Below are 72,089 nucleotides of genomic sequence, written 5' to 3' on the forward strand. Positions count from 1 at the left end.
GGTTGCTGTTGGAATTTGACAGTATTTGCACTTGGAGAAGTCGGCAAAGCTGCATCCCTTAATTTACAGCCCAAATGCACATCCTCAGCGGTCTCTTTGGCAACTAGCTTTTGCACTCACCAGTTTGTTTTGGCCACCATTCCTTGCACTGCAGTTAAAGTAAAAATATTTTCATGACCAGTAGGGTCTGATCAGAGAGCAGGAGCTGGTGGTAACAAGGAGCGGGGCTGGACTTAAGGTTCACACTATTTAACGCTGGAACCTCGGTAGTCTCGTTTACCCAAAAGGGAAGCCACGTGAAAAACTGCTCTACAACATTCTTTATGCCATTGTAAAGTAACTTGTTATTTGAAGGGTTTAACCGGTGATTATGGGGGAAGGGTAGCCAAGGAATTAAGGACTATTTTCCCAAGACTAAAGTCCCTCTGTTCTAATCCCCTGCCCTGTGTCTGTAGAAACAGGCAGGCACTGCCTGAAAAAAGCCCTCAATGGTTAGTGAGGCAAATGTCCCTGGATCACCGGTTTTATGTATTTTCTTCATAGAAAATGTGATGAGTTGAAAAATTGCTTTGAGATTGAAAGGATTGATGGGGGTGGGATTGTGGGCGGGATTCTGGACTATGAAAGGGAGAAGGCAGTTGGGAATGAGAACTGTTTAGGTAGGGTATAATGTTGTGTTTTATCCATTTTTTATCGTGGGCAAAAATGTTCCCAGTGTGGTGCTCAGGCCAGGTTGCTCCTTCCACTTCAAATCCAAGGTTTCATGGTAAATACACAATTCCTTAGGCTTCCCAGCTATCCTGTTACAGGACATACCCAGGAGGGTGAACTAGGGGACCTGCCGTTAAGCTGTTTTTTTCCAGTCACCCAGCGTGGAGTGACAGAGTGGAATTCAGAATCCCTGATGGGAACCTTGGCCATTGCTCTGCAAGGGGGCGCCTAAATTTGTGTTCTAGTCCAGCTAGATGGCAAGAAGGGCTCAGGGTGCAACTCAGTCCCTGCTAAAAGGAAAATCACTGTGAAATCTTTGCACCTCCAGACCTGCTACTTGCTGCAGACACCGTGTACCATGGCAAGAAGCAGTCCCCCATGCAGCGTGTGCTCTTCCCAAAAAAAAAGAATCAGGTCTTTTCCAGCCTCATGCTCTTTCAAACCACGGGATTCTCAACCTCCTCATATTGACATGTTGGGATGGATAATTGCCCATTGTGGGGCTGTTCTGCATGTAGGATGTTTAACAGCAAACCTGATCTTTACCCATGAGATGCCAGAGCACTTATCCGCCTTATACTCCCTTCCCCCAAAGCCTCCAGATACTCCCACAGTCCTCTGGGGAGCAGAAGAGCCCCTGCTTGAGACCGACTGATTGAAACAAAGGAAGCCCTTTCACTGGGCTATGTGAAGGGTGAGGTTGTAATAATGGTGCTGGGGGCAGGGGATAGAAAGGGAGAAGGATGCGATACATATACAGATTTCAATATTTTCCTTGGATTAAAAATGATTAATATTCTTAAGAAAGAAAAGCTGTCTACTTTTCTACGTAATATTGGCTGTTTGGTCTTTCGCTTGATTTGTAGAAGAGATCTTGTGATCAAATTACAGCAGTTCAGTCCTCCACCCAATACTTAGCCGTCGAGCTGAACTGATCAAATTCCCTACATGGGTGTCTGAGGGCTCGCGTTAATTCAGTGGCCTTGAACGGGAGCCAGTCAAAAAGATGTCAAGCAGAGGTGGCTGGAGTGACACGGGGTGACACTACTGTCACTGTGCTTTTTGCTTCATTCATGTTGGTCTACATGTTTTACTTGGGACCTGAATTCCCTTTTTACTGTTTAGGAGGAAAGGATGGGGAACTGAGGAAGATGCTAAACCTTGGTGGGTGATATGAGAGGTACCAAGAGGGGAGTTATGGGTGAGGTTTGGAGGTGAGATGAGATGAGGTCGATGTAATCATCTATTGTACGCGTCTCAACTGACCATAGATACGATTTGAAAAGCTAAGCACATGTTGAAGTTGTCATAAACCTACTAATTTAGGTGCCAATGAGTCCATGACATTGCAAGCAATTCTATGGCAAATCCTTTAGCAAAAATCAGTCATCACTGAATCATTTATCTTTTTGATGAATATTTTCATAATGCAGGTTATGCTTCACTGAAGCAAAATGTGTAGGCAATTGAAGATGACAGTGGAATTCATTTTACAACCCAGGAAGTCTAGCTTTGTTTATTAAAGAATTATTCATTCCTTTTGGAGAGTAAAGCCATTTTTATTTTCATGACTGTAATGTTGAAAGGTAATTAAATTTGTCATAAATTGCACCTTTAACATAGACTCCCAAGTTCATTAGTCTGTAATCTAAACAGCTAGTGACATCCACAATAGTTAATATTAAAAATTTTCTAAACTCCAGAGCTTTAAATGCTTATTCATTAATTCCCTAAGTATGTGTTGAAAAAAAAAAAAAACTTTCAAGAGCATGCAAATTAAAAATGAAGATGTTAGATGAACAATTAAAAATGAGACTAAAAACATCACCAAATTGGATTTTACATAGTAATGTGTTGAGATATAATATTTTGGGTACCATTTGATGTATAACTATAAATTCTGGAAAAGCTTCCATTCTTAGGATTAATAGCACTATGAGCCAGTTACATCATTATGTCATTAAAGAATTCTTTTAAAAAATCTTTTAAATGAACAACTAAATCTGATGGAAGACAAAACTGAGGAGACCTGCAGTCTCATTGGTGTAAGCTTTTGCCTCCCATTTCTGTGGCAACCTGTGATCCGTATTCCAATCACACCTTTAAAAGGCTTGCTTTCTCCATCATGAAAATTTAGCTGGAAGCACTGAAAGTACCAAATTATAATTTTTATGTTTTTTTTCAAAAATCAGAAAAAGAGAAGATAGAACTGAGATAACATCCAGAGATTTATCATGGAACCACAATAGGAACATATGTTTACGAATTTTAAGATAAGTTTACATGCCTGGAAGATCACAGGGACAAAAACTGAATGCTAAATGAGACAGCTACACAGATATTCCATAACAAGTACACTCAATAAATGCTTTGAGCATAAAATTGCTAATGCTTATTCAATTTAATAAGTTAAAGACTTAGACACTTGCTCACAACAATTAAACAAAAATTTAGAGCCCAATAGTTTTCAACCTGGAGTGATTTTTGCCTCCCAGGGCACATTTGGCAATGTCTGGAGACATTTTGGTTGTCACAACTGGTGATGGTGGTGATGGTCGTATGTGTTACTGGTAACTAGTGGACGGATGGAGGCCAATAATGATGCTGAACAGACTACAGTCCACTGGGCAGGTCCATCCCCCCGACAACAGAAAATTATCTGCCCCAAACAGGAGGGTGAGAACTACATCTAGCTTCATGGAGGGTGTGCTGGAATGAGGGTCAATTAATACTGACCATATTAAATTGTTGAATATTTATGTTCAAATAAATTAAAAGCTTTAGAAGGTAACCCTAGTTGTAATTTGCTTCCCTGTTCTTATGCCATGTTTCTCTTATACCATATTCTTTGTTCTTTCATTTCAATGGCAGAAAGACAAAAGAAGAAATGAAAAAGACAGCAAAATTCCTCTGCCCCTGGCTTTAACATGTGAACATTTCCAGCCTGCATTGCCTTTGTCTAATTTAGTGTGGTTCATATAAACTGTCAACACCTGTGCAGTCCAGGAGTCTGTTCCGCTGCAAAACCTCTAGCGTAGTATGGGGTCTTCACGGCCACCCAGATTCATTTAAAATAGTAATTAAATTCTGGTAAGTTTTTTCCTATTAATTGAAAATGGACTTACCTTTCCCCAGCTGAATGCAGATGCAATTGCCTTTGGAGTCTGCCTCTCTAAATATGGTTACATTTTGTCACCCTGATTTTGGATAATATTCCTGCTCTCAAATCCACGCCCAGGTCAGGAGGGCAGAACCATCCTGGAGAACCAGCAGCTCCATCCTTTTTTTTTTTTTTCTTTGCTGAGATGTAGGCGACCATGAAAGTAATCCAGACACAGCCAGAGGGCGCCCAAATGCCGCAAATGAGAGTTCCAAAGGTTCAGATGGGTTTTGCGGGAAGGTAAAATTGGCTTTTGTTTAGTGAAAGAGTTACCGTTGTAAGCGATGTCATATTACGTTATTATTATCTTTGCATTTGCTTGCCAACGGATAAGCAAGGTGAGCATATCTGCCCACCCGGGTGGTTATTTCTTATCTCGGTATTAAACAAAGTCCCAGGCCCCCGGGACACCCTGACACACCGCAGTTGGCCACGGTTTTGATCTGTGCGTCTCTGAGCGGCACTGTGCGGGTTGCCTCGGCTAACTCAGTCTTCCTGAGAGCTGGCTGCCATCAAAAACCGACGGTTCCTTTCCCAGGGCTCTTGTCTTCACTCCCTCCTCTCCCAAGTCCCGAGAGCACCCTCGCAGGGGCAACGCCGCTCGCCTGGACAGCTGGAACTTAGCGCCGCGCTCGCCCAAAGCCGCAGCTTTCGCGGCTCAGCCCAGCGAGTGCGGGAGCCGCCAGCCCAGCGCGCTTGGTCCCCCCGGGGGCGCCGCCCAGACGCGTCTACCGTTGGAGGCCACCCTCAAACCCGCGGGCATCTGTCCTGACGGGTTGAGGGGAGCTAGCAGGTCACCCCCCACCTCACTGCCTGCCCGGGTATCGGAATCTCAGCCAGACGTCTCGAGCGGCCGGACTGGGATGCTGAGACAGGTAGCAGGTGGCAGGGGGCGTCATTCATCACCTCCAGGCAGCCCTCTGAGTGTGAGCGAGAGCCCGAGCACTTCTTTTCCAACCGTTCCAGAGAGGGAGAAAGGGAGAGAGAGAGGCAGAAAGAGAGAGAGAAAGTGCCTGTGGACAGCCCCGCCGCGCGGCGGGGGAGGGGAGACGACGAGGGCTGGGGGCAAGCTGCTGGAGAGGAATGGAGGAGAGGTGGGGAGGGTGTGGGAAACAGGCATTCAAGGCTGATGTAGAGAGGCAGGAGGGGCACAGGGATGAAGGGAAGGGGAGAGCGAAAGGAGAGGACAATCCCTTTGGAGAAGGGGGTGGGGGGGACCCGGGATGGAGGGAAGGAGATGTAAGGAGAGAGAAGGGCTGGAGGGGATTGAACGGAGGCGGGCGGGGCACCAGGACTGCGGGGAGTTGAGGGGAGGCGGGCGGGGCACCGGGATGGAGGGGAGGGGGAGGGGAGGGGAGGGGAGGGGAGGGAGGCGGGCGGGGTGAGCGAGAGGAGGGAGGCTGGGCGGACGGACGCGCCGGGGGAGGGCGCTGGGCAGGAAGGGGAGGGGGAGCGCGAGCGCGAGAAATGCAGAGGCTGCAGCGGCGGCGGCGGCGGCAGTAGCGGCAGCGGCGGCGGCGGCGGCGGCAGCGCTCCAACTCGCTCCTCGCTCCGGGCTCCGCCGTCGAGCCGGAGAGAGATCTTCTGCCAGCGGCCAGGCACCCGACCGGACGACACCAGCGACCCGGGCCCCTCGGCGGCACCGCGTTCACCCAGGGGCGGCACAGGCACCCAGAGCCGGTAAGCAGGCGCGCCCTGTCGCCCCGCTGCCGCGGCGGACCTGGGGTGCCGGCATCCCCGGGGCCTCCGTTCCCCTCCTGCACCCGCCCCACCCCCGAGGCCCTTTGTTCTCTCCCCTAGCTGCAGCCGGGGCTGAGGGGGAAATGGTGCAGGGCCCAATTAGACGGCGCCGGACACGGGATCCCCTCAGTGACTGCTCCGTCGCGCTACGGGGATCTTGGGTGGTGGGGGCCCCGGAGGTGGGTGGATTCCGCCACTCACGGGGTGGGGAGGATGGAGGGTTGGTGAGCCTGATAAATGGAGTTGAGGGGGTGAGTAGTGGGAGGGAAGCTTCTAGTTAAGGAGGAAATTGCCGCCTGTGAAACCCTTTAATCCATTGAGACCCGAAGAGACGGTTTTTTGAGGCTTAAGAGTTATCTGTCATCGGCACCATTCACAGCCGGGAAGAAAGCGCTTGGTGCGAGGGGCGCAGCAGCAAAAGATGGAGGGTGGGGGTGGGGTGGGGCGGGAGTTAGGGGGAGCAAGAATACGGGGACTCTGGTGTGATCGGAAGGAAGGAGGTGCTTTTTGGTTTAGCAAATGGGTTTCCTTGACCTGTGGGACGCCTGAATCTTGGCTTGGGGTGGCCAAGGAATGCGAGGTTCACACGACAACGTGCCTCCAAAGCACATTTGAGCAGATCAAAGCCCCAGCCTCGGACTTGGCTGAACTGCCTTCCCATTAACCGGTGGGCTACATCTGAGCATTTATTTTTTCGAGTCTTCGCCTTCAGAGAATGCGCTGGGCGCCTCTACCCGCGCGGCCCGGCGGGGAGGGTGTGAGCTTGAACCTGACAGCGCGCGGCCCCTAACGGCCCAGACCCGCTGTGACCGAAGGTTTGGGGTTTAGCAGGTTTTGCCTGAAGTGCTAACACTGAAACCCGACGCTGGGTCCCTGTTGCCCCTCCCCGCCTTACCGTCCCCTCCCCCCTCAAGAATAAAAATTGCAGAATCCCTGGATCCGAGCGCACACACAATGCGTGGCTCCAAACCGCATTCTTTTCATGAATATTCATCGAACGCTTGGCTGGGCTCCTTATCTGCTTCCCCATAGACATTTCCGCCTTGAAACGAACTCCGCGAACAGTCTTTGCCTGTGTAATTTTCACTCCGCTGAAATTAGTACAGCGCGCACGGGTGCATTTTTAGTACCTTAAACAGAATTGACGCCACACCTCGGTCTGCCGCGAGGCCACTAGCACATCTGTGATGGCGGGTTAAAATCGGACACTAGCATCGAGGTGGTCTTCCTGCTATAGCGGTGTGGATCAACCTCCCAGGGATTACCGGGGCTAAGAGATCCTCAGCACTGCGGGCAAAATGAATGAATCGGGACTGTAATTACCTATTCCTTTGTCTTGGCCTCGCGCATGCGCCTGAGAGCAGGGTGTGGAGGGCCCCGGCAGCCCCATCTGATCTCTGCATCACCCACCCACCCACTCCCTTACCAAAACCAGGAACAAAGGCGTTTACCCTAAATGTTGCGTGAAACCCTTGGACACAAATGACAAGTTTTTCCCTCCTGTGTGTATATTTCTTCCTTTCCAGCCTATCTAATCGTTTGCTTTCTTAGTGATTTCAATTGATGAAAAATAAGATTAGCCTTGATGGTGAGGTCAAACTGTGGATTAAATATTTTTTTGTAACCGAACACTGCTATTTTCTTTCTAATACTGTTCATTGTTCTTTTTCCTGCATCGTTTTGCACTGCAGTGATGGTGGCTCTCTTAATTTGCATCAATTAACCGTTTCTCTGACAGATTTTTGCTGTTGGCCATTTGATTAAGGGATATTCGTCTTAAAATTGACAGTGGGTATCGCCCCTAGTGTCACCATTTGGGAAAAATGAAGACATTTTGGCATTTATGCGAACAAGATGGCCTACAAAACCCAGAGCTGAGAAAATGGTTACCTTATCAGGATCCTAACTATGTCTGTTTTCTCTTGATTTCCTGATTGTTCTCCCTTGATTTTCCTCATTGTTTCATTAGGGATCCCAAAGACGAACCCCATGGAGTTGGAAATCCACTGATGGGGAGGAAGAAGTCAGCTGGGGCTGCTGGGGTGAAGATGATGGTTGATTAAGTTCTTAATTTTTTTTCAATGTCTACCAGAAACCATGATATATATACATATATACATACCTTTGGTGGTTGATGGATGATTTTCTTACCAATGATGTATTATCCAAGGACCATGTATGGCCCTTAAGATTTCTTTTTGGGCTAGTTTGTTCTATCAACTGAAAGAAGACTTAACTGTACGAAATAGGAGCTAAATATTATATTTTCGCAATGGTACGTTATGCTTGAAAGAATTTTATGCTTAAGTATTCTCAGTGAATCCTGGTAAGACAACATGTGGCAGGAAAATGGAAATCATCTCTTTTGTCCCTTTTAATAAAAACTTGATATTGATCAAGTTTAATATAGCAGAGCCTTTACTTGGTAGGGTAGCTGCCTGGTACCCTCTCTACTTCATAGTACTGAGTGGGTTTTTTTGTTTGTTTGTTTGTTTTTTATGGTTTAGGGGGCTAGATGTAGATTTTTCTTTTTCTTTTTAGGTTTTGTTTTTGAGGGAGGGATGAGTCGGCAGACAGACCATATGCAATAGCAAATATATAACAATATGCCCCCAATTCAATGAGTCTCAGGTTTTTGAGCAAGGTAATTTTTCAATTGAATTCTAAATGATCATTTACCTTATTCTTTTATCCAGCTAGCTTTTTGGCAAGCTGTAGCAGGTGGAGAAAGGGGAAATTGGGCCTTGTGACAAAATGCACCAACAATGACTGTATTATCAGTGGTGCCAGTGGCGGGCCTCTCCTTAACTGGTGCTCCTGCTTTCTTTGTGGGCAGAAGAGGGCCTTCCCTCCCCCCAGACCACCCCAGGTTGAACATCTAATTTGAACACCCTAATCTGAATGGAAGAGCCCTATGGGCTTCAGCTCCTTATCTTTGGAGGCGTCTTTATAATCTTCCTGGATTTACTAGAAGATGTGATGTATTCTGTCTCTTTAGTTTTTGTCTTTTTTTTAAAAATTCACATTAAGAACAATCCCAAAGTATTGTTTTCCTTGGTCATAAGTGGAGTGTGAGAAACTTAGGTTTGGAGAGGATTTGCTCACTCTAAAATGGACGTCTGTAATACTTCACTGTGGGGAAAAAAAAAGCAAAATCCAAACCCTTTTTTAAATCAGTTAAGGTGCCATATATATTTATACACACACATAATTTATACATATAGACTCATGCTATAAAATAAAATTTAATTAATGATATGAAATGAAACTGATTGGTATAGACTATCATTTTATAGTGCTTCATAATAGTCTTTGGAAAATAATTAATTTTCTGTTTTTCTCAGTGTATATTGAAGGGAGAGCCTAGCTAGTCTACTAAGATGCTCACTTCTAAGTTTTACCAGTGTACCCCTGAAACAAATGGGTTGTACTGAGCATCTTAAATTAACATGTTCATTTACAGGCTTAAACATTCACATGAAGCACTACCGAACTTGAAGAGCTGTAATAAACAATGCTTACTAAATAAAAGATTTATAAAGTTGCTCTGCCTTATTTTTCTGATCACTTGTAAAATTTTGTTTTGAAAAATATCCAGAAAAGGCCTACCAAGTATCATTTGTCAAAAGCAATTGCCTTTGGTGTCTGATTCTGTTAAAAGAAACGCTTTGATTTGCTTAGGTCTTTATCTTTCTAATATGTAGTTTTTACCTACTCATTTTACACCCTTTTTATCAAAAGATTAACATCTTCTTAATGACTGTTTTAGCTGGTAAACTGGAAACCAGGTAACTGAGGAAAAGCCAAACGTGTAGATGCGTTGAAGTTCTGGGGGAAATGGGTGTGGTATCTGTCTTTTTGTCACGTTTTCTCAACTCACCGAATCTTTTCCATTTATTCTGACTCGTAAAACTTTGGATAACACAGTGCAATGTGAATTTTACTCTTCAGCTTAATTATGGTGGATTAATAGCAGGAAATAACTGAGGTTGTGGACAGCCAGAATTTTTTTTTAAAGAAAATAGTCTTGATCGGGAGGCTTCCTCGGGCTTAGTTGGTTTGAAAAATCTCTAGGTACTGGCTGGGCCACTTTGGGCAAATTACTTCAAACCTCTCTAAATTTCACTTTATAAAAATTGTTATTGTAAAATTGGAGTAATAATTCCTATTTTTAGGCTATCCGAAGGATGACATGTATGTCTGGAAAGTGTGTAAGGACAGTGGCTGGCTCTTAGGGGCCCCTTGCCCTCTCAGTCTGCATTATCAACACAGGCGGTGTGATTGACATCGATAACTAATTTCTCTATATTAAGCTGCAGTTTTCTTCCATGCTGATTAATCAAGACCTGAGGGTTTCCGTGTATTCAGTCAGAAATAGGATATTTCAAACCACATAGAGATACATATTTGAAATTCTGTGAGACAGAAATGTATGGGAATTTGCCCCAGAGTGGATTGAGTGAAGCCAGAATGGCCACCCTCATCAAATTTCCCATGGCTGCTTCTGGAACTCAAGAGACAGCATTTAAGTTCTTTTGAGAAAATATAGGAGTAGTCTTAAAACCACAGGCGCTCCCAGCCTGCCAAAGGAGGATTTTTGGTAAATGCCATTCCCTCCACTGCTATTAAGACAGACATCTAGGTAAGTGTCTTGTGAGGAAAAAAAAATGTCCAGTAAACCTTATCAAAAGTAAAAGATAATCACGTAGATAATCAGATTCTTACCAGGATAGAGTTAAAGTGCAATTTTGAAAAGATACAAGCAAGGTGATTAAAACAACATTCTCTTCTTCCCCCTGGAACTCAGAAGCCCGATGAGATGGGATGCAGAGAAAGTCTCATCACGTGTTTTCTTTATGCTTGCAAAGAATTTAAGTAACTTACAAAATCAGGCTTTCTAAAGGCAGCAGTTTTTTTTTTTTTTTTTTTAATAAAAACAGGGAATGCAGGAATTGTGTGGACTAGCCAAGGCTGCCAGTGAGGGGAGGCTGTGATTGAGCATGCCTCGAAGTCTAGGAATAAATTCCTGAAAGCCTGAGAGATTTAGAAATAGAAGCCATCTGCAAACACAACAGGGACCCAGGTCATAAGGAAACATGTCAAGATGATATAAGAAAGTGGTGTTCAGTGGGGAAAGGCCCGGCGTTTACACATTTCCTTCTTATTGCTTAAACACTTTACGAACTTGTTTTTAAATTGATTTTTTTATTCTTTTGTTCATTTTGGATGAGGGAGGAAGGGCTGGTCTTCACTGGTTTGTTTCTTGAACTTTGCTTTGAAATATACGTTTCAGCTATGGTTTGTACACTGTAGGGCGTACGGTATTTAGAAAGTGTGACTTGGAGGGCTGAGTGTGGAGCCAGATTCACTAGGTTAAGAATCTTGTCTCAGCCATTGTCTAGCTGTGTGATCTTTGGTAAATTGCTTAGCTTCTCTGTGCCCCACTTCTCATCTATAAAATGGGGGGGGGGTTTATAATGCAGTTATTATAGAGATTAAATGAAGTCATCACACACTTAGGACAATGCCTTATACATATTTTCTGCATCTCTATAATGCACTTTCACTGTCAAGTGGTGAGGAGACCAGCTTTCTTTACTTCATCCTCTATGTCTGTAGCTGTCTCTAGGCTTATTTCAAAGGTCATTATTGCAAGACAGGCTGTTGGTGGACAGGAGTTGGGAGAACATAGAAGTCTGTGGTTTAGAAAAATCCTCTTGTACTAGTTTCAAAAGTCCAAAGTGGGTAGATGGATACAACTCCAGCCTCCAAACTGAGTTGGTATTGAAATGAAAAGCAATGATGTGAAAGTCCTGAGAGCCTCAGAGAAAGGCTCAGTGTTTTGATATGTTGACATCTGGACTCCACTGGATGACCTTGGGTATTGACAGAAGTCCTTCATATTCCTGAAACTTGGCGTTGTGGTGTCCTGAATCAAGATGAATTCATTAGCATTTGAAAGGAGTGTCTTAGTCCTTAGTACAAAGATTGTATAAACCAATTTATGTGTTTAAAATCCTCAGGACACACCAGGTGCAGGCTTTCGCTTTCCCACATCCCCACCACCCACTCCAGGAGTAAAACTGAAGCTTATCTTATGCAGGAATGTGACTGTATCACCTGTTGACAAAAGTCTTTGGAAATAATTATCCCCCTGGCAACCTCAGTCACTGTGGAATCTTAAAAAAAAAAAAAAAACAAGGAAGTTCTTTGGAATTTCAGATATTTGAGATGGATCATCCTGGAATCTGGTTTGACCTTGTAGGCATTTAATTCTGGGATCTGCTTAACTAACTTGTTTTTGGCCTTCTGGATCCTTGGGCTTTGCTGTTCCATGAAGGTCAAGTCATTCTCATTTTGGCTAAATTATTTTTTTAATAGTTTCTTTAAATGGGTTTTTGACTCTTATGAATCAGGATGGTAATTATATTTAACTTTATCTGTCAAATATTCACTGTAGGAAAGAGATTTTGGATATGGTGATTGTATCATTTAAAAAACTTCATCAAAATTTTTTTCTTTTATATCTAGAGAAGTTTAGGAATGAAATTGGACACTTAATGAAATTGACTATTTATTGTATGTCATATGCTTTAGTTGAATTTTATCCCCTCAAAAAAATTGTTAAATGCATTTTATCTGTGAATAAATGAAAAATAGAGGGTTAAATAATGTACCTGAGATCCTGGAGCCAGGAGAATGTGACAGAATTTGAACCCGTGTCTGATGGCCCCACGCTATTCTGTCTTTCCCTTAAGTCTTGGCCATTTTATCTCATGTCATATGGACACTTGAGGATAAAACGGATGACATGTTCCAACATATTAGCATCTTCATTAGAGAGAGTTGTACTAAGTTGTAACATGAAGAATTATCATAGAAGAGATACAGCTTACAAAAAAGTTTTAATCCATACATATATTAAGTAACCTAGATGAGAAATTCTTCCTTGTCATGGTGAACATGGGCTGATGTCCTTAAGTCACCTCTGTTCTGCGATGATGAGGATGAAGAGGGTGAGGATGATGGCTCCTCTTCGGGACTTTGGATAAATGTGGGTAGTCGGCCCCTTCACTTTCCTCATTACACTTCACAGGTGGCCCACAGTAATCACTCAAATGCCTTACCTGTAATTCAGCTTTTAAAATACTCACCAGAGAGGCTAGTCAGCCCTCCTGCAGCTATGTAGTAATGGTTGCCTGATGAGAAATAAACCAAGCCCTAAATTGGCTACCCCCTTTTTTTTCTGCCTCCATGCAGAGTTCATTTACAGAAAGTTGGTGATAGCTTTTACTTTCTAAACTACAGCCTCAGTCCTTTGTAAATACTTGCCATCATAAGTTGAAAGCTCATAATTAAAACACTTACTCTGTAACTCAAAAGGACCTTGGACAATTTGGTGGCTTAGTCAAGGTCTCATGAGCTGGGTAGTGGCTGAGTAGAAACCCAGGTTATTTCCCAAAAAAGCCTCACTCCTGCCGCCCTCCCTTCTTTCTAATTGAGTCAAACTCTTACTCACTGTCCACAACTTAAAAAGAAAAATTCCTACCATTCTTTGGCTCTGATACCATTTTTTGGGAATCCGATCCTGATCCTGTGTCTCTCCCTGCTGCCCTCCTCAGAGACAGACCCTGGTCTGCATTTTGATAGCATCCCTTGTGCAGCTCTCTCGTTACTACCTGCCACTGCGCGATCTGCTCGCCATCTCTACTCCTCAACTTACCTCTTTTTTGCTCTTACACTACAGACATGTGGTTTCCTTCATATGGCAAAGAACTTACGGCATACGTTGAAGTAGTTTTTCCCATAAAACTAAAATGTTAGTATCATATCTTTGTTTTCCTGCAGAAATAAGGAGTGGTGCAGGGTTTGGAGCCTGCAGATGGAGGGATAGGAGTTTGACAAGAAAGCCAGTTGGTCTTAGACTCATTTGGGGGCTGCTGAGTGAGTGGAGCGGTCAAGCATGGTGCCCTGGAAATGCTCTGGAATCTCTTGGAAGATCCACCATGCACAGTGATGGACAGGAACTTTTATGCCAGTTTCTCGTGTGATCTGGCTTACTGGTTTGAGAGCTGCATAAAAGACATGGTTAAATCTTTTCTTCTTTAGAATTGTCATTTATAGTATTTGCGCTGATTTAGGAGATTTAAAAGGGCTAGAAGTTTCTGAAGTTGTCATTAAAATATGGAACTTAAGTACTTAAGTTGTTAAAATACTTCATAAAGCTTAATATTCGGATGTTTGAAACGGAGTTTAGCAATGTAAACTGTTTATGTGCATTTGTATTTTGAAAAATTGTGATAAGATTAGTTTTAGAGGAGAGAGTTTTAATTTATATTTAAAATGACTTATTTAGACATTTCAGTAGGTGGAGAATAAGCCTTGAGTGAATTTATATTTTTTTTCCCAGGGAAACCTGCCCTAAACAAGTGACTTTGCAGTTTTTGTCGTGCTTTTCATTATTACAGTTTTACAGGTTCAGAAATGAATATATTCCTAAAATAAGCCCAAATTAAAACCTTTTTTTTTTTTAAGTTTATGAAGAATAAGATGTTAGAAAACAGCTTTTCCGGGTTGAACTTTCTAAATTACAAGTTTCCTGGATTGCTTGGCGAAGTGAATTTGAAAAGACCCACATCATTTACCCATTGACAGCTGTTCAAAACACCGTTACCACACAGATTAATACAACAGCCAAGTTAAATATTAACAAGATCTCAGTGGGGAAATAGTTTATCAAAGGCGAAAACAGTAGCAACCATTGGGTAACTGAAGACATCCCTGTTCCCTAAGGATAGAAGACAGTCTCCTCGGAATTGTCGAGTCTTTACAAAGTATCGCTTTAAGCCTCTCTGGGCTTGTCTTGGAAACTGTACAGGCAGTAGGGGTATTTTTCTTTACAAATGCTCTCAGCTGTTTCAGTCCAGGTCAACAGCATCTGTATTTGCCATAGACATATTTAAGATGATTGGAGAAAAGGAGCATCTAGAGAAATCAGTGACTTACAGGGGGGTAGATTAGCAATGACTTCCTCCTGCCATTACCCTGCATTCCATCAAGAAGGTAGGCTGAGGTTATGTGGCCACTTGAGTATTTACTAAGGACTTAAATGATTAAATGAGGGGTTCTGGAATCGTCTCTGAATGACTCATTTTCCTAAAGAAAAAAAGAAAGACTCTCAATTAACAATTGGTGGTGACAATAGCGCTTAGCATCTCATGGTCACCCAACCTCGGTGGATCCTGCCCCACTTAACCATGGTTTATTTTGGCACTAGGGTTTCCTCAGTCGCTCTGGTGATCTTTTGTTGAGACCTCAAGCTTTGAATTCCCAGGGCTCACCCAACTGGACTTTAGTAGAAACCTGCTTCCAGAACTTTCAGTGTGTCGTTTTCAGACAAATAGTAACAAGTGTTGGTAGCAATGTTGTCCAGAAGGCTGTTAATACAAGATGGACAGTGGTTTCCCAGGTACGTGTTGCTTCATGTGGCTCACACCTGAATATCTCTGTTCCCCCTTGTCAATCTGGCGGTTGACTAATGGAAAGTCTCCTTGAAAGTTCTATCGGTGGAAGAGACAGAAACACTAGGTCCCTACATTTATCTCCATCCTTTCTATTCTAACCGGTTTTGTTTCCACCATCCAGAGAGCTTCACCTTGATTTCAGCTATATGAAAGTCCTCTGGGTGGGTGGGTATCGGCTCATCCTAGGAGAACTCAACCGGCCACAGTGCAGAGAGAAGCCACTACACAGTGGAATTAGAACACATGATTCCACTAAGGTAAGAGCTGTAGTTTTAAATCCGAAAGGAGTTCTACTCATCCTTCTAAGCTATGATGTTTAATTTACTACTAACAGAATGCTGAGAATGTAGCAAAAACTGTATTTTACGAAACTGAATTTGAATGTCGGCAGGCTTCCATCTCTCTGCCTCACCCAACCCTGTTGGTTAGTCCTTCCTGCTTAAAAGATATCACTTTGTGGCACTTTAAACGTCAGTAGTAACACATTCTTTGACTGTATCCTGATTTCCAGCAGTAAGTATTGCCAAGTTAAGGGGAGAAGAAATGGTGGTTAGAGGAAGCAACTGGCGAATTAGTTAGGATTGGTCCTCATTCAATTTGTCCTAAACTAAATTAGGGTTTGTACTCATGCTACCCCCTTGCCTTCTTTAAGACCGGGAGCTATGACTTGCATGCCACTTACCTGTGCTCATCCCCACTGCTGGGCATACCACCCGCGGAGGCTCCTTTACCATTTTTGTAGTATGAGAGCCAAGAATCCCAGATAAAGGGTAAAGAAGTCCAGAATGATGTAATACTGCAAAAAATGTTACTGCTGTTTCTAAGAGGAGTGAAAAAAAAGCTCAAGCCAGTTTTGAGTTGGGCATGATTCCTGTTGCAAGAGGGTGTGAACTGGGGGAGATACATCTGAAAAACAAACCAGCCCCTCCCAACCGCTCAAACCCTTAGGGTATTTAGGCAGCAGAATAGAATACAATTGATGTCAGCAGCGCCAGCAGGCCCTGACTTGTTAGCAATTGTCTGCCTGGTTTACCTGGTAGAGGAAATACCTGACTGCTAGAACAAATGTTTTGGGTCGCTCATATGCACCACGGTTAGTGTGAGGTTTAAGTGGCTGGGGATGAATTCCCACTGAAATCTGATTCTGAAGATGTATTTAGCTACCGCCCTACCTAATTAACCAATCCACTCGAGAGAGGGACAGGCATGGGTAGCCCTTGTTAAATATGGAGGTTTGTAAAACCTTCTGAAAAGGAGGAAATGGCTGTACTTGAGGGAAGTGGCGATGAGGTACTTTTGCAGCCATGGTTCTGGATGGAGAGAGGGGAACACCATTCCTTTCTGTTCCTAAGGGTGTCCGGATTCCCCTTGTGTGGGCAGGATTTCTGGTAAGTACAGGAAGCAAAACTACATTGGTCTAGATCAACAGTCAATGACCTCTTGTTTCTAAGCCCCACCACTCCCTCCTTCTAGTGTTTCCAGGGGCAAAAAAGAGAAGAGAGCATGAGAGGAGGAAGGGGAGGGGTGGGAGAGGGGAGGATGGAGGCATATCTGCAGAAACAGGAATGGTAGACGCAGGGGTGCTTTGTTCCCACGTTTCTCTGCTGGGGCTGCCAGAACAGAGCACAGGACCAGGAGGCTAGAACTCCAAGGTCAGGGTGTTGACAGGTTTGGTTTCCTCTGTGGTCTCTCTCCTAGGCTTGCAGACGGCTGCCTTCCTGCTGTGTTCTCACAGGGTCTTGTGTCTGCGTGCATGCACCCCTGGTGTCTCTTTCAGTCCCAGTCTCTTTTCATTAGGGCACCAGCCCGATGGGTGAAGGCCCACCTCGATGGCTTCATTTGAAATTAATTAACCTCTTAAAGGCCCTATCTGCAAAGACTGCAGTTTAGAGCTTCAGCATATGAATGGGGGTGGCGGGTGGGGCACAACGCAGGTTGCAACAATTCGTGCTTCATATTAAGAAAAGTGGTTTACAGTGAAGAACATTTACAGCCCCTGTGCGAAGTGCAGTTTCACTTGGCAGGAAGAAAGGAGTGGGGAGAATCAGCTACACTCCAGCCTGACTTAATCCTCACGACTCCATGTGAGGCAAACATATATCCTCTTCTGACAACATGAGACGCAAAAAAAATTAATTTTGCTAAGATTGGCATTACTAGGACAGGTAGAGCCTGGTGTGGGATTCAAAGCCTATTTCTGTGGCTTTGTTGTACCAGGGATGGCAAAGGGTGTATGCAGGTACCCCTCCCTCTGTGCACTCGTGCTGGACATGGGTACATGGACGAGGCCTCAGAATCCTTCTCAACACAGTGCTCTAGGCAGTTGCCACCATTCAGTAGGCGTTAGCATGTGGCATTTTTCATTCTAGTGCTGTGTTATCATGCTTTTCCTCTGTGTGAAGCCTTTCCCATTTGGTTACCCAAATATGACAAGAATGAATAAAGGAAGAGAGAAGGATTTACTTAGTCCATGCAGTGTAATGAACTAGCCAATCTCGAGTAAATTAAAATAGAGTTATTCTGGGAAAGCCCATTTGATAGTGGCTCAAGAAAGAAGCCCTTCCTACCCTGTATGGAAGGGTTGACCTTCCTGCCAGTTGACAATCCTATTCTGCCATTGGTAGGGGATTCACCCGACTGAATCTTAACCACAGGGCAAGTTTTACTGGATGGATTAGAAGATACAGACTTTACCAGAAAGCAGATGTGGGAAGAATGCTTGGAATTTTCTAGGTTTCTGTATGGTGGACAGTGAGGATTGGGCAGTTAGTGGCAGGCATCATATGGAGTCTTTGATGACTGCAAAAACCAAGGCTAATGAATTTTGGGGCCTTTCCAAGTAATAAAACAAGTAGTGATACTGAAGGGATTTTTTGAGGGGCATTCTCAGCAAATGTGGATGTGGGGATATCCTCACTTAACACTTGAGAGGGTTTTATTTTTTAAAGCAGTTTACAGCTTTTGAAAGTGCCCTGTCAGGTGATTCAGTCATTGCCTTTCTGTTTCAAACTTCAAGTCACGTCATGTTGTGTTAACGATGGCAATAAAGAATATTACCTCATTAATCCACAATGTAATTGAATATAATAATTCAATCTGACTATACTCGATGAGCCACCAGCCCTACACTAACTGAAAGCTGGTAATGTTTATTATCTTTTATTAAAAATTTTCACCGGTAAATTATTTCCGGCATAAAACCTGCAATGGGGGTTGCTGTAGAATTTTTTATCTTAAGTCTTTAATTCAAGCAACATCTACCGCCGAGCCCACGTCTGTGGTCTTTCGGTGCTCGCTTTCTGGTCAATAGCACCTTCCTCCATTCATTCCAGAAAACTGGGATCTTTCTGCTGACAAAGTTCTGTAAAGTCTATCTTGTAATTACCCCTCACATACGTCCGTCCATTTCCCTGTACACTGAGTCACGGATCTAGTCGAAGCTTCTGTCCCTCCCCTTGACTGCTCCCCTAATGCTCCTCTGAATCTAAGCACGGCATGCCTGTGCCTAAGACTTTTATATCAAGATTTTCTGTTACACTTGGAATAAAACATCAAAGTCCTTTGCTGACCTGTGAGTTCCTGCGTGTTCATCTTTTCCCATTTCCCTCTTCTGCCTCCTTGCATCCTCTCTCTCACCCACCCTCTGTTCCCACGTGGCCTGCCTTTCAGGTCTCCCAACGCTCCAGGCTCTTTCCTGCTGTCCTCCTGCCTGGAATATTCTTTTCCCCACTGTCCAAGTGCTCCTCAGCCTAACTGCCACTTTCTCAGAGGCGCTTCTCCTGACTGTCCCCACTCCTCTCACAGCATTTGGCATTTTTGCCCCCACATTTATCAGAACTGATGTGATTGATTAGTGTCTCTTCTCCTCTAGACGGAGAGACCCAGGAGGCAGGGATGTGTCGGTTCTGTTGACCCATAACAGCGCTGTACAACAGTTCTGGTCCATCCCGAGGAAGCCTTACTTGTCCGGTGTCGAAGGTTGCCCATAGTCCATTATATTCATGGAGGGCACACGTCTTCTGAAAGTCACCTTTGGCAGCTGAGACGACTTCCGTTTATGGACACTAAATTTCACCTCATCAGTTGTGCTTACTCTGAAGATGAATATCTGATGAGCTCCAATTAGTGTAATTATTCGGTTTCCAAGCAGTAACCTTAGTAGTAATTGTTCTAAAGCCCTGTGACATTACGAGTAATTAGTCCTACTAATTACTGCTTCCAAGCTTTCTCCTAAGGTAGAGTCTCAAAGGAAAAATGAAATTGTGTTGTTATTTGGGAAACGAATAGTATGACGTTGTGGGTTGTTTTTTTTTTTCCCCAGAAATAAACCACAAGGAATGAAAGCTGGTGCTCATGGTCGTTCTGTTTCTCATCTGTTCCTCCCAAGTTGTTGAATGCCATGGGTCTGCTACGGATCCATTATACTGAACGTCTTAACCAATGCATTTTCATAACAGTCTTTGTGAAGTCAGGAGTGTTAGGCCTCCAGATGGTTTTAAATCTGAACACACTCGTGGATTGTAAACCTGCTGAAGTAAATATGAATTTAACCCTGGTTCTGTGCAGGGACCACTTACTTTAAATGCTGAGTTCCTCCAGTCCAGGACTTTGCTTTGTTCATCTTTGGATGTCAGTTTCTAGCACAAAACCTATGGTCCAGTAAGGGCTGAAGGCACTGAAGGACACTGGTTTATGGCCGTTTGACAAATAAGGCATATTTCAGAGTGTTGGGAACCACATCTGGGAACCAGCTTGCAATGAACCTTTAGCAAATATCACAGGGTTTTCTTTGGGGTGGGCGGGATAAACACAATTAAGACTACATCTGTGATTTACTCTTCAGCCCCTCATTTACACGTACTCCTGGATGGTCAGTATCAGCTTTCCTTGTCTCATCCCTGAGTGTCTTTGGCCTCAGTTTGAACTGAGATTCTTAAAGATAAATATTTCATGTTAACCCTGAGATCTCTCACAGGTCAGTGTCTAGTTTTCGAAAGCTGATCCTTAACGATGGAATTCTTGTTAACGAAAAAAAGATTTGTAGTTTTTTTTTTTACAATGATAGGACACTGGTTTCTAAAGTAACCTGTGGTTAAGAAATAATAATGCAGGTTTCCAGGAAGCAAGTCTAATCTGACAATACAGTTTACTCATTCTAAAACATTTTTAGATTTGGTGCTTTATTTGTAAAATTTTTGCTTTAATAGGCTTCTGTTTTACATATTCAAAGTGCAGTTGTGTTGAGGTGATTGTCAGGTCTTTACTGTCCATATCCATTGGCCTCTAAGACATTGTTGTGTCATCTACATGATTTATACCATGAACACCGGCTGCTTTTACTATGAAATCAATACTTTGTCTTAAAATGGTCTCATTTTAAATGAATTCAGTTTATGAATGAGCCAGTGGCATTTTCTGCAGCTGTGGCTCCTTCATCTCGCCCTCCTGTCCCTGATGCCCCCCCCCCCCAACAGGTAGAATGGCCCTTCCAGATGGACCTAAAGGAACTGGCCATTGGGAGATGGGGGCACAGCTAGGGATCATCTACTCTGTAGGGTCAAGTCCATTTGATTTAAATTGGGCTGTAGAATGAAAAGGGTGGTGATAGCTCTTTTCAGTTAATTTTTTTAATCTTATGCACCGTTGAGTGTCCCTTCCCTAACTCACCCTACTTACTGACAGCTGATTTCTCACCAAACTTCATGATTTTCTTTGCAGCCTCGAGGCTGTAGATTATGTACTTGGAATCTGTAATTAGCTGGAATGACATGGTACTGATGGTTGAGCAGCAGTTTCTGACACACATGAGTAACTGGATGACTGATAGACCTTTGGGTGTATATTTCCAAGCAGTTTCCTGGGTGATATTTTCCTTGCTTTATTTTATTTTTTTAAATCCTCTCATGTGACTTGCTAGGGTAGAGGTGTCATTTTGGTTTTGAAATTAAGGAATATAAACAGAAAAGTTGCTGTCGCTGCAGTCAGGAAGCCCAAGGCATGATTGGCTTTGAATTCCGCCAACTCCCAACTCCAGGAAGCATTCATTCCCTGTGAGTCTCTGTCTTCTGCTATTGTGGGTACATACGTCATTCCCCTTCAACTGTATGAAAATCATTCTATTTCTGCTCTATCCAGTGCGTTATTGGGTTGGACACGCATGATGTACACTTACCCAGCTGAAGACATAAGTTTAAACATTTATTTTATATAGTTAAAAGGTGAAAGTGTTGCTTTGGTGATGAATTCATTCTTTATTTAAAGATCGGTGGCATTGTTAGGCATATAAGACTAAGCCTTTTAAAAGCAGTTCCAAAGAGCAGCTGACGTGGGAGTTTTCTACTCTGTTAATGCAATGTGGGAAAATACAAACCGCGTTAAAATCTTGTAGAATTAGTGTTTGTTTATTGAATGAGCTGAGAGATGCAAAGACCTGTTACCTTGTTTATAAGGAGCTTACAGTCGGGGAAGGCAAATGAGTACACCAGTAATTACAGCGAGATGAGTGGGTAGACACACAGGATAGAGACACTAGCAGATAATCATTGGATTAACTACATGGACCTCTGTCCTTTCTCTGTTCCCCTGTCAGTAGAGCCATCTCTTTCACTCGCCTAAACCGTGGGGGATATTCCAAGTTCAACTGGCTATTATTTAACGAGTTTTATGTAACTATCACTTTTGAGAATAAGGAATTCAGGATTGATTTCACTTAATTCGAAGGTCTTTTTAATCACTCCGGAGCAAAGCCATTTACATATCTTAAATTTTCATCAAAAACAAAGTACTTTGGGATTATAAATCAAAGGAAAAGCCTTCAAGAATAGTTAGTTCTTTTTATTTTTTTAAGAAAAAAAATGACTCCATGTACATAACTGTAATTCTTGTCAGTGATTTCTCTCTTTTTTTTTGACATTTTTTATTGATTTATAATCATTTTACAATGTTGTGTCAAGTTCCAGTGTAGAGCACAATTTTTCAGTTATACATGAACATATATAAGAATAGTTAGTTCCTAAAACACAGTAAGAATATGCTTTAGATCTTGAGCAGAGCTGCTTCCTTAGAGTAACCGGACGCCGCCGTGGGAAAGCGCCCCCAGCTGCGGCTCCTCCCTGCCAGCCTAACTGCTGGGAGACAGGCTGCTCAGCTTGAGAAACAGGGGGAAAGGATTTCTGTTCTCATCTTCTAGAGTCTAAGAAAAGCACCCAGTCGTTTGCAGGATCCTTCAGATCTTTATTCTAGGGACATTACTCCCTGAATCCAGGAATGAAAGGTGCTTGTCCTTTGGAGATGTAATCTCCAGGCACACAATGTGTGGAAGGGACTCTGAATTGCACATGGCATGTGACTAAGGAGTGTCTCTAGACAAAACATTTTATTTTTGATAATATGTGCTTGGGAAATGCTCATTCCAGTTTCTTCTTGGGTTGGGTACATTTGCAGTGCTAAAGTTGATAACAGATCACTTTTCTGTTAATGTTTTGTCATAGGAATTATATTTCCTTATGTGTCTAGTCTTTTTTGCCCTAAAGTGCTGGTTTCTCTTGACTCCTCAATTATAAATAGCTTACAGGGATTCTTGAATATGATACATATATATTTAAAAAAAAATCCTTCATTGAATTTAGGGCAAGGTTGGTAACCAATCTCTCACCATTCCTCGAGCCTTCACCTTCTAGTCTGATTTGTACTCCCTGCCATCTGTATTGGCTGATTGACAGATGGTTATTTCTCACCCTCACAGGAAAACTCCTTGGACCAGAACACCTGTCTTGCTTGACTGTTGTTCTCCTAGAATTTAAGGCACTAATTGACCCAGAATAATTGCTCAATGTAAATCAATGTATTGATCTTGGAGATTATTCTACTTTGGGGGAGAAGAGCAAAAAATGATTATTTTTCACAGTTTTAAAATTGCTTGTTACTTGAATTTAAACCAGTGCTACATTGCGGGTCTCTTGGGCAAATCATTCTGAGAGCTAGTTTCCCGGCTGATCAGTGGGAATTCTTCACTCTCTGCAGATGGTCTTTCCCGAGTAGTTAAATGGCTACTGAATCGATCCTGAGTTCATGTCCTGAGTTTGGTTTCATGTCATTGTTTACAAAAACCAAATATATATATTTTTTAATGGTGGTACTTGGAGATTGAACCCAGGACTTCATACATGCTAAGCATGCACTCTACCACTGAACTATACTCCCCCCAAAACAAATATTTTAATAATAGGAGTTAAAGATTTAAATAAAATCTTCAGAGACCCTAATATCTAATAGGTGAGTAGGTGGCGAGTGATGCACACTTTTAATTAGTTCCATCTTAAACAATTCTTCAGCCTTGATGTAATTAATAAATAAATCAATTCGTGGCAAAAACGGTATTGGGTAATTCCCTCTGAAATTTTCAAAAGCTAGAATTTTTTCTGTATACCTTTGAAAGCTTGTTCATGGAATGTTCCAGCCCACCTTGCAGTAAACAACCAGGAATTCTTCCTGGAGGTGTCGTAAGGAAGGCTGATAAGTCTCTCTGATAAGGAAGCAAAGAACCCTCCTTGCTCGTCTGGAATTCTTTTCCGACTTAAAACACAAACCAAAAGTCGGGTTTTTAACATTAGTGACTTGGATAATTTTCATTTGGAAGAAGGGAAACTGCCTGAATCTGGGGTTGAACTTGCAGGTAATACAGGTGTAGACATCCAGAAATGAGATGCTGCTGCAAGGCTTCTATAGCCTGGCCCTTCCTAGGTGTCCCCTGATGCTGCTTTCCAAATTCAGAGCACTTGCAGCGCCACCAAACGAGTACAGAACGTAACACGTGTGTCAGGAGGCTCTTTAATATGGATGCTCATTTGGGGGAGTCCTGTCTTTTCCCAGTTCGAAGTCGTGGGCGGGTCTGAGCAGTTTGATGCTTCTACTAACCCTTTATTTGCTTCACGACTTGAAACATCTTTGCCCGCTATACCCATTCCCTTGTCTAGGTGCCTTGCTATTCTCTATTTAAATTACTCTGTCTTTTCAGAATAGCAGGGGACTTCGCTTCTCCTTAAAATCATTCCAGATGCATTTGGTTCTGCTCAACATCTCAGTCTTATTGTCCTGGAAGAGTGGTTACTGTTTCCAACCAACTCAGTTTACCTGGCTGGCTCTCTGAGTTTTTATTGCGAGCAAAATAAGACTTCAAAGGAACTGAAGAAGCTTGAGCGTCCATTCTCTCTTTCAACTAACACCTCCTGATGTTTATCCTTGGGAGTAATTTGATGTTTATTGGATGAAACATGTAGTTAGGTGTTAATGGAGGCCAATGGCAACCTTCAGAACAGTGTGTAGAAACCTTTAATATTTTTTGTTGAGCATTTGATACCCTGTGGTCAAGGGTTTCTATGGAATCCATGACATCCAGGAATAAAAATGCTTAGAGGCCCCCTAGTGGTCTCAACCGAACGCACTGAAGTGTAGCCACAGCCATTTCACCCCTGAACTTGACCCACCTTTTCTTCTACATCTCTTGCTGTCTCTTCTTCCTGCCTTGTGCCATCTCCAATTTGTCATCCTATGCTCCATCACCGTGAACTATTCCTAATTTCTGATAAACATCTGAAGTGTGGCACAAAAGATATGACACTTTAAATATGACTCATTAGGAATTGTATTTAAATATTGATACGACAATGACTTTTCCAAGAATCTGTGGAGTGTAAACTCATTTTTGAGTGTAAGCTATTAATCACCAACCTTCTATTCCACTTCGGTTATCTTTGGTAATTGTTAAGTGCATTTCCACTCGGATAAAGACTGCCCAGCTTTCTGATAAATGCCTGGAAAAGGGGGATGGCTTTAGTGCTAACTCATTTCAACCAAATAAGAAACCAATGGAGCTGGCTTGAGCCAATGGAATGTATAAAGGGGTCGGGGAATAAAGCCACACAACTTCTTACTCTTACCTGGATAATCAGTCAGCACTTGACTTAATATTACACACCACTTTAGCTCCTGAAAGAAGATAGGGCATCTATGAAAAATTCCCTCACCTACTTTGGTTTTTCTTGGTAAACCTTTTTTTTTTTTTTTGAAGGTGTCGTTTATTTAAAAAAATTTTTTTTCTTTGGTTGGGGGGAGGTAATTAGATTTATTTACTTATTTTTAATGGAGGTACTGTAGAACCTCCTGCATGCTAAGCACACACTCTACCACTGAGCTATGCCCTTCCCACCAGGAAAACCATTTGTGAAGTTGTCAAACCCAGGGTCCAAATAAGGTAGATCACTGTTAGTCCGTGTAGCTGGAGGCCATATGTTTGGTGATGATCGCTGCCTCTCTGCCACTCACCCTGGGATCTAGGTCTCAGCGTCCTGAAGGGCGTGTTTGAGATAGTCTTAATTACAACTTCTGTTACTTTCCTTCCAGGACCTTGCAAAGCAAGGCTGATCTAGTTTGGACCCAGTGAGGAATTTAGACGCACGTGGCTTATTTTCATTTGTTAAGTTCTTATGGTTGAAAACAGAAGCTTCACTTAGTGCGGCAAAACTCCTCCAGTTTGGATTTCCCCTCCCCCACCACCTTGAGTCTGCAAAGTCCTCTTCGCTGTAAGCGCCGTGCTGGTGCTGGTGCTGGTGCTGGTGCTGGTGCTGGTGCTGGTGCTGGTGCTGGTGCTGGTGGAGCCTTTGGAAAAGTCACTCAGTGGTGTGGTGGTGGTGGTTTTTTCCTTTTCACTCTGTAGTCCTGTGTTTGGAACAGTTAAGAGAGATGCCATTTCAAAGAGTCTACCAAATAAAAAGCCTGGGCTGTGGTGATTTTGATTCCAAGTTGATAACGTAAAACCATCATGACAGGGACAGCAAAACTATGCGAAGGTGTTGTGTTTTTTTTAAATGGCATTTCACAACACTTTGTAATCTTCTAAAATTATATTATTACAAAATAAAACCTTTTCATCTACTGAACCCTGGCAGTGCTCCCAACTTTACAAAGACTGACATTTTAAGATGTGGCAACCTGGTGACTTGTCACCCCATTGTACGAACGAGGAGACTTGAGACGCAGAGATATAAGGCACAGGTCACGTAGCCAGTGTGACCAGCTTTTCTTGGTCCACATTTCCCTGCTCTTATCTTGCCAGAAGCATCCTGGTCAATAGGAGGGCTTAATTTGTTCCTTTCTGTTTGGGTAACTTCTCTTCAACTTCTTTAAGTCAGTGCCACCCGTCAACTGCGTTTGTTGGAAATGAACAAGATTCCAAAGCTGTCATAGGTCTGTTCTGGAGCTGGAGTGGAGCCCGTGTGCACAGCGGTGACTGGGTGGGAATGCGGCCTGTGGGTCAATTCACCAAAACAAAATTGAGACTCCGGACCCCCCTGAGTGACCAGGATCTTGAGGATTTGGGGTCAAAGCTGCAAAACCAGTACACGGAGCCAGCTTGCCAACTTGGGATTTTCTGAGACTCAAACTTAAGTTTAAAAATTAAATCAGGGGACTCAACTGAAATATTGAACTGGACTGTGGTCCCTCCATAAACTATGAGGTGTGCTGCATTTAAGGGGAAGCAGTTATCCCAGAGAGAAAGTACCCCATCCCCTCGAAATTCTGTATCCTTTCTGGAGTGGCCGAGGAAGGAGCAAAATCTCAGTAAGGTGCTGTTTTCTTGTGCTGGTCCCCAGAGTAAGAAGGCATGCTTCATGCACCCTCCATAGTTTTGACAGTTACTGTCAGCCACAGTGAATTTGCAGTTCCTTTTTTTTTTTTTTTTAAATTTTGTTGACTCAGTTAATAAAAAAGCAAGAAGAAGTGGAAGTTTAGCGTGCACCCCTGTCAGCAACAAACGGTGGTAAGAACGATCCTGTGGGTTCATCTCTCCCTCCCTCTCTCCCTTTCTGTTTTAATACTTTTTAGAGTAGTTTTAGGTGCACAGCAAAATGGAGCGGAAGGCACAGAGATTTCCCATGTATGCCCTGCCCGGATACATGCAGAGCCTCCCCGCAATATCAGCAACCCCCACCAGCATGGTACATGTGTTACAGCTGGTGAACCTACACTGACACACCATCATCACCCGAAGTCCAGAGCTGACATTAGGGTTCATTTCACACTTTGTGTTGTACATTCCGTGGGTTTGGACTGATGTACAATGACACGTATCCACCATGACTGTATCATAACTTTGTCTCTTGATCAATGTTCAAGTCAGGCCTTCTCATTTAATTTAAGGGGGTTTGAGTGTAAGTGCATTTTTATGTCATTATGACTACTGATAATATGTTTTAAAATCTTTAAACAGCAACAAAAATTAACGTTATTTATAGTCCTGCCTATTTGCTCAACTTACTAATCTTCTAACAGAGTGGAAGTTTAGAAAAAAATCAACTCAGTTTTAAGAAAAAAGTATCTTTTCCCTTCTAAAAGGAATTTTTGTGGAGGGGGGAGGGCATCCCTTTAAATAAGTGAACTTGTGCTTATAAAATGACATTTTTGTAAGTCCTTCCATCCCCAGAAGTTTGCCCTTTTCTTAAAGTCTGAGTCTAAGAGTGTAACATGTGTGTAAAGGGAAAATGGACATTCTGGAACACCCGTAGCATACTGCCTCCACCAGGCTCAGGCGATAGATGGTGAAACAGAACTGTGATAGACCGATCTGGACTTAAACCTTTGCTCCATGCCTTGTTTATTCCCTATATTGACTTGGATCAGTTCCTCCAACCTTCAACCTTCTTAGCTTCAGCTAGTTTGTGCCTCACTGGACGCGAATGATGTCTCCCTCCTGTTATGAGAAGGCTTCTCCAGGCACTGGAGTAATTCCTCCAGAAGGGGTGATAGTTACTGTCCTCTCCCTCCCTGCCCTAATCTTATAGCATTTTTGACACGTAGTGATTCTTTTGTTGGGGAATTTGTCTTATTTGTGCGTGGACCGGGTAAGCTCTCTGCTGCCAGCCCAGGTTTGTCTCATCCACGGCTGGGTCTTCAGCATCTGCACCTCGTACGTCTTCAATGTCTAGTTACCCGCTGCCGGCGCCAGACAAAACACCGGAGCTCTTGCCAATGTGTTTAGCAGGCACCGTTTCTCCAGGGCAATACGTGCTGGGTGCTGTGGGAAGCAGGTAAAGTTAATTCCTTGCAATTATATCCTTATACTGGAAACTAACACCGAATGGAAGATTTCTGCTTGGTATTTTACGTTCTCAAATATTGGAAGATAATAACTTTCTATTCAGTGAGAATCTCTATATTAAATATATCCAATATATATCCTCTTGAGAAGAATATGTACATTATACATTCCCTCATGTGTCAGGGGCTAAACTAGTAAACCTGAGAGGGGAATTTTAGATAGAGAATTGGGCCCCGGTTATTATCTCAGTGATTGCTGTTCAATCAGAACTTTGTTAGACACAAATTATTAGAGAAATGATGCTGTGCTTTGTGTCAGCTCACAGCTCTGTAACTAGATACGAGCTCACACGGGTGTTTGTAACTTGGCAACATCTGCAGGAGGGGGTCTTTTTCAAAATCGCATTTTTCTACCTCTGAGCCTCTGGGGGTTTGAACTCTGACCGTGAATGCTGAGAATTGCCCTGTCTTCCATTGGTCATTTTGTATCATCTTTTAAAAGTCATCTGGATTTCTGAATGTTTGATTCTTAACTTGCGTTAAGATTCTGAGCATACAGAGGACTGGCCATCTGAGACGGCTTTGCTCCAGGGACCCTCCGCGCGGAAAAGTGCTCCAAGGGCTCGCTAAAGGATGTGGATCCTGACTTCATCCGTGTAACGATGTTATTGTGATGTTTTTGTTTGGTTCAGAGGATCGAAAACCGTGTTACTGTGTCTTCCTTCAGCTAGGGGAGAAATCAGTTGAATACCAGACTGCCCAGTGGGGTGTGTTCCTCTACTGTCAGGCTTTTGAGACCCATTCGCCAAAGCTGAAACAGTCTCCCGGATGCCGCTTCTTCAAAAGGTACCCGTGGTTGGGAATCAGCTTTGATGTGGCCCGAAAGTTCCTGGGCGGGCACTTAAGTCTGCTTTTGATGGAATCACCCCTCAGTCAGATTTAAGCAATGTGACTGAAATTGTGTCCCTTTTGGCATATAAGACAGTGGCAGGAATGAAGTTCATGAGTGCGGCTGAACAATGGCACTTCACATGTCCCAGATTTAACTTAAAAGAATTGGTCGAGTTCTTGTTAATGAGAATCAGGGGATAAGTGTAGTGCAGAGGATTTGGAAAATAGTTAGCATTTTTGTGGTCTCTTGAGCAGTGCCCCACTGTTTCCTGGAAGAAAGACATCAGTGAGCAGAGAAATTGTGACCCCCTTTGCATCTGGGACACCACGAAGCTGTCTTAGGCATAGACTGGCCGGGAGCCCCAGGGTCATGAGGTTTCTGTCTTGTTCTCAGTTACTTATGATTATTGCAGTTGAAACATTGAAATATTCCAGATCTGGGATGGGGAACAGATGGTTTCATGCTAGTCAGTATTCTAGTAAATATATTTTAGATGGTTGCGTGCAGTCATACTGTTAGAATTCTCACTTCAGCTATAAACGCAACAGTCTCTCTGGCACACACTTAAATTTAGCTGTTGTTTGTAAACTATGAAAAGACCACGTTCACATCCAGTGTCCATTACCTGGAGAAAGTGACCAGTAAATGTGTGTATCAGCAGCCTCTGCTGTGACTTCAATCTGTTGATCTGATTTGAAAACAATTGCATCGTATAAATAGAAGGGGTTTTTTTTCCCCATCATATGTTATGGTGCTGGATAAGGATTTTGTCACTAAAATTTATTGCCAAATGTCAGTGCACACGTGGCACGGATTCTACAGTTGACGACGTTGCGTAAATTTCAATGGGAGGTTATGTCTGCAGAGTTCGACAGTTCATTATGTTATTCAATGTTTATTCTTTTTTTCTTCCCCGCCCCCGCCCCCTAGATGTTTATTCTAAGATTGAGCATTCTCATTGCATGAACTAGAGGATTAACAAAACCAAATTCAGTCACGGAAGTGTTCTTTCCACCTCAGAAGGAAGGCACAATGCAATGTATTGCCTGCAAGATGTCCGTAGCTCCCAGCCCGCAGTCCAGCGTGGCGCCCTCAAACAAGCATGACCATGGGGGCCCACATCAAACAGGAGGGCACCGGATAACCAACACCATCAGACCTTGCTATAAATACATGCCACATTGCAATTGTGCTTCTTGAATAGCTTTTAAAGCACTTTTATATCTTGTTGACCTTTTTAGGCCTCCTTGATTACCTTTTTCTAGTCTCATACCATCATTCCACAAGTTCTAGCCTCTCTTACTCCACATCATAGTCAACGTTAAAACACTTGCATCCCAAATTAAGTATAATGTGCGTAACTATACATCTCTGTGTTGAACTGTAGCAGCTCACTGGCATACTATTACTGTAGACACATTTGTCCTAGTCCATTTGGGCTGCTGTCATAAATACCATAGAGTGACTTAAACGGTAAATATTAATTTCACTTAGCTTTGGAGGCCAGAAAGTCCAGGCTCAAAGCACCAGCAGATCTGGTGTCTGGAAGGGGCAAGTAACTCTCTGGGGTCGGTTTTATAAGAACACTAAACCCATTCACCAGGGCTTTGCCTTTTTGACTTAACACCTTGAAAAGACCCCGCCTCCAGACACGATCTCGTTGTGGGTTAGGTTTCAACATGTGAATTTTGGTGGGGGTAAGGAGGGAGCTAATGCTCAGTCTACAGCAACACAAACACTTACTAGTTAAAATCTGGAGTCTTCTTTTTATTTTTTGGAGGCTCTATTTTATTTCTTTGAGAGCTCAAGTTTTTAGACTTTCCAGGGCCTTGGGAGCTCAGACACCCTCACCCTGTGCCTGCAGCGGGGCCTGACGCAGGAACCATCCCTGTGGCTGGCCTGCGTCGCTTCACCTCTTGGTGGGTGGGTCTGACCTCGTCGGGTGCGGTACCAGTCTTCCTGAAGCCTTTTGTTTTTCACCTGGAAGAAAATTTGGTGACAGGTGAGAAGCCGTCTACTCCTGTCTTGTGCAGGCCTGTAGCAACAAGTCAGAGCTGTCATCCATACCCTTGAGTTGCAGTGTTCAGGCCCTTGGACATGGTAGTTCCCTCCTGAGCTGGGGACCAGCGAAAGTCTAGATGGATGGGATGAAAACTGATGTGGACTTTGAAAAGCCAAATTCAGTAACTAGCTCCCAGAGACCCTCTCTGTCCTGTTCAGTCAATGCTAAGGTGGTGTCCCAGTACACAGTTTTTGAACTCTACTTAAAATTACTCTTTGCCTTTTTTTAACTTGTGTTTATTTTCTGTTATGTTTTGTATAAATGGTGCTTTTTCCATACTAACACTTCTATCTTTGCTTTGCTTCTCCCTGCCTCATTAATTTTTTTTTTTTTTTAACCCACAACTTTTTTCTTGACCATCTTTAAGGCTTCTCATTCAGGTGTGTTCCTAGGGTTCCTGTTTGCTTTTGCTTCTTGCTAAGACTCACTGCTGCTAGTGTTGTTTGGTCCATCTGTATTAAAGTACACCTCTTTTTTTCAATTTGATATACATTCTGCTTGACTATAAAAAGTTAAGAAATAGTCATGGTGGGAGGAAGTCATGTGAATAATTTATTGCCCCATGTGTTGAGATATTTTATTTTAACCTGAACTTTTGGTGCCTAAAGTGATTTTGAGAAATCTACCCTCTCTTAGTATTAGTTTTTGCTGCATAGATAGAACAGAAAATCCAAAGTTATAATGGCTTAAATGAGAGGGAAGTGAATTGCCTCTTACACAAAGTTCCAGAGGTGGGCCCTCTCCCGCGCTGATGTGGTGGTTCAGTGGTGTCTTTCTGTGCTCATGATTAAAAATGGCAGCTGGAGCCCCAAGCTGTCTTTCTTTAGAAGAATTTACAACACTTCAGGTCATATTTTGTTTGCCAGAACTTGGCTGTGGAATTATGAACAGTTTTTAAGCAATTGGATGTGAGAATGGTGGTGGTGGTACAGATTGGTCCACAATGGTGGTGGTGGTACAGGTTGGTCCACAAAGACCCATGTGTATCTGCCCAGGCAATGAGGGGGAATGGTGGTTCTAGTCTCATGAATGGGAACGCAGGAAAAGGAGTAGGTTCAGGTAGGTGGGAAAGGTAGCAGTGAGCTCACCTGGGGAGAGCTTGAATTTGAAATCCCCAAGGGACATCCATATTGGGTCAATGGTACACTCTGTGTGCATGGCTGTGACACTCAGGAAGTGACAGTGAGCTGTAGGCACTTGGGATCCTCAGCATCCCAGAAAGCTCTTGAAACCGTGCAAGTGGGTGGATCTCCCAGGTAGAACGAGGCCTAATTGATGAGGTGCAAAGGCGATGCCCCCATGGACCTTTGAAGGAAGTCGTGGACAGGAGAGAAACTTAGGTGGAGGGAAGATGAGAAAGATAGGTCGGGGGAAATGAAAGGAAAGCAGAAGCTGTGTTTTCTTCCGTTTCCCTTTCTTCATTGTTTGATATTATGGCAGCGTCCCAATGATGTGCGTTTGAACTTCAGAGAAGGCCAGGCCGGATATCATCGGAAGGGTGTCACAAGGCCATGCCCTCTGCTTGAGAGGCGTATTGAAGTCTTTGTTGTCTGTTTTAAATGTTACAAATAAATCTTTTCTCATAAATTGGATATTATCCCTATTAAAAAAAATTTATTTTATTTTTTTATTGATGTGTAGTCGGTTTACAATGTTGTGTTAGTTTCTGGTGTACAGCATAGTGATTCATATATATATATATATAAATTTAATATTTAAATACATATATAAATATAAATGTTCACATATATTTATATTCCTTTTCAGATTCTTTTTCATTATAGGCTATTACAAGATATTGAATCTAGTTTCCTGGTCTATACAGTAGGACCTTGCTGTTTATCTATTTTATATAGTTAGTTTCTCATAAAGTGGGTATTATCCCCATTTTATGCTTGTGAAAAAACAGGCTCACAGAGGATGGGAAACTCTGTGCCATGCAGCAGAAAGGAGTGGAGCTCTGACTTAGCACCCAAGCAGGTTTTTTGGTTCTGGTCTGGCTTTTGTGCTGTGGCACCAAGCCTCCTGAGACTGGCTTGTCCAGAGTTTTTGACCTGGAAGTGCTGTGTTGATACAAAACCTAAGTCTCTTTGCTCTTGGGCAGTCAGAATACAGAGAATAAGTGATAAGAGGTTTAAAAAAAAAGGCTATCTTGTTTCCCAATCTTAAAACATTCCCATGTGACATTCTTCTTTACTGATAATATTGTTGCAGACCGAAAAGGGCCTGATTAATCTTTGCAGCATCTTTTAAGCTTGAATCACACTCTCATCTGATTAGAACCGAGTCACTGGTTAAGTATGTTCATCCAAGACTCTAGACTGGGGTCAGCAAACTTCTTCTTAAAGGACCAGGTAGTAAATATTTTAGACTGTCGACTGAAATAAATGCATAGCCTAAAAGTTGAGAGTTATGTATTTGGCGGGAGGACTCAAGCTGGGATGACAGCCTCTCAGATCGCTCTGAGGGACTGCACCCAAGAGGTAGGGGAGGAACTAAGATATATAGGAGCTTTACAACAAAGATCAGGTAGTTGGAACAATAAAAGATTCCTTGTTGTCTAAAGAAAACCAGGCATCTCAAGTTAAAGAATTTAGTGCTTTTCTATGTATGGGAGGAAGCAAACATTTGGGCTCATTGAATTCATTCCTCTGACAAGCACCTACCTATCTAGGGCCAGTATCCTGTCCTTTCTTACCCTGAGTCCCCTCGGGGTGCACCATTGTGAGTGGCTGCAGAGGCGGGGCTGCAGGCTTGTCTTCCCTGGGGTGTGGGGCAGCCCCCCCCCCCCATGACTTGATGGTTTTAGCATTCTTTGTTTACTGATACGGTTTGCAACATTTTTCGGTCACAAGACTTTGCCAGCCCTACAATTTCCCTCACAACTACCCAAAGCTTTTGCAGCGTTGAAGGGCGTGGCTGTGTGCCAATTAAGCTTTATTTAAAAAAAATAACGACAAGCAGGTGGCCCAGTTTACTGACCCCTGCTCTGGGAGAAAGCTTCATTCTAGAATTTCTGCTTTTAATCCTGCAAGCAAAATTATCTGACAAAATTGTGAACATAGGCAATTGTTCCTTTTCATTTTCAGAACTCCAAATATTGAGCACATTTTGTTTTTAAAACTAACTTAGCTCTGTAATGAACTTTTAGATGTGTAATGACAGTTTTGGAAGAACAGCTGCAAAATATGAAATGAGATTCCTTATTTGGTTCTCTATTTTGTTTTCTCCTGGGAGTCCTGATGGAATGCTGAATTATCAAGGTCCTTCCAGATCTCTCAGAACAATCCGTATCTTTCAAGTCAACCCCTAAATCATGGAGACGCTTGGTTACCAAACTTGAGGCATTGAGTTGCTTTGATCGTCACCCACGTGTACCCCAATATCTGTGGCTGGAATCTGTGCCTGTGAGACAGTTGGGACACTTTCATTCTTAGCAAAGTTCCCTGCGTTTGCCTCACCAATGATAAGCCCACTAGCACATTCAGGGGGCTTTAGGGAACAGAAAAATCCTTGACCATTTGTTACTTTATCTCCTGATTTTTATTTGTATTAAGCAAATAGATGTATGTAGCTATTTTAGAAAAGCATTTTTCTAAAAGTGCAGTTTGCATGTTGATAGCTTCCTGATAGGTTCAAATTGCTCATCTGCAGTTGTATGGTAGGTGAGTTTTTGGTAACAGGAACTAGATGGAATTTTTTTTTCCTTTTTCAGTTTTATTACATAGATTTATTACAGTCAGACTACAATTATACATTATATTGTATGTAAATACATATACAGTATACTGCACATTTTATTTTAGCTTACATATATGTACTGATTGTTTCTAAGAACAGATTAGAGTTTTAACTTTTTAAACTTACATAGTTATCAAAGGAATAAAGCCATTAGATGGAATTTTTAAGGGAACTGTCTTCTTCCCATGAAAGAACAAAGTAAGAGGACTTGAGCATCTTGTATGCAAATAAGTGTTGATTATGACAAATGAGGATAATTAATTCAGAAAAGACTCATAAGCAGGTTCTTGATTCTTTTTATCAGTTAGTTCTCATTTACTTGTAATTGAAAAAGCACATTTTTACTAAAAATCATTGTAATCCATCCTTCAGCGTTCATTTAAAATTGCTCTGTCCCTCCCAGGCAAGGCAGGCCGCGTGCGTTGTATTAACACAGGATGCATCTTCGGTGAATATCCCTTCCGCCACTGTTAAATGCTGTTTCTCTGTTTGGCCTTTGGTTTTCCTCATGACTTACAGGAAATAAAATATTTCTTCTCGTGCAGAAGGTCTTTGAAGTTAGAGTGACTGGAGGAACTGAGAAGACGTGACAGGGTTTGGCAAATCCTCTGTGTAAGTCTATGATAATCACCTGTGACAGTCAAATTGTACTAATTCCAAATAAAAAGAGACAATTTTGGCTGAGAAGATGGTTCGGATTTTAGTGTCACTTGCTTTCAAAGCTGCGTCATAAATGGAAAAATCTGAATAAGTAAAGCAAGGTATGTTGATAGACATGTTCAGTTTACAATGGTCCTTCAGTATGTAATGAAGAACTCAATATGCTTTGAATAACAGATTTTAATTTGGTAAGATTGGCAAAGCCCCCATTTGAGTCATCACAAAGTGAGAACCGTGTGATGTGGAATAGGAAACTTGTCCTTTACACCGTGCTTGGTGATGATCCCTAAGACATTTTAGGCTTGGATTGGTAAGAGGTCCGGTATTAAAGTGGAGAGAATGAATCTTAAAGCCCCGTCGGAGTTGAGTGTCCTTATTTCAGTAGGTGGCACGTGGACAGCCTATTTCAGTTGATACCGAAAGAAAAAAACGTGTTCTGACACAGATCTTTATCTTCATAGATGCTCCCTCTTTTTTGGATGCTCTCAGGTAATTTCAACTCACCTTCTCCTTCTTTTTAGCCTACCAACTGACAGAAGGTACAGCTTTGATTTTTCTTCATGTTGCATTATAATTTATTCTAATCAGCAACCTATTTATTTATTTGCTTATTTGGACTCATTACTGATTTGGACAAGTGAACTGTTGGGGACGCGCAAAGTTTTCTGTATTGCTATTTATTGTAATAGTGTTTTAGACACATGCGAGATGAAGTAGTTCGATCCCTTTGTTTTACAGAAAAACCCTGTCAGTCCAGAGATGTGAGGGAGAGGTGGACAGTCACAGGAGCTAGAAGATGCCGTTCTAGCAAAGATTCTCCTTCCCTTTGGCTCTACTTAATCTATTTTAGGTCTCGTGGTAGTGACATAGTAAAATAATTCACCCACTTAATACTATAATAAGTTCACTAGGATTTTCCCGTTCAAACAGACCCATGAGTCATAGCTGAGTGCTGCCTTGCAAGCTTGTATTCTGCACTCTCCTTACATCCAGGGGTTCCACGGTATCTGTGGTACCTGGGCTAGTCTCAGGCTGTTGTGTGTTTTGAAATCTCTTGCCCCATGCTGATGCCCGGTATAGGTCAGGAAATGTTGTAATGGGTTCCCCGCTCCCTCTGATGCTCTTACAGGGTAGGAAGTTGAGGGAGTGCAGGGTTGGTGGTGGGGATGAGCAGCAGAACCCTCGGGATCTTCACTGAGCCTTAGTTTTTCCTGCTTATGTGAATCCACTAAGCTTGGTTGTGTGCAGTCCACCTTCTGTTTTAAAGGGACACTGCGTTGGCCTTTGACTTTCTTATTAAGACAGTCCACCCCTCCTCAAATGTCTCTGTCACAACTTCAGGATTGCTTAAGACTCACGCTGCCTCTGGCATATTCCATTTAGCAACGTCCTACAGACCTGAGTACATTTATAGACAGTGAATAGACAGCCACACGGAGGAGACGTGGGCTGAGTGCATGGGATACGACCCTTGGTCTCCTAGTGAGCAGGAATTTGTGTCTGACTGAGTGGCTCTTTTTTGTTAGTGTTGTCATTTTGGGTGGGGGGTAATTAGGTTTATTTATTTATTTAATGGAGGTACGGGGCATTGAACCCAGGACCCCGGCATGCCAAGCCTGTACTCTACCACTGAGCTATACCTTCCCCACAACTGACTGACTCGTGGAGTGTCTGTCATTGACACCTAAAGTATCCCTTGTCCTCATTTGTCTGGTCTGAGCGTGCCTCTCCACCCCCACCTTTCAGCCCTCCACTGTCAGCAGCTCTCACCTTGGTCCATGTCTCAGACAGTTCACAAAAAACTTGAAGGAACAGACTCACAGACATAGAAAACACACTGTGGTTACCAAAGGAGAAAGGGTGGGGAGGGATAAAACAGGGGTTGGGGATTAACAGACACACATGACTATATACAAAATAGATTAAAAAAAAAAAAGGACCTACTGTAGAGCACAGGGAACTATATTCAATATTTCTTATAATAACATAATGGAAAAGAATCTGAAAGGAAAAAAATATACACGTGTGTATATGTTTAACTGAATCACTTTGCTGTACACCTGAAACTAACTACACTTCAATAAAAAATTACAAAAAACAACAGCTTGGACTTCTCCAGGAGAGCCTCATTAGCAAAGATCTGCTCTAACTTTTGCAAAATAAATTGACTTTCTGTTGTAGTGTACTTGTTAAAGTAACTTAAGCTGTATCGGCAGAATCCAGCCCAAAAGCTAGCACGTGCTGTTACCTTTGACCTTTTGAGGAGGCGTGATTTTTCCTGTGACCTAGACAGAGATCTACGGGCAGTAACAATGTTCCCGTAGATTTGAGTGCTCAGTATAATCCAATTAAATATGTACATTATTACAGCTCATTTGTGGAAGGATGAAAAATTGCAGACCTAAGGGATATCGTTCTAGTCATGTGTATTACAAGTGACATAACCAAGCCCTGGGGAGTTACAAGTGGCTTGTTTAGCGTAAGCAGCTGGTAGTGGCCGTGGTGAGACTCAAGCCCAGACTCAGGTTCACAAAAGCAGGTACAAGGAATTGTGTTAGTTCCTTTTCCGAGGAGACTGATTCAGATGAGTTAATTGTGTGGCTTGAGCAGCCCGAGAGAGCCTCCGCTGAGACATTAACTGGGGGCCCTGTTTTAAGTTCCACTTGTCAGGATGGTATTTATCACCTGGTCAGCAGGCCGAGATCTAACGTGATGTTGGTGTGTCTCCGAATGCAATGCTACATTCCCTAGTGGTTCCCTAATTCCAAGAAAAATGCTCATGGATATGGGCCTTTGGGTTTCCTTAACTTGCTTTTCTGAGCCTATAGGAAAAAATTAAAAAGTGTCTGGCTTCTCGCCTGATTTATTTACTTAATTTTTTTTTTGCTAAGATTGAGGAAGGATATCTGGTTAATTATTTCCTTTCCTTTGTGTTTAAATGTATTATTTTATAACTGTGGATGAAAAATAAGATATTCCTGGGGAAAAGGTTTATTGATATTTACACTTTAAAACTGTTATTGAACTCTAAGCAGGTGAAATGGGCAAAACAGAGTATTGTGTGTGGCCCTTTGCTGCAGCCTCTCAATTGAAAGCAAGATGGAAACAGAGTTAGGAGAGACTCTCCCTTTCCCAAGGTTGTTTAAGGCCCTTCTCCCTTTTGATTTTCCATGCAGTATTTTCCCATGTACGCTGGGCTCACTCGGTGTTTGGTGTTCCTGGTTGGCATTCATCTTTTTCCAGCGTTACTGAACTCAAGTTCAGCTGCTCACTGCTCAAAAGCCAATCCTCGAGAGACAGGTGTTGGTTGGAAAGGAAAGGTTGCTTTGTTCAGGAGGCCAGCAACCTGGGGAGAAGGCAGATTCGTGTCCAAGAACCAACATCATTCTCACTGTTGTAAGATTTTGCCTGGTTAGTAACACTTACCTGCTCTTAAACCTACAGATTATGTTGTGTATACTGCAAGCTTTAATCTAGAATTTACATGTTAAGGGACATGATGGTGATGATGATGATTTTAATTAAATTGAATCAATTTCTATTTGTTCGCCTGTTTTGAATACAGTAATTTGTTACACCTCTCTTCTACTTACTCTTGAAATTCAAGATGACTCTATTATATAGAAACAGGGCTGAGAAATGGGTTTTAGGTAAAGGAGTAAAAGAGTGAGTGTGTTGTTAGCTGAACTGTGTACTTTCCTGTAAATACTCTATTTAAATGGGTTAATAACCTCCTCCCCCTTTCTTTTATGGGTGAGTTTGAGTTTGCTGAGGCTAACTGTCCTGCCCAAGTTCACGTAGCTGAACTTGATCTGCTGACTCCACTGCCCATATGCTTTCTCCCACAGAGTATGTTGGATCAGGGCGCAGAACTCATTGGCCAGCTATCAAAGTTCTGTTTGAAACTAAAACAAAAAAACCTGTTTTCTGAAACGTGAACTCTAATTACATAAAATGGATGCTTCTGAAAACACAGTATCGTCTCAACAGGGCGGACTGTAAACTTTGAACAACAATTGAAGCCTCACATTATGCGAGAAGGGAGTTTGCAGAGCTGAATGTCCACCGTGCTGTGCTTCCCCCACCAGTGGCAGAAGTTGCTGGGGAGACAAGGGACCGCCCACGGCCTGGCGGAGGCGTGGGGCTTCTCAGCAGCTGCTGCTGCTGGTCCGGAACCTTGCTCTTCCCAGCAGGCTGCTGTGCGGTGTGCCTCATGTGGCAAAACAAGGGCGCTAGTGGAGGGGTTAGGTGGGAGAGGGTGGGACAGGCGGTGGGGGGCGGGCAGTTGGGTGCCAGGGAGCTTTGGGGAAGGAGAATGAGCCCTGACAATTCTAATTTATTTGAGATTCTGGTAGCAAAGAGGACCCAAGGACAAAATGGCTTAGTAGTTAATGAGATTTCATTGGGGCTGATGCCACCTTGTTCTGTCCACCCTCACCTCCAGGCTGGACCTACGTAGGTCTTCTGCCATGCTTCTTTCTAGCTTGGTAAGCTCCAGTAATCACACTGGTCTTTGGGATTTTCAGGTTTTAGTTTTTACAGATGATGCAAAATCATTAGCTGACCCAATGTCACTTCCAACGCCATGTATCTGTATTTCTCAGTGAATGGCCCTTGAGACACTGGCTTCAGCTTTACCTGGTCAACTTGTTGAAAAATAGATTCTTAGGCCCCATTCTGGACCCATTAATTAATCTCTGTAATGTGACCCCTAAATTACATTTTTAATAGGCTCCTCCGGTGACTTCTGTAGACATTAATTTCACTATTACTGTTTGATACAGACTGAAGTATCGACAAAGAAGAAAATTTGAGAGACTTTGCTCTAAATCACATCATGAACAAGGAACAAACTGGTATTTAGTTCTAGTTGCTTCAGTTAGAATTCGTAACCTTTCATTCACTACTTAAGAATCTATGTATTGAGCTTTTACCGTATGCCAGGTCTGAGGATAAAAACATCGTCTTTTTTCTTAAAGAGTTCCATGGTTAGGAAGACATACCCCCTCAGTTATGTTTTTAAAGTCTTAGAGCATTCTGGGACTCAAACCTTTAATGTTTCTTCATTGCTCAGTGCCTCATGAAATAGCCAAGATGCTCAAATTTGAAGAAGGCAAAAGCATGGCAGCTTGGGATAGAATGTTTAAGAAGCTTTGAGAGATATATCTGGATTTGTAAGGAGAGGCTGGGTTGCAGATGGCATTAAATGTTCCCCTGTGTTGCTTAAACTCAGCATTGTAAGAGCCTCTTGAAGACGGAGGTAACTCATGCTATTTACTTGTGGATTGAATACATTGTTTCTTAATTCAGCATACATTTACTGAATCCATATTTGTGCTGAGCATAAACACCAAGAACCAAAGCAAATTCTTTGTTTAAAAATCAAGGACACATATAAAGAATTCTAGAATGGTTTTCATCAAAAATGATTAAAATATGAAATAGCTTTAGGGCTGGAAATCTGACATTTGCTATTGGTGCCGAGGGAAAAAAAAGACACATTAAATAAATGTCAGCTTGTGGCAATTTTAGGTGATCATAAAAAGTGTGAACTACGCTTTATAATTGGAGATAGAAATGACTGGAAGTAGGGAAAGGGTACAGCTCAAGCAATAGAGCGTATGCTTAACATCTACAAGGTCCTGGGTTCAATTCCCAGTACCTCCTCTAAAAAATAAATATATAAATATGTAAGTAAGTAAACCTAATTACCTCCCTCACAAAAAATAAATTAATAAAAAATTTTAAAAATTACTGGAAGTAAAGTTACAGTTCTTCTCGCTGTTAGGTGGGCCTCCTTCCTTCGCCTTGGCCAGCAGCCGGTCTTTGTCGAGTGGGTGCACTGAGCGAGCCCTTTGTGGCTCCAAAGCCCATGATGATCTATCTAGTCCGTTAACCGTTAATAAGCAGCAAAAATATCTTGGCTGCTGCAGGTTTTTTCCCTGTGCTTTATTTTAATTCTGTTTTGAGCGTTCGAAATTAGTTGCGGTCATAAGACATATTAGTTTCCTGGGTCTGTGGAAGAGAGGGATGGTTCAGAAGTGATCTCAGCAGTTTGCATTTCCTGGGCTGGTTGTGGTTCACTTACTAGCTTTATTGACTAAAGGAGCAGGTGATTTATAACATAAAGTCAGATGTTAGAATGCTGCAACCAGGGCTTTTGAAAGGACCACCCGTTAAGTGCAAATAAGTAACAATGTGAATGGACAGTAGACTCTAAAAGCATATTAGACTATTGATGAGAATGAATAATGAATGTTTTCTGATAGTGTTTGCTGCATGTGGCAGGATATTTTCAAAGGGGGAGAAAAAGCACTTCTGCATAAAGTCTGCATTTAGTTAACCTTTATCTTCAAAGGAGAGCTTAACTGTCACCTGCCATATTTATAGCGGCATCATCAGTTCAGAGTTTTATGCTCAAAACTTGTAGAATCAGTTAGGAGATAGCTTTTGAAATGCATAGTAGCTTAGAAGAAAAATGTCTTTTCACTGTGATTACAGAGATTTCTATGTTCTCATCTTTAATTATGTGATGGATCCTAGTGCCTTAGAGTTTGCCATCATGGATGATCCCTAGAACTTGGCCGTGTCTTATTTAATGGAATGGAAATTTCACTTCTAATTTAGCAGACTTATTTCTATCACCAAGTGAAAGCTGAGTTTACATAACTCAATGGTGATGATTGTGTAGACTCTTTGATCTCCAGAGTTTATAACTTGAAAATTGCATGTTTCAGTGGAGAGTGAGTCTGTAATATTGACCCAGTAACCATCATGTATTGCCAACCTTAAAACATAACCTTTGTTCTGGGGTCATCATATATCCGTTGAGTAAATTGAAGTTAGACTTTAGGTCGATGTTGAAGTGAGCCCAGATCTGTTTTACTGTTAAAACTTTGAACTTCGAATATAAAAGGGTTAAGCAATGATGATACAGATAAATGGTCAAAATGGAGACTTATCTAAAGACCAAGACTAGATTGCATAATAAGGAAAGAATAAGGGTAGAAAAGACTTCTAAAGAATTAAGGTCCTTTTATATTTACATTGTGAATGCAGGTCTAGATATCAATGCATTTCTTACCTAAGAAACTCTTAAACCCTTTTGTAATGCAGTGAGCCACTCTGCTCTCCTTTGCACATCAAATTGTTTCACCATCAGACCTCTCCTGGTTTAGTGGTCACTATGTTAATTCTTTAGCACTTTAAAGCATTTTAGTTGATGAAATGTCTGTCTCTTCCTTCCAGTACTTGAGAAATCCTAACTGTTATGTGAAGGAACTGAGAAGATAAATGACTGGACATATGAAGACCTAAAGACTAATGATTTAAAGACACAATCAAATATTTACTAGAGAGAGAACTTACTGAGTGTTTGGTCTGGAAGAATTCAGATTTAACTGCATGCACCTGAACGAGAGTGATGTCAGTGCCCAGTCTGGGAAGACCCCTGGGTCTGGAATTTCACTCACTCTTCTCTCTCGCTCCTGATCTGTATCATAAGGGTCCCTCCTTACCGAACCAAGCTTAACCGTGACTGACCTTCCTGAGTCTTCCAGAACCTTGCCCTATCAATTGTTTCTCCTTTATGTTTCTACTTTCTTTCTTCTTTGTCTCCTCCCATCTTCCTGTATATACTTTCAGTTCTTCCAAATCCTTATAAACAAATGAACAAAACTCCGTTTTGACAAAATTGCAAATTCTTGCCTTGACTCTTGCTGTTACTTCACTGACTCTCTTTTACGTGGGCCTTTGTGGATCTCTTCGCTGGCTGAGTTCTCTGAGCCCTTCCAGAGAGGCATATGTCTTTGCTCTTCTACCTGAGTCACTCCAGGGTCAGCTGTTAACAACTCATCGCAAGATCAAATTGTACAACCTCTGTTCCTATCTTTCTTAGTCTTTTTGCAGCTGAATATCACTCCTCCAGGCCGCTTCCTAAAATTCTCTCTTCTTTTGATTTCTGAGGCATATTTTGCCCCCTTTCTGGTTTTCTGCCTTCTGCCACCTAAATACAAACATTCCATTAGGCAACCTTGATAGGTGTATCCATCATCCGTCCCTCCAGGTGGATGGGTCCTGACCTATCTCCTAAAGGAAAATAGGGGTTTCTTAACACTCTTGACTGGATTCTTCCTGTTAGTTTGCTCTAACATACTCTCCACTTCTCCGTCTTCATCGAAAGACAGCCTAGTCATCTTCCAAGGCAGTTTATCGTGATGGTTACGAGTGCTCACTCAGTGCCAGACTGCGTGGGTTCACACCACATCTCCAGACCACTAGTTGTATGATCTTGGGTAAGTTATTTGGCTCCTTTGTTTCCTAATGGTAAAGTGGAGACGGTAATAATAATTCCTTCCTTGTAGGATTGATGAGACAGTTGATGGTTTAATATTTGTCAAGATTAAATAGTAAGACAGTCCTAGAGTAAGTACTATATGTATAAGTACTTTTAATATTTCTACCATCTCAAACTGCAGCTTCCGTATAAAACTTTTCTGACTCTTGACTCCAACTAAAGTTCATCTCTTCTGGGAAAACTTATTTTTTGCTCTGTTATGACGCCTGACTTCCTCTCATTTTACTTGTCTCTGTTTGTCTTAACCCTAGTGCTGGACTAGAGTAGGTTCTCTTTCCCCTCTTATATTCCCTGCCATGTCTTACTTGACTTCAAAAAAATTTCTTTTCCTACCAAAGATGAGGTGTATTTTTTTGTAGAATTATTTCTGAAGATTTGAAGTTCTTGAGGCTACTCTGCATGTTGGATTAAAAAAAATGTTTTTATTTGCACTCTTTTTAATTGAAATATAGTCAGTTTACAACTTTGTGTCAATTTCTGGTGTACAGCATAAAGTTTCAGTCACACATATACATACATATATTCATTTTTCATATTCTTTTTCATCATAGGCTACCCCAAGATTTTGAATATAGTTCCCTCTGCTATACAGTAGAAACTTGTTTATTTCATATATAGTAGTTAGTATCTGCAAATATCGAACATCCAATTTATCCCTTCTCAGTACTTTTACCCCCCTGGTAACCATAAATTTGTTCTCTATGTCTGTGAGTCTGTTTCTGTTTTGTAAATCAGTTCATCTGTGTCTTTTTTGCATGTTGGATTTTTGATGAGTGATCTGCAGAGATACTTTGAGGGTGCTCTGTAGGGCTAGCCCGAACTTCATGAAGAAAAATAGTGGAAGCTTCACTTGTGGTTAATTTCCTTTTCTATTGGAGGACTTTCTGACTTTGTAGATCTAACTCATCTTAACCACCTCTTTGGGAAAATTGGGTTGCAACAGTGAGTGTATGTGCATCTGTGTGCTTTCCAAATATTTCTTGCACATTGTACAGTACATTTTTTACAATGTTGAACATTTTTTTTGTGGCAAGTAAGTAGGTTATCTTGCAAATGTTTTCTCTAAAATTTTACTCGTGATATTTAATAGGTTTGCCTTAGAAATTTAGACATGAGTTGACAACTCTTACTATACTTCCCCTTCCGCAGAGGACATTCCCAGCCCCTAAATGTTGGAGATTTTACAGTTGCTAAATAGAAGCTTTCACCAAATCAGATACTGACAACAATAATTCAAGAATGGAAATTATCACCAGGCATTGATAAAACCTGAGAGCAAATCATTATGACAAAGCATATCCTAGTAGGAATACCAGAAATACACACAGGCTGCATTATCTTTATTTCATTTTCCTCTTTTAGAGCAAAAGTTTTGGCATTTGAAAGAAGAGAGCCAGCCATTTGTTGAAAACAGAAATTGTTGCACATAACCAACCATATGTTTTAGATTTTTTCCCCTCTATTATTGAAAATGTATTTTGAATTTGTTGTGTTTCTCCATACTTTGTAAATTCTTTCCTTAAGGTTAAAAAGATTTTTCCCCCCCTTTTTCTTATCCCAACATTTGCTTCGGCTTGGTTTAACCAACAACTTGGAGTCTTTGAGCCTGAGTCATTATAAACCCAATGTGTCTGGTGATGTTTGTCTGCAGACGCAACTTATGAGTCAGTTCTAACTTTGTATGTATGGATTTTCTTGTATATAAACCTGTTGAACCTTGGCAGCCCTGAATTTGCAGAATGACACAGTTAATGTGCTACGGCCACAGATTTAACTTTGTCAAGAAACATTGATTCATTCTCATGATGTGATCAAAACAAGAAATAATCTCCTTTTGATTCTGTTTCCGTTTTATAATCAGAAGATAATGTATCTGCTTCGCAGATGGAAGCAGAATGAAAAAGAGACTCTTTCTTGTCTTGATCTCACAGTGAAGCAGCAATCAAACCAGAAATAATGCTCCAGTCTCTGACACACGCTGCTGCATATTCATGTTGGGTTTTGCTATAGGCTTGGAGTCATCTTTTTCTTCGTATTCTGTTTGATATCATCCTTAAGAACTTTATTCTTCTGGTTCTAGATGAAATGGTTAATTAATCCAAATTTGTGTTTTCAAAATAGAAACGTGGCACTAGATGGGACCTTTGTATGATTCAAACTGTCCTATACAGAAAGTACCTAGATATTAGCGCAGAGATAGAAGATATAAGAATAGCACGTGAAGTCATAATAAAGTAACTTTCAGATCATATGGAGAAATTCTCTATCATTTCCTTGTTTTGTTTTATACACCAGTAAATGTATGCCAGTGATTTTCATTGTCACAGAATTATGTTGCTGTTCATTGACAGAGTAACAAAAATGTAGAAATATGCTAATGAGAAATGGAATTGGGAGATGCCTTGGAATACGTACTATTGCGGGAAGAATACAGTGCTTGTAATGCCCTTGGTTTTTGGATAGTTAATGCCTGGAAACTGTCATGATACAAGATTGCATTTTCTGAAGAGGGTCAGTGCTCTAACTGGGGCTTGCCTTTTTCATCTGAAGGTGTGGGCAACACTTAACTAATGGCTATCACCAGCAAAGTGCTACCTCAGTGAAGCTTCTTCCATCACAAATGGTGATCATTTGCATGTCAAAACATGGAAAATTCAGTAGATGGGCTGAGAAAAACCTTAACCTTTAATTACCAATAATCTTGCTCACCAGCAGGATGCAGGATGGTTCTTGAAGCTCTTTGGATGACCCAGCTCTCTAGTGGAACTTTTCTCGGATGCCTGATGGCATGCTGTTACTCAGATCTGCCTTAAAGGACTGAGATTTTAAAGTTGGTGGTGACAATTATTGTTTCACCTACTCAAAACTCCTTTTGATCCAGTATTCTTCTTTCTCCCTCACCTACACCCAACCAGACTATTCAGTAAAGGCTAGTCTTTCAAGGACTAAAGAAAGGAAACAGCAAGTGATAGCTCCTAGACCCCTCATGTTTTACTGAAAAGCCATGTAAGAACGACTTCCAATAACGGCTAAAATAGCGATTAAATTCCACCCTGGTGGGTAGAGTTATGTCAACGTTGGCAATTGTCTTGACCAAAACCAAAGGGACATACAGGCAGAGGGGCCGAGCTGTGTGTTTTCACTTGGTAGCCAGAAGCTTTGAGAACCTCAGTCGCTGGAAGGGCAGAACTGTCTTCTATAGAGACAACTGAGGACCAAGTCAGCTTAAAGGCTCCACTCATCACAGTCTGCCAATCGGCTCCTTTCTTAGCACCGAGGACAGGGAAGCTATCCCAATGGGCTTCCCGATTCATGGTAACTTTGCTTTACCTTTAGTGTGGAATGAAGTCAGGGTTTAAACCCTCTTCCACTAGGTATTTCTTGCCTGTGAAGGTGCCCTACTGGAAAGGGTATGGGATGAAATATTTGGCTTCAGTTTCTATAAGATAAAAATTCAGAAAAAGATTGGATCCAGTGGAGGAGTAGATACTCGGAAGCAGTAATAGGGAGAATTTTTCTCTTTCTCCTGACTCTCTCCCTCTCTCTTTTATGTCTGGGTGATGCATCTTACTGTTTTCAGAGCCACCATGACCTCATGCTGATAGTCCCAAAGCAAAGCTGTTGGTATTAAAAACCTATAACTGGCTGGGAACTCTTTCCCAACCTATGATAAACTCCAAACAAAATCTTCTAACATGTTGCATTTTGATAGCACAGTAAAAATGGTGCTATGTCCTAGTTTTGTTCCGTGTCTCTTTCCATTACATTGGGTATAGAAATGAATTACCCCTTGATTTTGAAAATATGCGATTCATGAGAACATTCTTAGATACAACTGTTTAATTAAGAGAATCCACAAAAACATATGGACCTTCATAAACAAGTGAATTATTTTTTTTCCCCCTTAGACGAACCATTCCATATTTCTGGGCTCAATTCAAAACCAAACAAACAAAAAATGGTTCCTCCCAAAGCAAGTGGTATAATCAGTTGGTGGTACTAGTGCTTGCTTTCTGTTCACCTCTTCAGACTTGTTGAAGGAATGAAAAGAGAATGAGTCCGTGGCTAAAACCCTCAACTTTGGCAAAAATGTAGACCATTTTTGTATTGGACAATCATTGTAACATTGGTACATTATTAATCATGGTAACATTTATCAAGATTTATTAATCATGGTAACATTTATTCTGACTCAGGGATTTAATCCACTTTCTTCATAAAATTCAAGATACTTTATCATGTTTTTTGCATAAGCAGATTACTCTAGATGTAAATGAAACTGCCCCACATATTTTAAACATCCTTTGAGACCTTTGGGTGAGGGAGGAGTCCATAGTCAGGAATTTTAGAATTTGAGAATTTTAAGATTTATTGAGGAAGAAGTGAGTCTAGCCACTACTAAGATAATTTTTCTCACCGGTAGCAAGTGGGTGAAAGCTGGTTTCTGACAGACAAAATATACTTTGTCGGGAGGCCACACATGACTAAGTGCTTGGTGTTAATGTCCTATGAAACAGCACGGTCTTGCCTTAGAAAGAAGGCAAGTCTTCCATTTGCACCAAATGTGTGTTCCTAAAGGATTTGCAAACACTGTTCCCAATGTTAACTAATTCTGGATGAGGTGGTAGAGATGGTGTGGCAAGAAAATCATTCCTCTGTTGTGCCAGTTTGTTGTATAAGTGTTTTTTATCTATAGGAAACAGACTAATTAGTTTTAGATTACAAAATATTGAATTTATAAATTTAAATGGTTCTCACGTGATACAGGGTGGGAAAAGGTAAACCTTGGGGGTTAAGTTTCAGCATGAATTTTAAAGAGACACAAACACTCAGACCATAGCATTGATCATAGGACATTTTTCTCACATACCCCTTTTTGTTTAGTGCCAAGAAGGACCCATAAAATATATCTATCCATCTATATATGTATGTGTATGTAATTTTTTTTTTTTCAGAAGGGGAATAAACTTCAAATATCTTTTACTGAAAGGGAAATTTGAGACCCAGAGCAGGAGGTGACTTGCTCAGAATTTTATAACAAATTATTGGGGTGGGAGGGTATAGCTCAGTGGTAGAGTATGTGTTTAGCATGCACAAGGTCTTGGGTTCAATCCCCAGTACTTCTGTTAAAAAATAATAAAAATAAATATACCTAATCCCCATTTTTTTCCAAAAAAAAAAAAATTATTGACAGCTGGGACCAGCACTCAGTGTGTTTGCTATTTTTAGCAAACGTCATACTAAGTGAGTGCTAGGTGGCTTGTTTTTGACATGAGCCTTAAAGAAAAGATTAATAATTTAATTTTTTCCTAAATGACATTTTGTCCTTTGCCTGTCTACCTTTATTTTCTCAAAATTTCAATTCAGTAGGCTATGCTGGTTAGATTGGTTTATATTACGGTCAGAAAAAAACAGGTAAGTGCCTATTAGGAAAGTTTTGGATGAGTCGATCATCTTAGAATTTGCAAGAATTGTGGTTGTTTAATGAAATCCCATGATAATTCAGTTTACACAGAAGTGGTTCTGCCCAGTGTGTCCTGGGATTGTGTGTGCAGAATAAACACATCTTAGACGATTTGAATGGCTAAAGAACACCTTCTGGCTTCACTGGCAGGCTTCCTGCAGCCATAGGAACAAAGAATTGAAACCGCTTAGTACAGGTGATTATCTCTGTTAGACTATCTTTGTTACAAAAAAGCATTTCAAATTATTTCTTGTCCTTAATCCCTCAAAGAATTTTTTTTAGGTTTGCTATAGTGGTAATATATAGGATCAAGTTTTTCTTTTTCCTTTATAGATATATATTAGTCAACTTGGTGGTTGAACATTAGCTTGTAAACAGAATTTCCTTTTACAAGAAAAGAAATCCTTGTTAGCTCCAAGACTCAACAAAATCCTTCAAAGATTTGCTTTGGGGAAGGAATTAAAACCTAATATTTAGGCCATATATTACTTTACTTCATGTACTTAATTCTGAGTACAAAAGAATACTCACCTTACTTAGCCTACCCAGCTAGGAAGTTCCTCTGTTACGTGCCTTGAAGACGTTAGAGAAACACACCATTAGAAGTTTTGTGAAAGTTCTTAAATATAGACCGTCATTAGCAAAAGTCATCCGCTGCCAATAAACAAAGAAAAGTGTCAGAAGTGAATGTGTCATGTAAGCTAACAACCATGCTATGCAGTCAGCCTCAAGAGGTGGTGGGTGGATCAGTCACCTGGATGCTGCCTCCTTCTGAGTCCCTGATGGATGTGCCAGCAAATGGCTGGCTGGACCACCACCCGCTAACTTTCACAGCTTCTCTCCTGTTTTCCCACGTCCCATCCGTGGTGGCTCTGATCACCTAGCAGTGCTAGATTGTCACTTTCCTCTCTTCACTCAAAAGCAGAACTTTAAGTCTCCTGGACTATTTGTTTATAGCCAAGTGGGGTTAGTTAACTAGAGCGAGGCTCGGTTTTTGTAAGATGGGGAAATGAGTCACAAGACAGCTGTGGGAGGTTTAAAACTGTTGGGGGGAGGGTATAGCTCAGTAGGTAGAGTGCGTGCCTAGCATGCATGAGGCCCTGGGTTCAATCCCCAGTACCCCCATTAAAAAAATAAATAAGTAAACCTAATTACTTCCCCCTCCAAGAAAACCAACCAAACCAAAAAGAAAAAAGGAAAAAAAAAACCCAAAACAAAACACTGTTTGTTAGTACCTTAAAAATATGAAATGCTTTGGTACTTTATAATAAAGAAAATTTTGATCTGTGGAAAAAAAAAATAGGGGGTGGCATTTGACTGCTACCTTTCCTCCTAAACATCTTATGTTTAGCTTCTTAACAAAGGTAAGGTGTAGCTCAAGTGTTTTGCTTTCACATGTATGTCAGTAAGTGAGTTTTAACCGAAGAATTTGGATCCTCTTTTCATCCTTGTGACTGAAGAGGAGATTTTTTTTCTCTCTCGTTTCCTTGAACCAAGTGATGAAGAGGTAGTGAAACGATGAAATGATATTTCTTTTATGATCACTCTGGCATCAGCTCAGATTGGCAGGAAGGAGGTTTGATGACTAATCTATAAGTTTTACTTCTATCTGGAAAATGATTTCTTGGTATAATAGACTGTTTATATCTTAAAAAGACTCATAACCTGGAGAATTTTAAGTACATAAAAGTTTCAAGTTAAAGAATTTTGACTTAATTTTAATTTTAAACTTAATTTTAATATGAGCAGTATGGTGATGATGTGGCGACAGCAGATAACCATACAAACTTCCTTTCCACATGTACCCAGTCTGCAGGAACATACATGGAACACACACCCCGAAAATCTCCTTGATGACATTTGAAAATATTTTTAAATTTAAATTTCTTAAATTTTTTATTTTGGGGGAGGTAATTAGGTTTATTTATTTATTTGTTTGTTTCTACTATTATTTTTTTTTCAATGAAGGTACTGGGGAATTGAACCTGGGACCTCATGCATTCTAAGCATGTGCTCTACCACTTGAGCTATATATACCCCCCCCCGAAAATATTTTTAAAATACCTGAATTCCAGGGCTTCTAGTTCCTGATTCTAGAACTTGTGTGTGGAACCTATGTCCTCCTGGTCTCTTGGGGTTTGCAAGCACAGAACTATCTAAGAATTGCAAAATTAAATGGTGGGGAAAGGAACCAACATTTATTGCAGGCCCATGAAATGCCAGGCGTTGTACTGATGCCTCATGTTAAATTTCCCTAAGATTGATGTTTCTTATCGGACAGGAAATGAAAGGACAGTGAAGTTAAGTAACTTGCCGCAGGATTCTGGGCAGGTGAGCTGTGGAGATGGAACTCAGAACAACATCTCACCAGTCTTCCGTGATGCAGTGTGCAGCGTCTCTGTGAAATAATTCCTGTCCAACATTTTCCAGATTAAACTCAGTGAAGCTCCTCTTTCTCTGCTGCTGTTGGTCATTAGTTGTTTCCTATGCCAACTTGAAGCCATCAGTCTGTAGTGTTGGCCCTTGTAACATAGTATTCTCTTGTAATTTGAAAGGAAAACTCCTGACTTTGCTTTCCTTTGAGATTAGTGTGTGTGTGTGTGTGTGTGTGTTTATATATATTTTTGTTGAAGTATAGTCCATTTACAATGTTGTGTTAATTTCTAGTGTACAGCACAATGCTTCAGTCATATATGAATATATGTGTATTTGTTTTCATATTCTTTTTCACCATAAGTTATTACAAGATGTTGAATATAGTTTCCTGTGCTATACAGTAGAAACTTATTTATCTATTTTATATATATTAGTTAGTGTCTGCAAGTCTCAAACTCCCAATTTATCCCTTCCCACCCCCTTCCCCACTGCTAACAATAAGTTTGTTTTCTATGTCTGTAAGTCTGTTTCTGTTTTGTAAATAAATTTGTTTGTCCTTTTTTTTTTTAAGATTCCACGTATAAGTGATATCATATGGTATTTTTCTTTCTGACTGATCTCACTTAGAATGACAATCTCCAGATCCATCCATGTTGCTGCAAATGGCATCATTTTATTCTTCTTTATGGCTGATTAGTATTCCATTGTATAAATATACTACAGCTTCTTTATCCAGTCACCAGTGGACATTTAGGTTGTTTGCGTATCTTGGCTATTGTATACAGTGCTGCTAGGAACATTAGGGTGCAAGTGTCTTTTTTGAATAAAGGTTCCCTCTGTATATCCCACTCCTTTGAGATGTTTTAACTAATAAATCAACTTTAGTGTTTGATTATCATATCAACACATAGAGCTTAGTTCGGTGCATCAGCCTGAGTCTGAGTTTTTTGCTGTGCCACTCAATGGCTGGTGAATGTCCCAAATGTGGAGAAATGCAGAGGTAGTCTTGGCCCTTTCATTGTAGCTTCAATTTGGGTTTAAGTACCTTCCAGCGTGGATGACTAGTTGCTGTGTGTGTATGTGTGTTTGTTTGACTGCTTTTTTATTTTTAACTTAGAAGTTCCAACTTCTGACTTTCTACACCAACTGATTTCTTTCAAAATTAAAAGTAATAGAAATGAGTGGCATAATTAAACTAATGAATATTAGTTTATAAATATTAATATAATTAAATAAATAATAAATAAATAAATACGCCCAGCACTCTCCTTATTTCTTAAGGATCTTGATACAAAGCTCTTCTGGCAAATGGGCTGATAAAATGTTTAGGGGCAGAGGGTACCTGAAATTCTGAATTTCATCCTTATCTTGTCTACATCTTGAGTTTTGAGTCACCCCAGATCTGCACCAACCGTGTGACCCAGAGTGAGTACCATTCTTGAGAGGAGAGCTCTGCCTATTTGCTGGCTTCTTGGTGGAATTCCCTTTGACCCCCTGGCTGGGGCCCTCCTGCCTTACCTAGTTTTGTCAGATGGACTTGGCCTTTTGCCTGTGGTACTGGCCCAGCTAGTTAGAATTTCCATGTGGGTAAAAAGGAGGATGCTCATGACATACTTACTACCTCATGGTACTGTTGAGAAGATTAAATAAAATGGCTTAGTAACGTGTTTGGGATTAGGGTTGTGCTGGACCCCAGGAAACAGTTAATAGATTTTAAGTTGTAATTTTAATTTACCCCCTAGTTGTAAGGCAAGGTTTTCACCCAGAACGTCTTGGGAAATAACCAGACTACCAGAGTTCTGGTGGATTCTTTAAGCTTCCCTCTGATATCTCACTATATCTAACAGAAGAAAATTAGCAAAAAGTAGCTGTGTTTATTAACTTTGTGTTCAAAAAACAAACAGGAATGGAGAGACACTTTTTTAGAATTTGATTCTGTAGATTCATTTCCTACCCAGAGACGAATCGCAGCTGGACTTAAAACAAAGAATAGGAAGTGGCCCTAACTGTGTTTCAGAAAACCAATTTTAGTAATGTAGATTTTAGGTTTGTAAACCAACATGACTTTAAGCCTCTGGGGATAGCTGTATAGAATTTCATGCTGTATGGGGTCAGAAAGGGGCACTCGTGTTAAGTACATATCCACACTACATTTATACTTTGTCTTCTCTTTTGTAGTTTCTAAGTTGGTATATGGGTTTCTATTATAGAATTGGGAGAAGATCCTAAAGGCAGACCTGTCGCAGCTCTAACTTGATGTCCCAAAATATCTTCAACTATCAGAGCTGTTACTTTGACATGCACCGTTCACGCATGCTGGGTAATTCAGAATTCAGTGAAAGAGTTGTAAACTATCATTTAAACTTCTGCTCCAGTGTATTCATATTTTTACTTATTGCTTTGTGACTGCTTATGGGATAAAAGTACATTTAATTGTATTTTTACCATTTATGTTTGTTCCCACTTCTGAGAGAGAATAACCAAAAATTAAGTCACACAGAGCCCACTGGACGTCCAAAGTGGGTTATGACCAAAAGCTACTCCGTTTTTAAAAAGATACGTGTAAGAGAAATTCTTTCTTTGGTAACATAATAAAGGCTTTCCTTGAGAATTGGAACTGTATTTTAGTCACCTTTTGATGTATTGCTTTTTTTTCTTCCCCAACAATTCAAGTTACTGCAGATGGGAAATTCACATGCAGAGTGGTGAGACAGATTTTGACTGACGAATAGCACTTTGCTAACCAACACCCGGCTTTTAAATGAGATAAATGTAGGTTATTCACTGTCATGAATCGTGATTCCAAGGAATGGAATGAATAAGCAGCAAATTTTCTGTTTTAAATGGATAATACCTTAAAAAAAAAATACTGGTTAAAGAGTACATTATAATTTTGCCTGGAGACAGCCCTGACCTGGAATGGAACCAGGAGGTCTCATATGTACACCTGTACACTTGGGGCACAGGGCAAGGCGCTCTCTCTCTTTCTTTCTCACTCCACTGGACTTCTTATTTGTGAGGACTGAAGAGGATACTGGCATGTGATTTCTGTCATATGCTTCATCAAGGAAAGGCAACCGGTTTTCCTCTAAAGAGCAACATTTCAGTAGTTTCTCACTGATCTCTGATGTCGTAAAAATGCACTTGAGGAAAAAGAAACGCAGTACTTGTTTAGCTCCGGCAACGGTTCTGCACTGAATCTGTTATTTATAAATTTATAATTGATTGATTAGGATTAATGCTTTGGTGCCAGGGGAGAGCAATTCAAGATTCAAATACATTCACGGGTTTTTATACCAGACTTAGTGTCAGCCTCTGGGAAGTTGGAGACTTAACTTTGAGTGAAAAAGGCTCTTAATGACCATTGAAGTTGTGTATCTCTTTTGAATTCTCATCAGGAAAGTGATAATGAAAGATGTTTTTAATTACCATGGAGCTATTTTTTAAAATCCCAAAATACCTTGAAAGCAATGAATAGAAGTTGGACATAACTAACAAACTAAATGTAATTGGCAACACCATGCTTTTCATTTCTTGGGCGATAGTCTCCTTTAACTGGTCCTACTTAATAATGAGATAGACCAAATCCTCTTTGCTTTTGGTCTTTGGAGGCATGTGTGCATATATGAACATATTTGAATAATGGAGTTTGAAGTGTGAGATTGTTTTCTTGAAATTTGTGATTTGTGTGATTTTCCAGCTGGGCCATTTCTCTGGAAAGTATTTTAAAATTATGAAGCCTTTTACTCACTACAATATAGACTTAAAATGGCTGTGCCTGTCATCTTGTACACAAGTGCTCAACATTTGGGGCTTGAGTTGGACATTGGAAAGCAGAAAAAACAAATACTGCTCTGATGTTTGTGAGTAACAAGCTTACTCTTTTAATTACCGATTCTTTGATCTCAGCTTAATAGGTCCTCTGCTGGCTGCGATTAGACCTTTTATAACTGAGTGTTTGACTTTATGATACACTTTTTTTTTATATGTTTAATTGTGGCAAAGTACATGTAGCCTAAGACTTCCCATGTTAACCATTTTCAAGTGTACAGTTCAGGAGCATCCTTCCTGAACTCTTCACTTTGTAAACAGAAGCCTCTTCAGTTTTTATACTCCATAGACATCTTTGTCCGTTGGCGCGCTGTAACAGATTACCACCGACCGAGTGCTTATAAACAACAGAAATTGATTTCTCCCAGTTCTGCAGGATGGAACATCCTAGATTAAAGTGCAGGCAGATCTGGTGTCTGGTGGGGACCTGCTTTGTGGTCGTGGACGGCTGGGTCCTGGCTGCGTCCTCATATGGGAAGGGGACCAGGGAGCTGAGCGGTGGGGTCTTTTCTGGGAGGGCACTTATCCCATCAGCCGGGGCTCCACCTGCTGCCCTGGTCACCTCCCCAAGGCCCACCTCCTCCTGCCATCACACTGGCGGGTAGGATTTCGACCTATGGGTTTAGTAGGACGCGCACATTCCGTCCGGAGCCACAAGTAACTCTTTTCTCGTTGTGTGTTGTTTCCCGTTGTGTTACAGAACTCCGAGATGGGAGGCAAACTGAGCAAGAAGAAGAAGGGGTACAATGTGAATGATGAGAAGGCCAAGGACAAGGACAAGAAGGCCGAAGGAGCTGGGACAGAAGAGGAGGGAACCCCCAAGGAGAACGAGACCCAGGCGGCGGCGGAGACCCCGGAGGTGAAGGAGGGCAAGGACGAGAAGCCCGAGAAGGATGCCCAGGACGCGGCCACCAAGCCCGAAGACAAAGAAGGCGAGAAAGACACAGAGGCAGCCAAGGAAGACGCCCCGAAGGCAGAGCCTGAGCAGACGGAGGGAGGCGAGGGGAAGCCGGAGCCCCCGAAGGATGCCGAGCAGGAGCCGGCGGCCGCCTCGGGCCCCGCTGCGGGCGGCGACGCCCCCAAGGCTTCGGAGGCCGAGGAGCCTGCCGCCCCCGCCAAGGATGACAAGGGCAAGGAGGGAGGGGAACCCACAAAGACTGAGGCTCCCGCCGCTCCTGCCGCGCAGGAGACGAAAAGTGACGGGGCCCCAGCTTCAGACTCAAAACCCAGCAGCACTGAGGCTGCCCCATCCTCCAAGGAGACCCCCGCAGCCACGGAAGCACCCAGTTCCACGCCCAAGGCCCAGGCCCCCGCAGACGAGGTTAAACCGGCCGAGGCGCCGGCAGCTAATTCGGATCAAACCGTAGCAGTCAAAGAGTAACACGGACAGCCTATGGAAAAAAAGAATACCGTCTAACAGCAACCTGTCTCTCTGTCTCTCTCTCTCTCTCTGTCTCTCTCTCTCCTATACTAACTTGTTTCAAATTGGAAGTAATGAGATGTATTGCCCAAGAAAAAGGATGATGTCCCATCGAGGGAGGGAGGGGGTGGGGAGAATCCAAATAGTATTTTTGTGGGGAAATATCTAATATACCTTCAGTCAACTCTGCCAGTCAGTTCTGGATTTTCAAGCTCAATGTCTGAAAGTAAAGTACATCTTTTGTACCTGAACCGCTGTTCCATGCACTCTGCCACTAAGATCCCAACATCCTGCCTTCTGCAAGGGGAGTCGGAGTGTTCGATTCTGCCCGCAGGGCCTGTGCCAAGGCAATCAGATCTTTATGAGAGCAGTATTTTCTGTGTTTTCTTTTTAATTTACAGCCTTTCTTATTTTGGTATTTTTTTAATGTCGTGAATGAATGCCAACTTTCAGACAGCCCACTTAGCCTGTCCACATGTATCTCAAGGCCAAGACTCCATTCTTCCTCCCCAGGTATTTTTGGGAGTAACAAACATTCTCTCATCCTACTTAGCCTCCCTAGATTTTCTCATGACGAGTTAATGCATGTCCGTGGTTGGGTGCACCTGTAGTTCTGTTTATTGGTCAGTGGAAATGAAAAAAAAAAAAAAAAGTCTGCGTTCATTGCAGTTCCAGTTTCTCTTCCATTCCGTGTCACAGACACCACCACACCACTCATTGGAAAATGGAAAAAAAATAAAAATAAAAATAAAAATAAAAAAACAAAAAAAAAGTACAATGGATGCATTGAAATTATATGTAATTGTATAAATGGTGCAACAGTAATAAAGTTAAACAATTAAAATGAAGTCACAAAGACTCCTGGTTTTCTTTTACCACCACCGCCCTGCCCCGCGCCCCCACCTCCCCAGTAATTACTGACAGACAGAACTTATGTATTGGGCGTTTTCATGAATATATTTGGACAGACATATAAAGCAGGAGCCTCAACCTTATCTGTTTCAAAAAATTAGCTCATCGGTGTCAGTAAATCTTAGAAGAATCGAAACTAAAAACTTACTATGTCTATGATGTACCCCATAAAAATGGGGTTGTGATGAATTTACTTAAAAGTCACAAATATTTTGAATAAAATACATTGGAAGACAGACAATAAACGGAGTTGATCACGAAGGGCTGGAGAGAAGAGAACTCCAAGATCTTAAAAGAAACATGCCACGTACGTCAGTTGTGAAACCACTGAAGATGGTTTTGTTTTATCTGTTTATCATTGTTGTGAGAGAGCCAGGCAAGGGGCCCTGAGTGTTGAGCAGTATGCTGGAGGGCAGTGACTTTAATCCTGTTCAGGTTTAGCATGAACGACTTGTATGGCTTTTAAGCTACATTTAAACTGCGGGGCTTCCCTGCTCTACTTACAAGACGGTTAGGGCAAAGCCCCGTCTGAAATATTTAATAGTTTGTGTACGTGCCTGATGGCAGATTTATAGGATGGATAGGTATGTAGCAACAGCTGTGATGTCACCTCATCCCTTGAAATCTTCCCCAGAGCTGAAACAGTGCTCCTCCGTTTGCTCAAGTTCCGTAGATGGGGAGGGGTTGGAGGTTGGGGGTCAGGAGCGGCTTTCGGAGCAGCCAGCCATGTGCATCTGTTCTGTAATGTAAGATGAGTTGCTTCAACTCTCTTGATGTTGATTTGGGTCTTTTCCAATTGGATATTAGCCACCAAATCTCCAACATAAAATACTTAAAAAAGAATTGAACCCTAGCCACCCCAAAATTCCTCATGATTCTCAGTTAAGTGGAAGTTTTTTTTTTTTTTTTTTTTTTGCAGGGATAGGGGGGTTGGATTGGATGGTAATTACCCAGAGTAAAATACAATTTCATACTCTAACCTAGAAAATTTTCTGCAGAATTTGTGAAGGGCTAGTATACATGAATTAATTCCCAAAGGGACATGAGCGATATGGTGGATGAGGATGACCCTATTCGGTTCAAATGCGTTATGAAATAAAAAAGAAGAAAAAAGTACTCCAATTATCTTCTCAGTAGCCTAGTGTGGACCATACCTAAGGTGTCGCCAGTGGATGAAATGGGAGAAGAAAACAGTGAAACTGAATATTAGGCAAATAGACTTGTTGGGGTTAATTCATATCTATGTTCAACTTTAGGCACTTTTGGTTCTTGTTTCTATAGTGAAATAAATGTGAAATTAATGCTTGGAAGCACAACAAACAAGATATATGTAAACACATTAACCACCAAGCAACTGTTTTAGGTAAGAAAAAACAGCAGAGGAATGTCCAAATTATTGTGGGTGTGTCCTAGCTTATATAAAATAGCTCGGGGGTGGGTTGGTAGCGGTGGTGGGGAAAGAACAGATTCTCTGAACCATGGAGGGCATTTAAATGGTTACTAATATTAAATACCACGCTTTTCTTGCAGATAGATGTGCTTGATGGAAGCAATATGTTATAAATTCACTGTTCATCCCCTTCTTTTAATAAAAAAAAATTTCACTAGGCTTTTTGGTGATTAGAATACTCAAATCAGCCTCCTGGTGTAGCGTTAATCACTATAAATTTGCCATTTAGGGCTAAGTGAAACTAAGTGGACGTTTTTCTTCATTTATTTACATTTAAAGTTGTTGCCTGGGAGAATTAAAATCTGAGCTATTTTTCTCTTTTCTAACTCTAGTAGGTGTTCAAGCAATCTAAAAGTATCAGAAATGTGATCCCCTAAATATGTATTTATTTATTTGAAACATTTTTCCTTAGATTTGTTTTGGGGGGGGTAATTAAGTTTATTTCTTTATTTATTTTAATGGAGATACTGGGGATTGAACCCAGGACCTTGTGCATGCTAAGCATGCACTCTATCCCTGAGCTATACCAGGCCCCTCACCCAAAATATTTAAATCAGAATTTTAACCTAACCATGGCTCATAACACTTAATTTTACCACGCTAAGAAAAACTTCTTTGAAATTGTGTAATCAGCAGCAAGTGTCTTCTATGTGGGAGTGACTGGCTCAGCCAGGAAGGAACAATGTTGGCATCCATTTTAATTTTGGATTAACCTAGATTGCTCCCTCCTCAAGAAGGATCTTAAAGGGAAGGTAACACACAGACTTGTGCTTAGCAGGCAAGTTGTTTGGGGACTCACCACACTCAGGCGTGTTCAACATCTCCCTTACAAAGAAGAAAGGATTCCAGGGTCTAACACTGAGTGTCTGTGTGCAGACGGCAAGGAGGAAACTGACAGGAATTGAAATGAACTTGTCGATGGTGACCAGCTCTGTCTGTCTACCTTGAATGTCCTGTCCAGTAGCTGACACTGCCTCTGTATGATGGGGATAGACGCAAGTCCCCAAGAGCTGAGGGGTTGACAGACATCCCATGGTGACCATTCCTGGCCTCAGCCCTAAGAACAGCCCATCTTCAACCTGTCCCTGGCCACTGAGGCAGAGGCCACACATGGCCACGATCCAGGAACGCCACTTGGCCATTCTTGAAGTCTTCTTTCATTTGGTGCAGTCGAGACCCAGGTCCAGTGTACATTAGGGAATTGGTTGTCAGCCGTCTGGTGCTGAGAAGATGTAGACATTCTTTAGCTGCCAAAGTTGGGAAAATTATTAGGTGCCAGAAGTTATACAGTTTTTCCAATAAAGTATCCCAAAATCTTAATTTTCATGAAATGAAATACCATGGTATATTGAAACACACTATCTGCATTGAAACGTTCAACATATCAATTAACGTTCACTGCCGGAGCTGCTTTGGGACACCCATCTTTTTTTGTTCCTTTACAGATACAAGGCTTTGACATACAGCAAATTTCAGTCCAGTTTCACTTATGGAAAAAAAAATCTATTTAGGAAATTTACTATTTTGTTGTTATCCAACGTCCTGTCTCAAGAGTGATGAGGTTAATCTTCAATCTTGACTTCTATTTTGCTTTTCCAGAGAAACGGGCGCAGTTATTTTGATCTTTATTTTTAACTAATTTGCACAAGTATGGAAATTGGATGATTGGAAGATAATTTTAAGAATATACCAAATAGCAGTGCCACTAATATTTGTGGGATTAACCAGATGAGCTATTATATGCATCTTTATAAAAGGAAGCAAAGTTTGTTTCATTTATAATTGATACTGTTTTTGGTCAGCCAAGCAGTCCATCTTTAATCCTTTAGCTCAGGGAAGGCTATTTGAGCAGGATGTTGCAATTTTTTCTTTTTTCTTTTTTTAACCCTTTCTGCTCATGGAAAAGTGAAAAGAGTAATATAGAGAGTTTTTTCAGAAAGGTATATCTCTTTGATTAAAAAAAAAACAATTTCTTTTCATGAGCCTATATGCTTCATGCCTTTTTAACGATAGAGATTTTATTAGTGTACAAAATCTCAAAGTCCAGGAACCACTGGTTTAGTACATTTCTCCCAGTTTCTCTCAGCCTTCATTTTATTAAGAGCACTTTTCCTTCTGAAGCTATGTTCTTCCACTTGGATACATATTTAAATTCCTAGAGGGAATGTCTGTTTGAAAAAGAACTATGCTCTTGAAAAAGAATACTGAGTACAACTGTACACATTAAAGTAAACTGCAATGTCATATAACTCTATCTCACGTACGCTTGACCTTCATATTGTCCCACGGTCCAAATACCACATTTGTTCTCCATTTTGTTTCCTTTGAAGATGGTTTTATGTTTCCCTCTGAGTCTAGGAAAATTCACTTTTAATATCACTCATTTATAAATTAATTGGTCTTCTAGAGTGTATCCACTTGTTTTAACTCCCTCAGGTTCTCTTTTTCTCACAGGATTGCTGATCAGGTCCATGTCCTCAACGGTCGACTGACAGAATGATGGAGCGATAAGCACCAATTTAGAATCATTTAGAAAGTGTTCGTGTTTGCTCTCCTCACATATGTTTCCGCTTTTGCATGCCCAGAATTTAAAAGCGTTAGAGTGAAAGGGTCTCAGAAGTGTTGTCTGGAGGAATTCTCATCTTCTTATGACTTTACAGGCATGTCCCCAATTCTGAGGCAGAATTTCAGGTAACAAAAGCGAAGCCTGTCAGGCTGCAGGCTTCCCTGAAGCCGTGGGTGAGGAAAGGCTGCTTAAATTTAAAAAGAAATTTGTTTTTTAAAACTTAACCTCAATATTCTGAGACCTTAAAAATATCTGTATCTTAAAGACTGAGTTTCAATCACTAGAAACGCTATTGGCAACCTCACTATCTTCTGGCTTTTTAAGCTATGAATTTTTTCAAGTAGAAAATATGTTGGATCAGGGCACCAAAGACTCTTGCTTTATAATTGAATAAATCAGTCCCTGATGTCGACTGGATTGTATTTAAGAGCCACACGGCCAGAAAGTCAGGCCCATCATGTTACTCAAAGGAAAAGGGCACCTTTTTCACCTGGAGGTAAATACATTCACTTAAGATACACTTTTGTTAACAACAAGAATGGTGAAGAAAAATGGAAAAAAAAAAAATCCCTGAGCCCCTAAAAAGAAAGCAATCTTCTTAATGGAAGGGAAAGTCTCCATTTTGGTCCTTTACAGACAGAAACAGCCCTGTTTGGAGATTTGCTACGAGAAGGAGGGGGTGACACGTCTGATTACAACTGCCTTTTACGCAGGTTTGGGAAATTTGATCTGACAGGTGAACCCCATTAAAAGCACTGACTGGAAGACGGTCCAATGGCAGCAGTGAACAATTTCCATCTCCCTGCCTCAGCACAGACGTCTAAGAATAGAGCGGCCTCTCAGCCGGAACCACCCACAGCAGCCACCAAAGTCTGACTAGTATGCAAATTCCCCAGAGGGTTCTTTTTCTTCTTCTTTTTTCTTTTAGCTGAGGATAATAGAGACTATATTTTGCTTGCTACCTATTCAACTGCCGTCTCTTGCAGGAGCTGAAATTGCCTTGACATTCAGAGCAAATTCTACCGTTTCAAAATAAAATACACACACACACACACACACACACACACTCACTCACTTAATAGTAAAAATCAACAAAACCAAAAAGAACATAATTAGAAGACAAAAAAAAAAAAAAAAAAGAGTTGCTTACATTTCTGATGCTAGTCAGAACTTCATTATAATTTTTTATTTCCTCTCTTCTTTATTCTGTTTCCTCTGCATTTTTGTCTTTCCCATCAAGTTTTCTACTACTTTTTTTGGTCGGCTAATTAAATTCTAAAATGATGATGTCACTGTCTTTCTTCCCTTTCTCCCTCCCTCTTTTCCTCCCTCTCCTCTTCTTTCTTTCCTTCCTTCTTTCTTTCCTTCCTTCCTTCCCTTCCTCCATCAAATTCACACTGACTGGGGCAAATATGTACAAGGGGCCAAAATGATAAAAATTATATACATCTTAAATATGTACTTCTCAAATACACTTTAAATGTACTTTTTTTTGGCTTTGCATAACCCTTAATATTCATTTGTTCTTTGTTCAGAAAGAATAATATTCTTTACTTGGAAATTATGTGTAATTTACTTTTCTCCCCTCCCCCGCCCCACCATTTACCTATAAGAATAACTGGGAGGTTAAGAGCAGATATGTTCAGGATAATTTCAAATGGTCTTTGATGGAGAATATTTACTAAAAGAGAATTTTTAAGGTTTCACCTCCAGAAGCTCTCTTCCAGAATGCAGGGCAGCGGTTCCTAAATTCCATACAACTAGGCTACGGAAAATTTTCTTGGATATTCAAATAAAAACGTTCCAGGCACCAAGCCGTGCTTCTGACTCAGTAGTTCTTATGGAAGATGGAGGAAGGGAGACGTTTCATAAAGCCCTTCTTGGGGAATCCACTGAGATCGTGGAACTTTCAAAGATTTGCGAAGAGACTTGGGTTAGAATCTTTTTTTGTGGATTATTCTTCGATCTTAAGTAAATTACTTAACATCTCTGGGGCTCAATTACCTCATTAGGAAAAAAAAGGGAAGAATAATAATTTGCTGTGAATATTTTTAAAAAGAGCTGGAAGTAACCAGCTCTTGATATATACTCAATGAACCACAGCAGAGGCTTCAGTTTCAGAAACAAACAAACAAACAAACAAAAACAAAACAAAACTGGGATTGTAAGCTCTAGCCTGTCTATTTACTTAAATTGTAAAAGAAAATATAATGGGAAGACATATCTTAATGTTTTCTTGGAAATACAAAAGCAATGACTATGGAATCAAGACCCAAATTATCCTAGACAAGGCAGCCCACTTTATAGGAAAAAAATAAAACACACATGCAATGTATGGAAATCATTTTGGGGGGAGATTAAAATCCAAGATGGTTTTCCTGAGAATATTCAAATGAGAGTACAGAGACAACTAAGATATGAATCAAGGAGGGAGAATGAATTGCCTTTGTGAATGGCAGGTGAAGACCTTGGAATCCTACCTCTTTTGTTTGGTCAGCTCTGTGACCTGGGGACAGATTTCACTTCCCGGAGCCTCAATATACTAATCTGAAAACTAGAGAATGTACCTGTCTTGGGGGTTCGTGGAGAGCATCAAAGGTCATGTTTAGCACAGTACGTAGTATATAAGTGTTACCAAAGCTGTTGCCCCAGAATCATGCCCCTTCCCCTCCCTTGGACGGAAGCCAATTACGCTTATATAAGTTTCAGGAAGAAGCTGCAAAGATTAGAAAAACAAGAACTAGTTAGAACCAACTAGGCCCAAGATGGCAGAAGATTTGACTTCCAGGAGACTTCAAGCATCATTGTACACTCATTGCACTACATTAGCATGCAAAAGACACACCCACCAGTGCCATGACAGTTGACGATTGCCATGACAGCAACTGGAAATGCCCATACAAGGACTGAAAGAGAGTGTTGCCTCAGTTCCAGGTCCAAACCAGACCCCTGTTCTCGGATAAATCTGAATTTCCCTCTCACTACCTAAGTCCCTCCCTTTTACCTCAACCTTACTAAATATTTAGTGTCTCCACCTGAATTAGGTTGAGAAGTTGATTTTCAAACTAGATCCCAGCTTCTCCATTCTTTGGTAGTTGAATAAAGCCTGTGCTGTTCCAGCCTCAGCATTGGTTTCATCATTGGCTGCATGAATCTAGTTGGAAAAAGAACCGTCCTGGCCAAGACAAGGGTTCTCAGCCCAGGCTAGGACCCTTGGCCAAGTCCAGCTGACCAATTCAGTAACTTAAGTACTCATTGAATGGATGCACTGTGCATATAACGTGCATTTCCCTCCAAACAAGTGAATAGTCAAGACTGAGGCAAATCATCTTTCCCACACCCTGATTTTTATGATCAGTTTCTCTTTTAAAGAAAAATCCTATTTTATAGATTAATTCTGGTTGGATCTTTATTTATTCTGTATGTATAACATTCCACTGATGTCAGCTTTCCTAGGGTGTTCTTCATTGCTTCATTCATTGATTCACCAAATATTTATGAAGCAATTACTATCTGCCAGGAATCATATTTCTGTAAATGTTAGGAATACAATGATCATGAAAACAGAGTCCAGAACTTTCCCCTCAACTCTGGACTCCAAAATACAACTTTCCTCTTGAACCCGCTACTTGGCCATCTTACAGGTGTCTCAAAGGCCACAGATCACAAAGAACTTCTAATCTTTCCTCCCAATCTTGCTCCTTCAGGCTTCTTTGGCTCAACTAATGGTAACTCTATCTTCCAGATACAACAAATCAGTGATTGCATCCTTGACTCATTTCTTTTTCTCATACTCAGTATCCCACATGTCAGAAAATTCTGTTGACTTTATACATCTGCTACAACCAGGATCCAACCACTGTTGTCACCCTGGCCCAGGTCACCCGAGTCTCTTATTCAGCTTATTGCAAGGGCCTTCTCACCAAGTGCTCTGCTCTTGTCTCAACCCTCTGACACTCATCTCACCAGAGCAGCCAGAATGGCCTTGGTGAAATGTAAGCGAGACCATGTCATTCTTCAGCTCAAAACCTTCAGCTGGCTCTCTGTGTCACCCAGAGGGAATGACAATGTCTTAACCAGAGTAGACAGGCAGAGGGAACGGTAACCCACTAGATCCTGCAAACAGACCAGCTGTGTAATTTACAACAGGCAGACCAGCTGTGTAATTTGCAAGTCCTTGTCCAAAAATGTTTAGGAATGTCAAGACGGTCAGAATATTAAAGTAGGTCTGAGGTTATTCTGAGCGTAGTGTCCTGTGTGTCGGCCCGGGTGACATGCCCATGAACCAGGCCTTGCCTATAGGTTCTCCTAGGGTCTCCCTTCTTCCCTTCCCTCCATAAGCTCCAGTTTTATCGTCTTTCATTCCTTCTGCTCAACCAGGCTGGCTTCTTGGCTGTTCCTCCAGTGGGACCATCCCAGGCACCCTGTTGATTTCGGGTCTTTAAGCGTGATATTCCCTCTGCCCAGGTGTCCTCCAAACCCCCTCACCTCCCTCACAACTTTGCTCAGATGTCACATTCTCAGTGAGATCTCCTTGACCATCCTATTTTAAATTTCAACCCACCATCTACCTTCCCTCCGCAACATACCTTGCTCTTTTTCCCCATTCCCCAATTCTTTCCTCCACAGTGCTAATTATCCATAGATGATACATTTTTCTTAAATAATTTGCTTATTCTGTCTCCCACCACAAGAATATAAGCTCCATAAGGCTGAGCTTTTGTCTTTTTTTTTTTTGTTCCTCTAGCACCTAGGACAGAGTAGAAAGTCAATAAATATTATTGAAAGGGATGAAAAAGTTAGTGGTTGAAGAGGTAAAAATTAAACATAATCTTCCAACAATGAATAGTTAAATCTGAGTTATATACCATGAAGGAACATAAGCTCCATGAAAAACCATAACCAGGATGAGGCTGGGGAGAGGGATAAATGTTGTAGGCAGAGGGAACAGCATGATTTAGGGACCTGTGTGCAGAGGGAACAAGGAATTCTTGAGGAGCTGAGGTGAGTGCATAGTAGTAGGAATTCACAGAGAAAAAGCAAAAGAGGAAAAGATGAGTCTGGACACAGAGAGGTCAGTATAAGCAGGACTTTGCAGGCCAGGCTGAGGACTCTGTTCCTCACACCACAGGAGAATGTAAATGGGGTGGGGTGGGGTGGGTGCATATGGGAAGGAAAGAAAAGATCATTCTAGGTTCAGTGTGGGGAACAGACGAGGGTCCAGGATGGATTCAGGAAGTCTGATGAGGAAATTCTTGCAGTCACCAGACTGAGACGAAGGGCTGCTTGGACTACAGAAGCAACAGAGAAATGGAGAAAAAGAGGCGGATGAGGCACTTAAATAGAGGTAAAATCCACAGTCCTGGCCGCGGGGTAGGTTAAGGCATGTGTCCTCTGCGGGGGCAATATTGTCCTCAAGGGAGTGGAAGTTGGTTCTGGGGGCTGTAGTTTGTCAGGGTTGGTTCTTCTCAGGCCTCTCTCCTTGGCTTGCAGATGCTCACTTTTTTGGTGTGTCCTCACGCGGTCTGCCCTCTGTGTGCGAGTGTCCCTGACGTTTCTCTGTGTGTGTAACTTTCCTCTTCTTATAAAACACCAGCCAGATCGGATTAGGGTCTACACTTACAATGTCATTTTAACTTCACCTCTGTAAATACCTCATCTGCAGATGTGGTCACATCCTGAGGTGCTGGGGGTTAGGACTTCAACATAGCAATTTTAAGGGCTGTAATTCATCCCACATCTGAAGTAAAAAAATCTTACCCTTTGTATATGTATGCCACAGGAACACATATGGCACATATACAGGTATACAGTGGATTTGTGGTATTGAAATTTCATACAGGTAGGGAACAGCTAGAGGAAAAAATGACTGAAAAACTCCTGGAGTAGGGAGTGATAACAAAGGATGGTTGAACTCTTCAGGAATGTGACAAAATGCTCAACATGGCTAATTATTAGAGAAATGCAAATTAAAACTATGATGAGGTAGTACCTCACACTGGTCATAATGGCTATTATCAAAATGTCTAGAAATAATAAACACTGGAGAAGGTGTGGAGAAAGGGCACCCTCGTACACTGTTGGTGAGAATATAAATTGGTGCAGCCACTGTGGAAAACAGTATGGAGATTCCTTGTAAAACTAAAGATAGACTTACCATATGATCCAGCAGTCCAGCTCCTAGGCATATAACCATAAAAGGCAAAACCTTTAATTTGAAAAGATGCATGCACCCCAATGTTCATAGCAGCCATGATGTGGAAACAATCTAAATGTCCATTGACAGATGACTGGATAAAGAAGTTGTGGTATATTTATACAATGGAATACTACTCAGCCAAAAAAAAGCCATTTGCAGCAACATGGATGGAACTGGAGATAGTTATTCTAAGTGAAGTAAGCTGGAAAGAGAAAGAAAAATACCATATGATATCACTTATATGTGGACTCTAAAATGATGATACAAATGATACAAACTCCAGGATTGGATTCTTCTAGGTGCATGTGATAGAAACCTAGACCTCCAAACCCAGTTAGGGACCTGGCAAGATTGTTGTTGATATGGTGGCCATTGCATGACAATCAGACCGGGAGGGAGTGAAGAACCAGGAGAGTGATGGACGGGAAGAAAGGAAAGCAGTCAGTGGGATAAACACCCCGGAGAAGCCAAACCACAGTCACGGTAAGAGTAGTCGGAAAAGCATGTTCGAGTCATGGAGCAAGACACTTGAATTTGAAGCTTTGGAGGTGGAGATGTTTTGCATGGTGACAGTTCTCCTGGTAACTGGGGAAGAAGGTGGCTGAAGGGGTGAGGAGGTTATTGAATAAGAGGAAGTGAAGATGCTGAGAGCCCAGGGCTTCAGATAAGTTGTCCGTGTGGAAGGCAGTGCCACCCGGGAGGCTGGTGGCCAAGCCGTGGGTAAAGAGAAGGAGTAAACAGGAGCCCGTGAAGATGTGAGGAGGAGGGAAGGTCAAGTCAAGAAGCAGAAGCCTCGAAGCAGACTTGGTGCTGTTTTTCACAAAAGAGTGGGAGAACAGACTTCTAGAAGTCGCAGTGAGGAGCAAGGTGCTCACCAGCTCCACTGGAGAGGGGTGGAGCTCAGCCTCAGCGTCTTCAGTCAAGGCAAGGAGGTAGAAGAGATGTTCCAAAAAGGGAACTGAGGATAAGAAGGAATTTGCCTGCGCTGACACTGTGGTCTGCAGCACATAACGGCAGAGTTTGGGGGGCGGGGAGGAGAGCACAGCTGAGCCTGGGTGAGGAAACATAGTGCATTATGGGAATGATGACGGTGCAGCCCGTGGGTTCCCCGGAAGCTTCCCCTTGGGTGTGGACTGATGATAATTGGAGATGAGAGACATGGAGATGAAACTCTAACACTCCCGTGGTGGACAGTGAGTTCTGGCCCTAATGGCCAAAGAGGAATTCTCCACTCTGCCTCAGTAGACCTTGCAGGCTGGACCTCAAACAAAGCACACGTGGTGAACCTACTTCACACGTGGGCTCAGCACACATTGTTCTGACCACCTCAAACCTCTCCAAAGACCTCCCAGGCCTTTACGCTCCTTGACCCTTCCTCTCTCACAACCTGCACTTAGAAGATGTTCTCTGACTCCTTGGTTTGAAGCTTGCCTCTGAGACTTTATGAGCTTAGCGACCTCAGGCAAGTGACTCGGCCTCTCTGTGCTTCATCCTCCTTATCTGTAAAATGGGAATAATATCACGCAACTCACGGGGTTGTCACGCAGATGATACAATGGACCTGAGTCACAGCACCTGGGACCTAGAGAGGGACGAAAGAGAACACGCAGCCTAATTTCTGTTTCTCCAAATGGTTCCTAAAATCCAGCCTTACCGGACTTTCCCCAGTCGTCTCTGTTCTGTGTCTCCCTCACTGGACCGTGTGTGACTCTAGGGCAGGGACCTAACTTCTCATTTTCTTATCTCGAGTACTCTGAATGTTGCCTCACACTTAGTATGTTAAAAATATTTGTTGAGGTGTAAGTGACTTACATACTATGACCTCTATGTCCTCTCCCAGATCTATTTGCCTTTTACGACGAGACAAAAAATTTAAGTAAAAATGACTCTCAGCTGTCCAATTTCAGGTGAAAGGTCAGGCGGAGGAGAGAGAGTTATTTGGGGAAGGGCGGGGTGGCTTCGGTGGGCAGGGCAGCGTTATCAGTGAGGATCGTCTGGGAACCACTGAAACTGCATCACATGCAGCTGGTTTTTGATTCTCAGTTAATAAGGCTAATCCTGTCTTTGGTGTTTGTTTCATGATAAGACCTGATAACAACATGATTTGTCATCCTATTAATGAATTTACAGTATAACAATCTCGAGTTCTTGGAAAGAAGGGGTGTAAGTGCTTGTTCTAATTCAAATATTAGAAATGAAAACGCACCTGTGAATCACAGGCTGAAGCCAGTCATTACTATATGAATAGAGCTGCCTCACTAAGCGTCCGACGTCTGAATAGACTCCGATGCATCTCCAATAGTCTTCCTGTGGGACTGGCAGCCGTTGGGCAGATGGCCTTACAGTGATCTTGCTGAAAACACTGTGTGATACTGTGTATTCAATCTGGATAGAATACAAGCAATTAGAATGGCCTTTATTTCACTTGGTATTCTTTGGAAAAAGTAACATTTATTGTTGGGTTCTTCATGCGTTCCTGGAAGTTTGACAGCTGTTTTAGAATCAGAGTTTCAGCCTTTCCCTGAAGGTCCCATTGAAAGTTCCCGGGGCCGCTCTCTACTGATTACAAGAGCTGGCGTTCCCTTACCTAATTCTCCAAATCTCTAAAGACAATTAATAGCAATTCAATGGCTTTATCTTTTTAAAACAAGGAACTAGGACTTTACACGCTAAGTCTATTATCAATCCATCAGTGTTATTAAGTAACCAGAGAGTATGTTTATTCTGGCAAAGCCCTTACAGTAAACTAACATACATATCATCTTCTTTCTATATGTACTGTGGGGTGATTTGCTGACTTCTGGTGGAAACACACACAGTTGTCTTACAGATTTTCTTCTTATGAATCATGATATTTTCTTTTCCTAGATGGAAAAAAGTAAAAATATAAAGAGTTCATAATTTCCATCCATTATATCGTGTGCTAAGCATATGCCTATATCTTCATTATATTTCGCCAATTAAAAAATGACTTATTCTTCATTTACACAAGGCACACAGAAAATATACTTCAACTATAATACACTTTTAAAAAGAAAAAAAAAACCTGTTATTATCCTTAAATTTGCTTATCAAATTTATAATACAATGAAAATAATTGTATGAGGTTATAAGGCATATGGATTATTATATTTAAAAAACATTCACATTAGTCGTTTCTTCATTTATCCTGGGCATCTGATTTTAGGGAGAAATGCTGGCTAGTCGTGCAACCTAGTTTGATTGATAGTTTCTTATAATCTCGGTCTTTGAGGAAATGCCTGGATCTATTAGTGGATCTATCAACTGAGAAATTGCTTGATTAAATCTTGGTTAACTTTTTTTAAGGCCCATCATTCTGTTGGCACCCAACCATCTATACTCCACAGCCCACATTCATTCACACAAGGTCCTTCTGATGTTCAAATCAGAATTCTTCCAACTTTACCCTTCTTCCATTTCTCTGAAGCAAGCACAATTCATCCTTACCAGTTACAAGCCACCAGTACTCTCAAAAGCAAGAGGAGGCCAAAGTGTAGCTGATGATTCAGATAATTTTGTTGAGTTGAACCTAAAGATACTTTGCATTTGAATTTTGGCTTTGTTTTTGTTTGTTTGTTTTAATCTTAGACTATGGTTCCACTTGTTCCTTGAGACAGTTTGGGTTTATGGAAGTCAGAAGAAAGTCTTGTGTGATCTTTGAGGAAGATCACTTAGGAAGGTCAATGTGCAGGGGTGTAGTTGTAGACAGGAGAGATGCCTGAAAGCCCACAGGGTCCAGAAATGAGCATGCTAACTGGGAACTAGCAGATCAGATGAAGAAGATGGTAACCCACTTTGGCCCTTTGTCAGTGGACAAGGTCAAATATCAGAGATCTTTGTGATTTATGAAGCCAAACACTCGACCACGTGTGCATTTACCATAGATGCTCGATGCTTTAAACTTCTCCC

General features: G+C 41.6%; 1 protein-coding gene across 1 annotated transcript; it reads left to right on the forward strand.

Moving 5' to 3' along the window:
• Positions 1–5,324: 5,324 nt before the first annotated feature.
• Positions 5,325–57,880, forward strand: BASP1 (brain abundant membrane attached signal protein 1). Its single transcript, XM_032470344.1, has 2 exons — positions 5,325–5,551; positions 56,313–57,880. Exon 2 carries the CDS (start codon positions 56,322–56,324, stop codon positions 56,991–56,993), a length of 672 nt encoding a protein of 223 aa, XP_032326235.1. The 5' UTR covers positions 5,325–5,551; positions 56,313–56,321; the 3' UTR covers positions 56,994–57,880.
• The last annotated feature ends 14,209 nt before the right edge of the window (positions 57,881–72,089 follow it).

Source organism: Camelus ferus, chromosome 3, assembly GCF_009834535.1.
Source record: "Camelus ferus isolate YT-003-E chromosome 3, BCGSAC_Cfer_1.0, whole genome shotgun sequence".
In the NCBI taxonomy this organism is placed as follows: Eukaryota; Metazoa; Chordata; class Mammalia; order Artiodactyla; family Camelidae; genus Camelus; species Camelus ferus.

Bases quoted from the DNA above. Each gene is read 5' to 3' on its own strand.
- BASP1 (XM_032470344.1), top strand. From the start codon at position 56,322: ATGGGAGGCAAACTGAGCAAGAAGAAGAAGGGGTACAATGTGAATGAT.